A 72,089-nucleotide genomic window follows, 5' to 3' on the forward strand; every position below is an offset into this window, starting at 1 on the left:
ATTAAGTACTTAGCTTGAATTTGGCTAAGTATGAGAATGACTCGGTAAAGGAGAAGGGGTCTTTTACTGACCGAGCGGGTCCAGATATGGAGGATATGGAGGATATGGGTGGCTTTGAGCCTCGCCACTTTGACATCATGAACGTTCCAGTATGTTGTACTTAGCCATTTCCGGCTATGTTAGTGAGATTTCCCCCTACTGACTAAGGAGGTGCCATGGCAAAATTCCCGCCTTTTGAGTCTCCTTTTGCTCGCCTTTGTTGACCTGATAGTCTTAGTTTTGCTTGACCGATCTACGTGACGTAAGGCTTTTGATAGTGTGCCATTAAAGCTGAGATAAATTTCTCATTGGTTGAGTAGGCATCTAAGGCCGAGTAGATGCCCCGGCTGAGCAAGCACGAAAGGATGAGTGGGTACATTGAAGGAGTAGGTACTGATGATGAGTTGGTGCTTTGATATGAGTAGGCACATCTAGTTGATATATTCTTTGGCCGATGGGCCCAAGGATGAGTGGGTACCTTGAATGAGTAGACATCGTTGATGAGTCGGTGCCTTTGATGAATATGCCCCTCTGGCCGAACTATATCATACACATGAGGGTGCCACTTCTTATTCTGGAGAGGTTTAAGGGTTCCGAGTCACCACACCCCTTGTCCAGATCTGTCTTCATGGTTTGTGTTCTTCGATACAACTTGTTCCGAGTGATAACATGTTTTACCCTTTTGAGGGTTGACACGATCCTTCCCTCTGTTTAGGTCCCAGCTGGTTAGGCTAACCATCTTAGGAAGGACGAATGATCTCCTCACGACGAGTGGAGTCCATACCCATCCGACTTTGCTGGAGAGTTTGTTGAAGATGAGATGCAATCAAGGTGACGTTTGTTACAGTTGTGGGTGGAGGGTCAGCTACTTTTATCTGACCCGATGCTGCAGGATGACCGACTTCTCAGTGGATTCCCCATTGGGGTGGAATCATCATCATTCAGATAGAGGGATAGCACCATAAGCGCATATGGGATGCTTGACCTCTCCCGGAACGGTTGGCTTGGGAGTGTGCCTTTTTGGTTGGGGCCATTGCTGAGCAACAATGTGTTGAGTTTTACTGAGTAGCAACAAGGTGAATCTTGCTGAGTGGTGGCGAAGTAACTTCATGTACTATCCCCATAGACGTCGCCAAACTGTTTCTGCTAAGAAATTGAGGATGCTAATGTGTGATGAGAGACTTGATGTAGGCCCTAAGAAGGTACGCTTGAGCTCCGTTATCTGTACGTCAGCATCCTGCAAAACAAGGTTAGCCTACCCCGAGGGTGGTCCTGGGATCGCCCCTCCGACGCTCAAGTCAGTATATGATTGAGGTAGAGAGAGAAAGGGATCAATGTAGAGAGAGATGCTCTGGGTTTTTCAGTTTAGAATTGCTTACCTTTGTCTAATGAGACAACCCTTATTTATAGAGGGTAGGAGCCCCAATAATTGAGGGTATTTTAGTCAGCTCCAGTTGGTGGAGGCTTGGCTTCCTTAAATGAAGGGGTATTTTAGTAACTTTGCCATAGGTGTGCTTGTCCAGGAAATGGGCCCAAACACATACTAAATTTTGAAGCACAATTCATGTGACAATTCACGTTTCAATTTCATGGACTTTATGGGCTTCAATTTATGCGGTTCTATTTTGCTGTTGTAGGAATTAGTTTCATGTGTTTTGTTTAATGTCGTATCCGATTTTCGCAGTATTCAATTTAGTTTCAGCTATTCAATTTGTTTAATGTCGTTGTTGTTGAAATTAGTTTCATGTGTTTTGTTTCAATTTTTTTTTGGGTTGTTTTGTGATTGAATATTAGGGCAACTATTTACTCTTTGTTCTTCTCTCTTTTTTTCGTGACAGTTGTGCTTCAACTATTTGCTTTTATATGTATACTGCAGAATGGATGAAATTGTATTAAGATTTAAATATTTGGGTAAAGAGGTGGATTTGATGATAGATGATGTTGACAAAGTGATGTGGATTGACTTGATTAATGAGTATGAGTATGAGTTTATCAAAAAGAAGTATGAAATGTTTGAATTTCCTGTTTTCCACTACTGTTATGTACCACAATCAATTGAAATTTACACTAATAAAGACATGATGACTATGTTGGAAAGATTAAGCAAGAACAAGATCATATACATACATGGTTTTTAGAAAAATCACTAAATGTGTCAAATCAGCAAGACAAGTAGACAACTGAAGTCTTCTTTGGGGGGATGATACTACTTCTAAGAATGTATACTATGGGAAGTGTCCACCCAGGACTAGAAGTACAGGAGAGGGTAGCAAAGCAAATGTTCATGAACCTTTAGCCGATCCCTTGCCACTCATAGAAAGTAGTGACGTGGTATACAATGAAGAGCTTTTTGACAGATTGAACAATGCTAATGATGAGACCATGGAAGATGTCTAGTGTTACTTGGATGAACACCCTCATCTTAAGAAAGCACTTAACAAAAGCCTGAGAAATTAGCACCTAGGAAGAAAAAGACAAACATAGAAAAAGGAAGTCCCTCTGATCCCCCTGTTTTGTCTTAAATTACATCCTTCTCAAATGCACCACCTATTCCACAAAATGACATTGCTAATCAGCCAAAAAAAAAAAAACAACCAAATTCAACAATATTTCTTTAAAAAATACCTATTGAAAATGTTTTTCAAGACCTAGGATTGGAGGATTTTGCAATAGGGGGTAATAATTTAAGCTTTGATATGGTAGAAACTGGTCCTTTCATAGTACAAAAGAAAGATAAGAAAGACCCTTTACATGGTAATTCTGATGATTATGATGGTGATGAACTTGATGATATTGATTTTGCTATGGACCTGATTTTTTTTTTTTTTTTGCTAAGGAAAGATGTATAGAACAGATAAAAAATTACAACCTAAATTACTTCCAAGAGGGAGGCAAACCAAATAGGTTGGACTCCCTAACCCTCAAGGAAGGAAAACGACCACAAGAGGCAGCTATACAACCAATACAAAAACAATTCAAGCCATTACAAACTTTGGTTTATCTAGTTTTTAACCAATCAAACCATTCTCTATCCTGCACAGAAATATGTTCAGGAAGCACAATACTAATTCGAAGCAATATAATGCTCTTCACTCTCTTGATAAGCTGAGTAGGTAGCCATACTGTATGATTCCAAAAAACTTCATTTCTAGTCCACCAGATGCTGTAAACCCCAACCTTCAGAATAATAGCCAAAACCTTCTTCTTAAACCTAGAGATGTTCCTGTTTCTCCAAAATACAACCAATCTCTGAAATTGGTATTGATGGCTAACCATCCCAAGCCATTCCCTCAGCGGATCAATACAGGCTTTGGAGTAATCACATTGAAAGAAAAGGTGATCATGTGATTTTCTACCATTTAGGCATTTGACATCTATCACCAGTCAACAGACCAAATTTGATCAATCTGTCAGCAATATTCAGTCTATGCATCACAAGCCAAGCAATGGGTTTAGTTTTAGAATGGATATTCTATTCCATATGAATTTTTCGCAGAATAACTGGGTTACCCTCTTCAATAAGCTATGAGTAAATGCCTTTCAGGCTGAATCTGGCCATACCAGTGGGAAACTGTAGAGAGATTTTGGCCTTTAGTCCTTCCTTCACCAAGCAAATCTGCTTCCAATACCAGCTGCATCCCACATGTGGACAGTAGTCCCACCAATTGTAATCTTTAATGTATACAGAGTGAATCCACTTGATGCACAAATTATCTTGTTTTGTAGCTAAGGCTCACACATACCTAACCATGGCAGCTTTGTAGTTAGTTGTCCGTCCATGCCTTCCAGACGAAAGGTACCATTCTGTACTACTTCGATTATTTTGTAGGGTCCTTCCCTGTTAGGAGTGAGCTTTCCTAACTCTTTGGCTCGACCGACTTCTTCCATTTTCCTTAAGACGAGGTCTCCAAGCTTCAATGGACGCCTTGCAACTCTCTTGTTGAACTCCCTTGCCATTCTCAACTTGTATAGCTGCATCCTCAGCAATGCATTACCCCTGACTTTGAGAACTAAGTCCAAAGCCGTCCGAAGAGCTGCCGAGTTAGCATCTTCTGAGTACATCATCACCCTTAAGGTGGGTTCTTCAACCTCAATAGGAAGGACGGCCTCAGAGCCATAGACCATCATGAAAGGAGTTTCTCCTGTGGAATTCTTGGTCGTTGTCCTTATTGACCATAAGACCAGCTGCAATTCTTCTACCCATAACCCCTTTGCATTATCTAACTTCTTTTTTATCCTGGCCGACAGAATTTTGTTAAAAGCCTCAACTTGCCCATTAGCCTGTGGATGAGCCACCGCAGCAAAGTGAGCTTTGATTCCTTGATCAGCCAACCATTGATGGAGCTTGGGTGTCTCAAATTGAGGCCCATTATCAAAGACGATCGACTGGGGCATGCCAAACCTTGTAATCAGGTTCTTCTAGATGAACCCTTTGACGTCATTGGTGGTAATGCCTCTTAATGCTTCAGCTTCAACCCACTTTGTAAAGTAGTCCACCGCTACTATTACAAACTTCTTCTGGCCGGCAGCAATAGGGAAGGGACCAAGAATATCCATCCCCCATTTAGCAAAGGGAGGGGAAGAGATTGGAGTAAGTAGTTGGACGGCTTCTGATGAATGTTGCCATCCTCTGACAACTATCACATTTCTTTGCGTTAGCAAGGCGTCCTCTTTCAAGGCCGGCCAAAAGTAGCGTCCTTAGTGCCTTTTCTCCTAATGCCCTTCTCCAATTAGGAAGCACAAGCTCCTTCATGCAGCTCTTTTAAATCGTCCAATCCCTCCTTTCGGCTGATGCACTTGAGAAGAGGCCGGTTGTAGGATTTTTTGTATAGAGTATCATTCCATAATTTAAACCACTTGTCCCTTACTTTCACATACTTAGCTTCTATAGGATCAAGAGGCAACCGGCCAGTCTTCTTAAACTCAATGATGGGGCTCATCCACTCATTCTCTCGGCTGAGAATCAGAATTTCCTCGGCCTCAATACTCTTGGCCGCTTTTACCTCCTTAAAGAATGTCCTAGGAACATCTCCTTCAGCCGAACTGACTAGCTTAGAAAGGGCATCGGCCTGATGATTTTCAGATCTAGGCACTTGATCCAGGACGAATCTCTTCAAAGACTTGACCTCTCCTTAACCAAGTTCATATATTTACTCATGGACGCTTCTTTGCATTCAAAGTCACCGTTTACTTGACTGACGACCAGCAGAGAGTCAGTTTTAGCCTCAATCTCCAGGGCTCCAGCCGCTTTGCACATTTTTATGCCGGCTAAGAGAGCTTCATACTCTGCCTCATTGTTGGAAGCTTGGAATTTAAACTTCATTCCATATTCAAACTTGTCCCCTTCTGGGGATTGAAAAATGAATCCTGCCCCACATCCGTTCGCAGTTGAGGATCCGTCCACCATCAGGGTCCAATGACGCTTTCCCTCTGCTGGGTCTTGGACGCTTTCTACTGTAGGCCAGGTAAGCTCTACAATGAAATCAGCTAAAGCTTGCCCTTTGATTGCCTTTCGAGGCTCAAATGTTAAGCCAAACATATTGAGCTCAACGGCCCATTTCAACATCCGGCCAGATGCATCCATCTTATGCAACACTTGCCTTAGCGGCTGATCAGTATAAACAAGAATACTGTGGGTCAGGAAGTAAGGCCTTAACTTCTGGCTGGCCTTCAACAGAGCCAGGCCGAACTTCTCAAAGGACGAATACCTGCTCTCCGCGTCCTTCAATACATGGCTCACAAAGTAGACGGGTATTTGCACTGAGTCTCTCTCAGCCAAGAGAACAGCACTTACCACGAAAGGAGACACGACCAGGTAAACATACAATTTTCCCCCCTCGGCCGGACTGATCAATCTAGGCAGCTGCCGAAGATGATCTTTAAATTGCTGAAGCGCCACCTCAGCCTCTTCCGTCCATTCAAACTTGGCATTCTTTTTAATAGTTGCAAGGAAATGGTGACATTTGTCCCCTGATTTCGAAAGAAATCGTCCAAGAGCAGCCAAACAGCCCGTCAGACGCTGAACTTCTTTTACTTTAGACGGCGAAGTCATATTCACAATAGCTTGAATTTTGTCGGGATTGGCCTCAATCCCTCTCTGATCAACCAGAAACCCCAGAAATTTTCCAGCTACAACGCCGAATACGCATTTCTGCGGATTGAGCTTTAACTTGAACTTCCTCAAAGTGAGAAAAGTTTCCCTCAAATCGTCCAGATGATCTCTTTCCTCTTTACTTTTGACGATCATGTCGTCGATATAGGCTTCCATGTTTCTCCCAAGCTGAGGCTGGAACACCGTATTGATAAGCCTTTGAAATGTGGCCGGCGCATTTCTTAGGCCGAAGGGCATCCTGAGCCATCCATACAACCTTTTCTCAGTAATGAAGGAAGTTTTATCTAGGTCATTCGGCCACATGGGAATCTGGTGGAAGCCTGAGTAGGCGTCCATGAAGCTCAGCAAAGCATGGCCTGCTGTAGAATCCACCAGACGATCGATCTTGGGCAACGAAAAGTTGTCCTTAGGACAAGCCTTGTTTAAATCCGTGTAATCCACACACATCCTCCAGGTGCCATTCGGCTTTGGAACCATCACAACATTTGCTACCCAGTCTGGATAATAAGTTTCACGGATGAACTTATATTTGAGTAGCTTTTGAACTTCTTCATCAACGGCCTTATTTCTGGCCCGCCCTAGGTGCCTCTTCTTCTGCCGAATAGGCTTCTGGCCCGGCTCAATGTTTAGCTTACGCACCGCCACCTCAGGATCTATCCCAGGCATTTCCTCCACGGTATAGGCAAAAACATCTTCGAATTCTCTCAACAGCTTGATCAAGGCATCCTTGATCTCAGAATTCATGACGGACCCAATCCTCAAAGTTCTTTCTGGACGATATGGCCTCAAACAAATTTCCACCGGACTTTCTACCGGCTCCGGACGTTCTAGTCCCAGACTCATTATATCCATAATCTCCTCAGATGAATGCTTTTCTTCTTTAATAGCCAAGCACTTCCTCTTCTTGCTGGGCAAGAGCATGGACGACTTGCTCTCAGGGGGAGGTATCTCTTGAACCTTCTCAACCTCTTGCTTTAGCTCAACAATCTGCCCTTTTACCTTCTCGGCCGAATCATCCTTCCGGACCTTTGGACGCTCTGCCTTCTCTCTCCATGATGATGGTTTAAGAGTGGTGAGATAGCATTCTCTAACAGCTTGCTGATCTTCATAGAGAGATCCAATCTTTCCCCCATCACACTCAAACTTCATTAGCATTAAGTGGGTCAAAATGACGGCCTTGATGTGATTTAAGGTAGGTCGTCCGAGAATGACATTATAAGCGCTCAAGTCTCGTACTACCAAAAATTTCACAAAAAGCGTCCTGACAGCATCTTTCTCTCCCACCCTGACGGGTAGAGTGACGGTCCCCATGGGATGGATGATCCCTCCCCCAAAACCAATTATAGGATGATTTACAGGAACCAAGTCATTTTTATCAAACTTCAGCCGAGAAAAATAATCAACACTGATTATATCAATAGAGCTTCCGGTATCAATCAGAATTCGCCTAGCCCTGAGGTTGGCAATCTTCATCTCCACCACTAAGGGGTCATCATGCGGCGTCCTTATCTTCCCTCGATCCAGCTCGCTGACCACTATTTTTGGGAAAGGATCAGACTCGGCCTGGTTAGTGAGCATAACCTGACTGAGTTCCCTTACATAGTTTTTGTGGCCGCGATTTGTTGGACCTCCGGCCGCAAATCCTCCTGAGATGACCATTACTACATCATCATCCGTGCTATCCCCGTCCATCTTTCTTCCTTGACGGTTATCTCTTTTCTGGAACTTCTTTCCTGACGAAGGTAGGTAATTGTTCATCTTACTCTTTCGGGCCAAATCTTCTAATGCTCTCTTCAAGTGCTTGCATTCATTAGTTTCATGCCCACAATCCTTGTGGAAGTGACAATACTTGCTCTTGTCTCTATTACGGTAGGGCGTTTTCATTTCAGCCGGTGCCTTTAGTTCATGCTAATCCTTTATTAACATAAGAATGGAATATTGATCTTTGTTGAATTCTATAGGTTTAATTGAGGCCGCCAGTTCAGACCGCCTACTTCTTTTGGCCGAGGTGGCCAGAGAAGTCATCGCCCAAGTCTCAGATTTCTTGGGCGGATTCTTTTTTAGCTAAACAACTTCCTCTACCTTCTCTACCTCTGGCTGCTTTGCCTCAGCACAAACCTCTGTGGCATGAATGAATGCTTCAGCCTCATTCAAACTTAAAACTTCTTGGTCGCAAACCTCTGATGAAGGCGTCAAACGCCACTCCTGCATTCAGATTTTGGATCTGCAATGCTTCTAGATTGAATCTCTTCACATAACCTCTCAATGCCTCATTAGGACCTTGGATGACTTTACCCAGGTGCATGCTGGTTTTTTGCTGTTGACGATTAGCCACAAAGTGACTAGTAAATAGGATGTTGAGCTCAGTGAAATTGTTCACTTAGTTAGGCGGCAAGTTATTAAACCATTTCTGAGCTACCCCCTTCAACGTAGCTGGGAAATTCTTACACCATCTAGCATCGTCCACCCCTTGGACATACATCTGATGCTTATAGGCTGATAGATGATCATCCGGATCAGTTGTTCCATGGAAAGGTTCAATTGTCGGGAGCTTAACCTTTGGGAAAGGAGGGGACTCCATAATCCTGACCGAGAAAGGAGTTGGCCAATTGATCTGAAGTGCCCCAACCTGACCCTCAATGGGTATGTGCTCCCGGCGATACTCCTTTAGTACCGGATTAGAAGAGGTGTTAGCTAAGGCCTGACGCCGATACACCATTGGCTGCAGAACTGTTTTCTCTTGTCTGGGCTGAAAAGCTGATGGTCCATGGCTTCACGCCACTGTTCTGGACGGGAGTCTTAAGGACAGATACTCAATATAAGGAGTGGAACTAGAGGCTGAACGCTGCTGAGCTGCCGCCCTCTTGGCTTCCAAATACTCCTTAGCATCAGTCTCCATCTTGTGGCCAGTAGGAGGAATATTATCTCTCGGACGGACTACCAACCTCTAGTCCATCTTCCTTCTGGAGTCACTAACAGCTGGCTGCTTTCCCTTGGAAAGCGGATTAGTCACCTCTGGCCGAGGTGGCCGACTGGTCCCTGGACGACCCTCCTGGGACCTCCCTTTGAGTGGCGCTGTCGCCTGTCCTCCTGGACTTAGCTGAAAGAATAACATTTTACTCTTAATCTGTTCATCCATGACAGCGGCCATTCTGGCCTGGAAATCATTCAGTACATTCTCCAAGTGACCAGCTGTCACTGGACGATCAAGATTTTCCTGAATGACTGGAGTTACAGTCCTACCTTCCAGATGGACGGCGGCATGACCATGGTCCCGTCCACGGGGTGGCCTCTCGTCATCCACATTGTCTTCCACCTGAACTCTAAAACTTCTGTTCATTGCGACATTCGATGAATGACAGTCCGTCATTGTTGCGTCTCCCCCACACACGGCGCCAAATGTTACGTAGTGTAAAACTAGTAATTAAATATCACAACTCCCAAAGATAGGTTCTAAAACTGGAGACTTGTGCAACAATGATTGGCTCGGATCCCGGTGCAAACTTCTGACCAGCAACCTGCAAAAAAGGGACCCACCCTAGAGGTTTGGGTGGTATTTCCCCCTCCGATGCTTAAGTCAGATATCAGGGATGAGAAGGAACTTTTAGAGAGATAAAGTAGAGAGAGAGAGAGAAGAATTTATGGCAGAGTAATAGTACTATGCTCTAAAAACGTACCTTTCACCCTGAAATCAAGGACTATTTATACTGTTTGAGATGCCTGCTGTACCTTGATGTCACCCTAATTTGGGAGCATCTGATTGGCTAAGCAATAATATCAGGACACGTGGCAAGCGCTGATTGGTTAGTACATTTTATCTAGTAGCTGAATCAGGCTTCACTTCAGTGGGCCTAGGTACAATTTTAGGGCCATAAAGGAGCTTTTCAGTACACCTTTTCCTCAGGGAGGTGTACTTTAGCCCACAGAACTTGTAGGCCTTTGTACTTTCCTTGACCTAAACAGATGCCACGTGTAGGGCTGAGATAGCGCCACGTGCCATAAGGATAGCCGTTGATTTTTAGGCTACAACACTAAGCATGAGACAATATACTTTGATATTATCGAGCACTTTTTGAGTAAAATAATCAGGCCATTTCAATTGAAAAAGCAAATATCTTTTCAGTAATAAAGAAATTCCCGTTTCTGTACCATTCTTGGATTGTTTTTTCTTTTGAGGTTTTTTCATATCTGATCTTATATAATCTTCTTCAATATCTTTTTGTCGATTTGAGAGAACAGATTCAGAGTTTTCTTGAACATATGATCCAAGATCTTCTTTACTTACGAGGTCATTTTCGTCTTCATTCCCATTCTCTAATTCAAATCCAAGATCTTCTTTACTTACGAGTTCGTTTTCGTCTTGATTCCCATTCTCTAATTCAAATCCAAGATCTTCTTTACTTATTAGTTCATTTTCGTCTTGATTCCCATTCTCTAATTCAAAAGTTTTTTTTTTTTTCATTTAATGGTATAAAAGCATTTTTTTTTTTCTTTCTGTTGATATTTTTATTTTCATTAAAATTTTCACTTACATTATAATTTGCAAAAAAGAAGATTAATTGGTGTAATCCAAGGTTTCAATTTATATGCATTATAAAATAATAAAAATTCGGAGAAAAACCAAAATTCCAGATTTGATATGAGATGACTTAGTATTTCTTCGTTCATTCCCATCCAATCAAAAAGGTTTTTTTTTTTTATGGGATCCCCCGATTTCTTGATAAATTGTACTATAAAAAACACTTTTATTATCAATTTGATCAAGAATTTTAGAATTCATAGATTTAGTTTTAGTATTTTCATTCATGCTAGTACTAATATCGACCCAGGCCTCAATGTCGACTTTTTTACTAACACAAAAATGGAGCATTTTCAAATCCAAATATTTTCTATCTGTATTTTTCTCTATATCCTTAATATTCTTTATTCCTAAATTTTTAGTGATAGAAATATTACACCACATGTCAATTAATTCGTCTTTATTTATGTTGTAATTATAAGCATAAGAGAATTCATCGTTCTTATCTTCATAATAAAAAAAATTATATGATAAAACATCATATCTATAGTTTTTTTTTAAATTATCTTTTTTATCTGGCAAGACCAATAAATCGTTTTCAGAATTATTTGTATTTTTGGAATTAATTAATTGTTCTTTTTGATCTGAATTGCTTTTGTTTTTTTGAAAATTGCTATTTTCAACCTCACAATGTTCAGTTACTCTATTTCGCCATTTTTGTGGTACTAATCGAGACCATTTTATCTGAGGTAAATCGTATTGATAATTATTTTTCCATTTTAACCAGTTTTTCCATTGGTTCATTTCAGAATTCGTAAGTTTTTTAGTCTTTAGCTTGGAATGAGCTATTCCTTGGGTTCCAAAATAATCTTTTATTTCATTTTTAAGAAATAAAGATATTCCACGATACTGAAGGACAGATCTTAACTTAGATGAGTTAAGAATTTTTACTTGGGATAATTTATAAAATACATAGGCTTGTGACAAAAAAGAAAAATCAGAAATAATTTTCGAATTCTTAGTAAGATTACTATTACTAAGAAAAGGCAAAATTTGGTTTTTTATAGTCGAAATTATATTTTTATTTTGTTTATTAATCCTTTCAGGATTTTTTTCATTATTGTAAATGGATTTATCAATCCAAATTTTTGTTGATTCAAGAAAAAGTTGTGTATTAATTCTAGGAATATTAATGATATATAGAAATATATCTACGTATATCCTTTCTCTAAAAAATTTCAAAATATAATTTGATTTACGGATTAATCGAGCATTTCTTCTTTTTAATATTTGACCAATACTTTTTGGCGATTTGAATTTCGTAGTACCATAACGTGTTTGGTTAGGACTAATATTTTTTTTGATATTGTCTTTTGAAATTTTTTCTATTTGATTTTGATTATCCTTGTTCTATTAGCTAAATCTTTCATTTTTTGTTCTGTCATTAATAGGTATTGTAGCTGGCATTCTTGTGATCGGTTTAATAGGTATTTTCTTTTATGGTTCATATTCTGGATTAGGCTCATCGCTGTAGTAATTGGATGAATCGAGGGATAGATATGAAAGTATAAGAACTCAACGGGACCTTCCTTCCCCCTCGAATTAGACAAACAAAGAAGGGGGAGGTCCCATTCAATTCTTTTTTTAATTATCAGAAATTTTTTCGTATAAATGAAAAAAGGATCCTTCCTAAATTGTTAAGTTAAAAGAAAGCACTTGATTTACTGAATGACACAATAGAATCTATATTTTTCTCGATTAAATAGAATGCAAGAAGTTCCATTTGTTCAATAAATTGCCCTCTCTCTTTTTTTTTCAGTTTGTCCACTACTTATACGTGTAATAATAAGAAAAAAATAATCAATCTAAAAGTAAAAAAATAAAAATTTCGACTAAGTCTTTGACGAAGGGAATCAAGACTCATTACTATTTCGACACACGACAAGTATGTGTAAAATTCCTTGTCGTGTGTCGAAGACCAGGAAGGCAAAGAATCCCCCCTAGAATCATTTGTTCCCTTCATTTTTATTTTCGTTATATTCCCCGCTTAGTCTAGTATCTAGTCGAATTGAATTCTCGACTAGAAAACTTTTGATACACTATATGACATTGAAATATCCGATCTATCATATGATAGATCGTGACATCATTCCAATTTCAATTGGAAAAAGTCAAATAGTCTTTTTCGCAATCCAATATATATATATTATAACTAATAATCTAGTACAAGTAATTCCAAACTTCTCGTAGATGTATAAGAAAAGTCAAAACAAACAAAAAACAACCTTTTCATAATTTATTTATTGATCATCCAAAATTGTCAAAGAATTGTCAACAAGAATTTTATTCTTGGTACAAGCTTGATGTTGATAAATACACGAATCTAGAAATTCATTTCGGACAATTGAACCTTCTCGAACTGTTTCTTTTTAAGAACCAAAAAGATTTGTGCCAAAATAACAGATGCAAAGAAGAACAAAAGACCTTGTACGCGCAGTGGGTCTTGAAGTACTATTTCCGCGTCTCCCTGACCAAATCCACCCACATTAGGATTACTCGTTAATGGTTGATCAAGTTTGATGGATTCACCCTCTGAAACAAGAAGCTCTGGTCCTGGAGGGATAATATCAACCACTTCACGTCCATCCGAGGCATCCGCTATGTTTATTTCGTATCCGCCCTTTTCTTTTCGTACAATTTTATTTACTATACCTGCTGCTGTGGCATTATAAACTGTATTATTACTCTTGCTTCCGTCAGGATAAATCTGACCCCTTCCTCTGTTACCCCCTACATATATCGGATATTTTAAGAAGTGAACATCGTTTTTAGTGGCAGGGTCCGGCGAAAGAATAGGAAAGGTAATTTCACTATATTTTTTCCCAGGAACAGGACCTATAACAAGAATATTTTTTTTATTGGGGCGGTAGCTCTGAAAAGAAGATTGCCTATCTTTTCTTTCATCTCTGGAGAAATACGATCGGGTGGGGCTAATTCAAACCCCTCAGGTAAAATAAGAACAGCCCCCACATTCAAACCCCCTTTTTTGCCGTTAGCAAGAACTTGTTTTAATTGCATATCATAAGGAATTCGAACAACTGCTTCAAATACAGTATCTGGAAGCACCGTTTGTGGAACCTCAATATCCACAGGCTTATTAGCTAAATGGCAATTGGCACATACAATACGTCCAGTCGCTTCTCGTGGATTTTCATAACCTTGCTGTGCGAAAATGGGATATGCATTCGAAATAGATGACCGAGTTATTATATATATCACGAGCGATATGGAAATGGATCGAGTAATCTTGTTTTTTATCCAAGAAAAGGTATTTATAGTTTGCATGGTCCAATCATTGATTCCGAAAATTTCTACAATAAATTGGGTAGGTTGCTAGTATAGTTCCCTATCCCCGATTCTGCTATTTACTTTAACCGAAACTGAATTTTATGAAATAATATTACTGGAATATGGGAGGAACTCCCCGCCTTAGATGGGTAGAAATATAAAGAGGAAGTACAATTTTGAATGCTTTGGTTATGTACAAAGTAACAAACATTCGAATTCTTAATTCGAATTGGATTTAGATTCGTATACCCTTTTTTATTCTTTTCAGTCATTCATTGAATGATAAATCACTACAAGTGATGGGGATACACGATTTAAATAACGGAAAATCCAATATTTCAAGATTGTATCTAGAATGACTGGAAAAGTGGAAACAAGACCAGATATAATTTGATCGTTATGGGCAAATCCAAAATCTTTGTAGATAGAGCCAATCATTAGTTCCCAACCATGGGGCGAGTGAAATCCGATACATAAATCAGTTAATAAAAGAATAGAAAAAGCTTTTATTGTGTCACTTAAGTTATATAGGAATTCCTGAACCCAAGAGTTAAGAAGAATAAGTTCTTTATTTGCCAGAATAGAATAACCGCTTAGAATAAGGAAACAGATTAAATTTGTCGAGAAGTGCAAAATAATATGGATACAATCCTCATTATGCATCTTGATCAATTGAATCGTTTCATTGTGGATTCCTATACGAAGCTTTTGTAGATGTGTTTCCGGATATTCCTTTATCATTTCGTCCAACAAGCGGAGCTCCTCTAATTCGATGAATTTTTCTATAAGATTTTTTTCTTGAATAGCATTCAAAAAAGTTTCAGATTGTTTAGTATTCCACCAATTAGTAACCCAAGATTCCAGACTTTTTTGAAATGATAGAGAGATCCACCAGGGTAAGAATACTATAGATACAAGATATAGAAAAGAAATAAATGCTTTCTTTTTTTCCATTTTTTTTTTTTCATCTATAAATTGTTAATGAACCCGTCGCGTTCGTCAACTTTATGCGATCTAATATTTCTATCAAACATGAATTCTATTCCAATGTATAGAATCCATGAATCTATTTGTTTTTTTGTGATTTAATAATTAGTCCTTGAATCTTGAAAGAATACAGAAATAGACAAAAAGTCCACTTTGAATTTGAATGAAGAAATGATAAAAAAAAGAGTGTTTCCGGATATTGCAATTGATCCAAGTCGAAGCAAATAAATTCCTTCCTTTCGATGAATACACGGCAGAGTCACTTTATTTTTCAAAATACTTCAATTGGTACACGCAAGAAATAGGCCAATTCAGCAGCTTTTTGTTCAATTTCTCGTGGAGTCAAATTCTCATCAGTACGAGTCAAAGGAATGGCTCCCTGGCCTCTGGTTTCCAAATAAAGGACACGACGAGTATAAATACCCTCTTTAAGTTCTATTCTAATAGACTGAATATCGTTTATAAGAAATCGGAAGAAGATGCGACGGTTTTTTCCAGGGAATCCCCAACGAAAAATACAGACTATTCCTTCTTTTCTATCGAATCGATCATAACCACTACCTACATTCCACGAAATTGCACACCATAAATAGGAGCTAATAAAGAGGCCGCGATCCCATAGAAAGACATCACGATTCCTTGTGGAAAAAAAAGAATTTGCTGGGAGGGAAATAAAGATATCAAATTTCTACCAAGATAGCTGGAAATTCCAACCAATAAGAATCCTAATGAACCTAAAAAAAGGATAAAGGCCCAGCAGAAATTACTTATTTTTCGAGATCCCGTTATAAGTTCTACCCATATACGTTCTGATCGCCAATTCATACTAGATCTGATTGCATTTAATTTGAATTGAAAGAATACCCAAAATGAATTGTACTTTCCTTACTCTGTCTTGTTTCCGATGTAACTCTCATCAACTAGTCCTATTCTGATGTCGGATGTGTTTCACTTTTACTTTTATTTAAATATCTAAATATTTATTTCTATTTTCATTTTTAGTTAGATCAAAATAATAACATCGACCCCTATGCAGTCCTCTTTCCACATACATAAGGGCTCTTTCATTTATGTTTGGAAGAAATCGTGTGGCATACCATCTCGCTAAATAGATATCTGTGTTATGATTCAAGTCTAAGTCTTGAAAAAGAAGAAGATCTAAACAATCTTATTTTTTTGAACATAAAGAAATAAAGAAGCTATTGCAATTGCCGGAAATACTAGGCCTACTAAAGGCACCAAAATAGATGGAAAGTTCATAGTTGTCATAGAATGGGTACCTCGATTTACTATATTGTAATTGTACCTGTTTGTTATATTTTTTTGTTGTTATTATGTTATTATATTAATTAATTAATTAGAATTCTAATTCTATAGAAGGAGTATAGTATATAATAAGTACAAAGAATGTAGACTAAAAAATAAATTAGCTTTCTACATATAATATATGATAATCGACTTTATTTTCTTATTTTTCATCTTTTTTTCTTTCTTTTGCTTCTACTAATTCAAGAAAATAGAAGATTTCTTATAAACTCAATTTCCAAAGGATTCGTTATAGTCTGATCCAAAAGGTATTTTTAATAAAGATTCCCAGAAAATATCGAAAGATGCAAAAAGCTATTTTTTAATTCGAAGTCTATACATATGTACGTGTAAGAAGGGAACATGCATTTTTTTTATTTGACTAATTTCACAGAATAAAAAGGAAGAAGTCGTTCTTTTATCTTGTTGATTGAGTTTTCCTAATTATTCACATTTTAAAATTCTTTTTCTTATTCCAAAATTTAGGATGTTGCCAACCAAAAACCCCCATTCTCTGGTTTTTACTTTGATTCCAATAAACAAAAAAACAAACAATTTTTTGAAACAAATAAAAAAAATGGACCTTAATCCTCGACTTTATTTTGATTCAAAGGAAAAAAAGCATGCAGTTGAAATAACTCACTTAGAACGCCTTTTAAAAGATTACGGGGTACAATTGGATCGAATAAACCCTTATGGAATAAAAATTCGGCTGCTTGTGAACCTTCAGGTACTGTCTTATTCAATGTTTGCTCAATCACTCTTTTACCCGCGAATGCAATGTAGGCGTTAGGTTCGGCAATAATGATATCCCCCAACATACCGAAGCTGGCTGTCACTCCACCAGTAGTAGGAGATGTAAGGATTGATACATAGAATAACTTTTTATTTGATTGATAATCATATAAAACAGACGAGATTTTAGCCATTTGCATTAAGCTCAAGCTTCCTTCTTGCATGCGGGCCCCTCCAGAAGCGCATACTATAATAAGAGGTAGTAATTTATTGGCAGCATACTCAATCACCCGGGTGATTTTTTCCCCTACTACAGATCCCATACTACCTCCCATAAACTGAAAATCCATAACCCCAATTGCTACAGGAATACCGTTTAGTTGACCTATACCTGTTTGAACAGCTTCAGTTAAACCCGTATTTATTTGATAAGAATCAATACGATCTTTATAAGCTTCGTCCTCTGAATGAAATTCAATAGGATCCATAGAGACCATATCTTCATCCATAGGATTCCAAGTACCCGGATCAATCAGAAGTTCGATTCTGTCTGAACTACTCATTTTCAAATGATATCCACATTGTTCACAAATACCCATTTTTGACTTAAGCAATTTCTTATAATTTAATGCATAACAAAATTCGCATTGAACCCACAAATGTCTATATTTTTGAGTTACATCAAGATTATTAGAACTTTCTCTTCTAGTTAAATTACTACATTCGTGATAGTTCTTTCACTGAAACTTACACTCCTATTTACACTTTCATTAAAAATGTAACTCAAAATGGAACTGTCACTACTATTTAGGATGGAACTTCCAATACGGATTTGAGAATGAAGATAACTGTCAATGCAATTGTGAATGTGGTTATTCCAGTTATCTTTAGTATAATACATGGAAGCATCATAATAAGTATGGCCACTCTTATATCTAGAGTTCAAATAACTTGAATTCGAATAATTCGAAAAGGAACTTTGCAGTTCACTCAAAAAAGAATGATCGTTGTCAATCTCAAAAAAAAAAAAAATTTCAATATCAAAATATGTTAGTCTTGGACGAACACTTAAGCAACTACAAGAGGGGGGGGGGGGGGGTGAATTGTAGTTGGAGAGATTTTCAAACTTTTTGCGGAAATAAAAGAATGAATAAGTAAGAAGGAACTAATTGCACGAATAAAGAAAGAACTAGGAACAAGAGATTTTTACAAGGAAACTTCCTAGGCCAATAGGAAGAAAAACCTTGACCACTAGGGATTTTGACTCAATTCTCTTTAATCACTTTTAGGCCAAAAGACTCTCTTTTGTACAACCTAAACTTGGACCAACTCTGTTCCTCTAGGAACTTGTTCCAATCAGCCTGTTCCCCCTGAACAGTTGACTTCTCCCTTGACTTCACTCGAAGTCTTTTCTCTTTCTCTCTTCACTTTCTCTTTCTCTCTTTCTCTCAAGAATGATTACAGATTTTGATTCTCTCAACCCAATCTATAATACATCAATGTCTAAGAAGAAGAAAAACCAAGCAAACTTTCACTAAGAATATTGCATAAAAATTCTGAAAGTTATTCTAAAAAGATCATTACAAACATCTATTTGTAAAGACCTATTTACTTGATTTCTTCTCCACCAACTTCTCCATGTTCTTCTCCATGAACACACGTTTGCTTAGCCACTTCTCCATTTTGTCCGTTGTAATCTATCCGTTGGCAGTTTAGTTTGTTGGGCTTCCACGATCTTCTCCATGATCTCAGCCACTTCTCCATTATCACACGCCTTACATATAGTTAGGTTGTTGTAGTTCCTAAATTCTAGGAACTACCTCAACGTTCACTTTGTTGGCGTTGCTGCTTAGGTTAATGATTTGCGGCTCCATATTTCTAGGAAAATATCAAAGCTGCGCATACATTTCACTAAACAAGATATTATGGAATCTTCATATATTACATTAGTTATCACCATAATATAAATCGGATAACACAAGTAAATAATAAATAATTTTAAACTTGATTAAATAATTAATCAAACCTTCATAAAATATTTACCATTTTATTTGTGTACCAGCCTTAAGAACATTTATTCGAATTAAAAACTAGACAAATAAAATAAATAAAACAAAAACAAACTAGAGAACTAGAACTAAGACATAAACAAGTTACTTCTAACAAGGAACCTAAAAACCGAATTAAACTAATAAAATGTAAACATTAATTATATGTCATTATCAAAATAGTGAAATAACAATATTCCCCCTTTTTGATTATGACAATTAATAAAAAAAAAATTAATGTTTTTTTTTTTTTTGTTTTTGAATAGCAACTCCAAGAAAGAAGAAAATAAACTACACAAACTAACCTAGTGTAAACAACTTTACAGACTGGGAACAGAAGCAACATAGGTAGGAACAAAGACAAGCAGAATATTCAAGGAACTATGACAAAAATTTTGTTTTTCTGTACACACTTTATCTCTTCCCCCTTTATCATTATCAAAACCAAATGTTGTACCTGCAGCACTAGAGAGTCAACAGTCTAGGCATCAAGCAAGTTGCTCAAACAGATTTCTCATAATATTAGCTATCGAAACACACAAGCATAATAGGCAAGCAGAAAGAAGTATTAGGGACAGCAAAAATCAATCAATATGCAGAGTAATGAGAAAGAAAATGAAGAAAGCAAAGAAAATATTAAAAGTACTTCATATGTCTCAGAAGGACATAAAAAGTAGAATCCAAAAGAGTGTTTAACAATTACAGCCCAAAAAAAAATTGTTCAAGTAGCCAAAGATAAGAGAAGTTAGGATTTGGTTCGTTTGAAGAGAGAGGAGACCACCGAATCTATCTTGGAAAGCACGCCATCCACCTTGTTCCTGATCCCAGTATCAGCATTCTTGAGTGCAAGTAGTTGATCCTGCTGCTGAGAGTCGAGAACATGAACAGTAGCTTCAATTGCATTGATCTTGGTGTGTAGGAGGGTCAAAGAATCCTGAATCTCCCGGAGCATCTTGTTTAGTCCAATTGTAGAAAGTAAAGGGAAATCCACGGTAGTACAAGGAACATGATCAGAATCGAGGTGAATAAAGACAGTTTCACCTTAATCCTGTTCCTTCTGGAACTTGGACCCAGCCAACCTTTGGCTTTTTCTGACAGACCCACTGGCAACCCCTTCTTCATCCAACTTTGTTTTACTCCCTACCTTAACCTTAACCGGAGTTTCTTCTCTCTCACACTCTATCTTCCCATTTACCAACCTCAAACTCAGCCTTGATAAAGTTTCTTTTGTAAGATAATTTTCGGGCTCAAGAGAAAAGGAGGGGCTGGAAGGGAGTTTAACCTTGCATTGTTTGAATACATAGGACAGAAGATTACCATAACCCACTTTGGTGTTATGGGTAATGCAGTGAGAGAGATGGGCTTTAATCAGTGAGGGAAGGTTGATTTTGATGTTTTCAGCAAGGCAATACATAATGGAAAGATCCATTAGGCTTGCCTGGGTTCTTTTGGAAGAGCGAGGTAAAATAAAACGCCAAACCAACTGAAACAACAGCTTATGAAAGGGAGACAACTCCTTTTGATCTAAAGATAAAGCATTCGAATGGCCGTTAAAGAAGGCAAGAATTTTAGCATTATTGACTCCATTTATGTTTAACTTAGCCATTCCCTTAATGTAATCTTTATAACCCTCATTCGGAATATCAAACCAGTCCCTTAGTTTCTTCTCAGTGATTGTAACAACTGACCCATTAACAAGCGACACACACACACCCTTTGTTATTGAAAACCCAGAACAAAATTCATTCATCTCCTTTTCATAAAACCCTCATCTATGCTAACAATTTTCAACCATTTCTGAAATTTTAAAATTTTCAACAACTCATTCCATTTAGACTTTTTGCACCATGCAATATCTATACAAAAACCCACAAGAAATTGCGAAGATTTTATTTTCTTACCTCTTTTTGTAGGTACAACAAGTTCTTGTTCTTGTTCGCTTTCAATTTCATGATCATCATCTTCCTTTTTCGGGGAGAGAGAAATTGGTGAAGAAGATGCCGTTTTTGACCTAGAAGAATCTGCGTCATTCTTGGAGGATTCTTGAGCACTTTCTTCTTCAGGAGATGGTGGTTTCTCTTTCGGTAATTTTGCATGTACATCAGAGGTTTGAGTTTTGGAAGACATGTTGACAGAGATTTTGTGAGGTTGAAGATGAGAATTTGGAGAGAGAGAGAGAGAGACTTGAGTTGATGTGTGAGTAATAGTGAAGGCAGTGATTTGATGTGATAGGTTTATAAAGTAATCATGATGCCGTGTGAAAAGAAGTGGAAGGTTTGGTTTGATGAAGCGGTTTATGGGTTTTCGGAAGGTAATTAATGAAGTTACTCCTCTTAACTCTAGATTAATTGAACGCTTAATTTTGGGCATAATTCAGAGTGATGTGTTTAATTTTTGGACGGAAGGTGTGAAAAGAAAAGGAAACAAGGAAATTTTGAAAAAAAAAAAATTTACTCTTGCATATGATGAAATTTTTGGTCCATAATATACAAACTACAAGCATACCAAATATGTGTAAGAACACTAAGGGTAATATTCAGAGACATATGTGAGTCCTTATACTTGACCCTGGGTGTATGAAAATTAATTCATGAAGATTGGAGTACATATTTAGCAAGAAACAATTTGGGGGAAACCATATCATCTGCACATTTAAACAATCTTTATCATTCCTAGTTCTAAGCGTATCTTTTCAAACCTGTCCCTAGATAGAGGTTTAGTGAATATGTCAACTATTTCATTTTCAGTAGGACAGAAATCAACTTTGACTAACCCTTTCTCTACATCATCTTTTAGGAAATGATGTCTAATGTGTATATGTTTGACTCTAGAATGATGAACTGGATCCTTCGAAATGCAAATAGCACTAGTATTGTCACAAAATATAGGAACACACTTGAATTTTATGCCAAAGTAACGTACCTGTTGCTTGATCCACAATACCTGAGAACAACATGCAGCAGCAGCCACGTATTCAGCTTCTGCTGTGGAAAGAGCAACGGTATTTTGTTTCTTTGAGCTCCAAGAAACCAAGCTTGATCCTAGGAACTGGACTATACCAGATGTGCTTTTGCGATTCACCAAGTCTCCAGCGTAGTCAGCATCGGAATAGCTTACAAGATAAAAGATGTCACTTCGAGGATAGAACAAGCAAAGATCATCACTTCCTTTCAAATATCTAAGAATCCTTTTAACAGCTGTCATATAGGATTCCTTAGGATTTGATTGGAATCTTGCACATAAACCAACACTAAAGGATATATCAGGCCTACTTGCAGTTAGATAGAGTAAGGAACCAATCATACCTCTATAGAGTTTCTGATCTACGGACTTACCACTTTGATCCTCATCTAACCTTGTACCTGTTCCTGTAGGAGTATGGTTTGTTTTTGCTTGATCCATTCCATATTTTTTCAATAACTCTTTTACGTATTTTTGTTGATGGATCATTGTTCCTCTCTCAGTTTGCTTGATTTGCAAACCAAGAAGGATGTTTAATTCTCCCATCATACTCATTTCAAATTCACTACGCATTAACTCAGCAAATTCTTTACAAAGAGATTCGTTAGTTGCACCAAAAATTATATCATCCACATAAATCTGAATCACTAGGATGTCTGTTCCTTTGGATCGAAGGAACAGGGTCCTATCAACTTTGCCTCTTATAAAATCATTAGAAAGTAAGAATTTTGAAAGTCTTTCATACCATGATCTAGGAGCTTGCTTAAGCCATAAAGAGCTTTATCTAGCTTATAGACATGGTTTGGAAGATCCGGGTTTTCAAAACCAGGAGGTTGTTCCACATTGACGTCTTCAATCAAATATCCATTTAAAAAGGCACATTTGACGTCCACCTGATACAACCTAAAACCCATGAATGATGCAAAGGCAATTAAAATTCTTATTGCCTCTATTCTTGCTACAGGGGCAAAGGTTTCATCAAAATCAATACCTTCTTGTTGATTGTAGCCTTTGGCTACGAGTCTGGCTTTGTTTCTTATGATTGTTCCATGCTCGTCTAGCTTGTTCCTGAAGACCCATTTTTGCCTAATTACCTTTTGGTTCTTAGGCTTGGTCTCTAGGTGCCAGACTTTGTTCCTCTGGAACTCATTCAGTTCCTCTTGCATGGCGTTTATCCAGTCAGACTCCAGTAGGGCATCATTGTGATCTCGTGGTTCTGTCATAGATAAAAAGGCATGGAAAGCACAGAAATTTTTCAATTGGGATCTCGTTTGAGTTCCCTTTTCAATATCACTTACTATTAAATCCAATGGATGGAATTTTAAGTGTTTCCACGGTCTTGGTTCAATTCTTCTTGTTTCTGCTCCTCCAGTTTGAGGAGCTTCATTCGTCTCATCTTCTGGATGAATTTCTGGTGCCTGTTCCTCCTGTATAACAGGATCCGGAACAGCTATCTCTTCTTCAGAAATATGCTTTTCGTCGTTACCTGCAGGTGTTAGTTCCTCATCAATGTTTACTGACTCCTCAATACGAGTCAGTCCTATTTCAAAGTCATTTTCATGACTTGGTTCCTGCAGAGAGTTAGTTTCATCGAAAATGACATGGATACTTTCCTCAACACACATTGTTCGTTTGTTGTAAACTCTATATGCCTTACTACTTAAGGCATATCCAATAGAAATAGCCTCATTGCTTCTAGCATCAAACTTTACTAAATTGTCTTTACCATTATTATGTACAAAGCATTTACAACCAAAAACTCGAAAGTATGAGATATTGGGTTTTCTTCCTTTGAGTAGCTCATAAGGGGTCTTTAAGATGATAGGTCTTAGCATGACTCTATTGATAATATAGCATGCCGTATTCACTGCTTCGGCCCAGAAATTCTTCGGAAGATTGCTTGCAATTATCATCGTTCTTGCCATGTCCTCCAAAGTGCGATTCTTCCGTTCTACCACGCCATTTTGTTGTGGGGTTCTAGGAGCTGAGAAGTTGTGATCGAGACCTTCATGCCTGCAAAACTCATCAATTTTTGAGTTTTCAAACTCTCTACCATGATCAGAACGCAAATGCTTAATCTTAAAACCACTTATTCTTTGAGTTCTTTTAGCAAAGTTAACAAACTCGTCAAATGTTTCATCGTTGCTATGAAGAAAAATAACCCAAGTGTACCTTGAAAATCATCAACTATTACAAGTACATATCTCTTACCAGATCGACTTTGGATTCGAACAGGGCCACACAAGTCCATATGAATCAATTCAAAGGGACTTTGTGAGCTTACTATTTTCATTGACTTGAACGAGGATCTAACTTGTTTACCTTTTGCACATGGAACTTCATGGTTTGAGACTTTTATAGTTGGTAATCCAATCACCAAGTCCTTACCACTTAGCTTCTAGAGTAATGTCATGCTTGCATGACCACATCTTTTATGCCAAAGAAGTGGTTCATTATCAACGGCACTTAAACATGTTAGATTATTCCTAGGAACAAGGTTGAGATCAACAACATAGGTGTTTCCCTTCCTTGTTCCTTCTAGAATTTTGGTACATGTTCCTGTATTGCTTACTATACAATGTTCATTAGTAAAATTTACACTGTTCCCTTTGTCGCAAAATTGAGAAATACTAAGCAGATTATGTTTTAAACCCTCGACCAAAAATACATTGTCTATGGAATGTGACTTGGACTTTCCTACCTTCCCGATTGCAACTATGTTACCGGTAAGATTGTCTCCAAAGGTCACAGTTCCTCCATCATAGCCTGAAAGCGAGAGGAATTTCTCTTTATCTCCTGTCATATGTTTAGAACAACCGTTGTCGAGGTACCACAGGTTGTTCCCCCTCACTTTAGCCTGCATCAAAGCAATCAGTCAGTGGTAGGAACCAGTTTGACTTGGGTTCCTCTGTTGGGCTAATATTTCTCTAAGCTTTCCAGACTTGCTTGATTAAGTGGGTATTCATTTCAATATGTTCTTCTCTGGAGGAACAGTCAGACACTAAGTGTCCACTGTTCCCACAGTAAGAGCATATTCGGCTGCTTGGAAGATCAACATATTTTTTCATTTTGTTTTTCTTCTTGTGATTGAAACCTAGCCCACTTCTTCCTTCATTTTTATATTTTTGTATCCAACTTACTGGATCAGGAAGAGTTGTTCTTGAAGCTTCCATTTTCTCTTTAAGTACAAGATATTTACTCAAAACTTTTTCATGTTCGAATTTTAATTTTTCGAACTCGGATCTTGTATTTATAGAGGAACTGGTTCCTTCAGGAACAAATAGTTTCAATTCAGCCATTTCCATATTTAAGAAGTAGTTTTCATTTTTAGCATTTTCAAAAGCTTCTCGAATACGTCGGTTTTCATCAAATACTTCAAAGAATCTTTCTTCAATGTTTGCATTCACTGTTTTTAACCAATTTGAGTGTCCTTTGGTGACTTCCAAGGCTTTTTCTAAATTTTCTTCTCTAACACAATTTGCCTTGTAGTCTTGGACGAACACTTAAGCAACTACAAGAGGGGGGGGGGGGCGAATTGTAGTTTGAGAGATTTTCAAACTTTTTGCGGAAATAAAAGAATGAATAAGTAAGAAGGAACTAATTGCACGAATAAAGAAAGAACTAGAAACAAGAGATTTTTACAAAGAAAACTTCCTAGGCCCAATAGGAAGAAAAACCTTGACCACTAGGGATTTTGACTCAATTCTCTTTAATCACTTTTAGGCCAAAAGTGTAACACCCCGATCCTCAATCACAATTAATACAAACCTTAATAAAATAGTCTCCTAATTTGACTCGAAATTTCGACAGCACTTCCTCTGAAAATTTGACAACCCAAAGTGGGAAATAATTTAAACCTGTTTACAAACTCAATAAAATATAATATTCTTCATCTCAAAACCTAAAACCGTCAACGCTTTCGCGGAAACCACCTCAAGAGGTAATCAAACCCAATGGCACTAATCAGTATTACAAACTAATCAAAGAAATCTTCAATCAAAACCTCAACAAGACTAATATAACTAATACATATTTAAACTCAAGTACAATTTACATTTGGAAGTCTTCGAATATAAAGTTCCTCTATGAATTTCCGTCCTCACCTTAAACTTCGCGAATCCAACAAGAAACCTACTCTAGTATCAACTGCTCACCATTATACAAAGTATATGGATCATTACAGGTTCAACCCCACATGGGAAAGAACAACACAAACAAAACACAAATATAGCACACGTTAGCAAAAGCTGAGTACCAACACTCCACCTTAAGCAAAATAAGAAAGCATCCAAAATATGTACTTCAAAAGATAAAAGTATAACTCAAATTCTCATTATATTCTTATATGAAGTTTCTGCTTTATAAACTTTCTATGTTAATCTATATTCATTCAAAGCTAAAAGAATTCGTATCTCAAAACTACCTTAATTATGTTCAATACTCGTAATCCTCAAGTTCCAAAACAAATTACATAGTCATGATAAGTAAAATAACCATGTAAGTCATATAGACAAGAATATAGTCAAATAGAGTTACCAATAAGTTTCATCACCGAAATCACAAAGTAATCGAGTAGCATGTTCACGACGTTTGAGTATCCTAATATATTGATAATGGATTCATTGAGTTCATAATCACGAGTAATTCATCTTTGATAATCAAATACAAGACGTGGAATAAATATCAATTGTTATCAAATTCCAAAGATCATTTCAGCAAACAAGAGTTATCAAATAATCCAAAGATAAAGTCAGAGTGGATTCGGGAGCCCCGGCCAACCCACTAAATAGCAAATGATAGACCCGGGAGCCCCGGCCGGTCTATAATAATGTAAACCGGGAGCCCCGGCCGGTTTACCAATAATATCAATGGCCAATAACCTATAGTGTGCATGCACACCCCTCAAGTCAAGCTTTTATGTGACCCGGGAGCCCCGGCCGGCCACGCTAGTGAAGAGGACGGTTTAGTATCTTGCCACATACGGCGAATATCAATCAATCCAATATCTTCCCAATTTGGGCGAAGATAATATAACAAAACATCCATATTTCCAATAGTTAGTCCATGTAATCTTTCATTTTCCACAATTAATATCTTTTAAGAAATCAAGAGCAACTAGGGTGCAATCTTTCTTTCACAGTGATCCAAAAATCAATAACCTTCTCACGTATCAACCAAATCAGACAATATTATCAAGATTCCGAAATAACATGAGTTAATCGATGTATTCAATAACATTGTAGTTCATACTATGCATTTCAATCCAAATCAATTCTATAACATTCCCTATCTACATTGATGTCATCAACGATTTTACAATCACACGAATGAACCAATACATCTTATATCATTGTAGTACATACGTTATACTTGGATCCATATCAATCATATGCAAGTCCATATCCATTTTAAGTAACATAGGAAATAGCCTCAGCAATTCAATCCACTAAGTTTTATGTCCACCTTTATAAGTAAATTTGTATATCTCAAGCAACTTTCATAGTCATCAAATAATTTACAAAATCTCGAAGTTACACTCGAATTATCATCCTTCAATACAACACCAGAGAAGTAAGAATTCATAACTATTAACTCAATAGAAGGATCCATGTTTTAACCCCAAATTTAGTCGATTTAGAGTATACTAAAACTTGACTCAAGCACCTATAATCATTCACATCTTAGGTGACTTCTAAGAATCTAATTTTTAACAATATTGCTTCTCTATAGCCCATGGTTACAGTAAATTTCACAAGTAGCATGAATTAAGTATCATGAAGTCTAGAATATGACTTATTTGGTCATAGTAATAGAAACCTTAATAAGACCTGAGATTTAGGTGCTCAATCTATCAATGATTATCCAGAAGCAAACTTAGTCCCTATAGCGAAATCATTTCACAATGATCAAATAATCAATAATATGAAAGGCACCACAATTACACATCCCTTCAATTTCAAGTGTAACTAATACCATATACATCAAATTCAATAAATCAACTCCATACCATTCCATATTATTCACTTCAAATAGGTCCATTAATCTATCATAGGTCATAATCTTATAACACAAAGATTGTAAAGCTGAAAAGATACTCATCGTAGTTAACCATAACACTATCCGCTACATTTCAGTTTATTAACAATAATTTAGTATCATCTATGTAATTAAGATAGTAATTTACATAGAATAATAATCGATCTATACTAGAATAACCTATACTCCATTTCAAATGAACCGACAAATGTTTTATAAATATATTGATCACATCTTTTCATATATACCCATTAAAGAATTCAAGAACATCTCTTAATAAATAACTATAAAGAATCTCATTTAGACTAATTAGGAATCGAAATAGCTCTTTACTCCATAATCTTAAGTCCTAACTGAGAATTTCATATGGTATATATTGAAAGTTGTCATCTTCAAGTATTACATTATAAATGCAATCCTGAATCAAGTCACAACTACTAATATGAACTCTACTTTCGATGAACCAACAATTCTGTCTTCAATTGCGAGATACAACTCCACAATTTATTCTAATATAGACTTTAATTAGTAGTAACGCCTTATCCAACGACTTTATCCAATCTTCACAATTCATAACAAGTTTCAGTTACTTTAAGGTTAAATATTTGGCTTTAGGAAGCTACATATTTCAATCAGAACCTTCAATATGGTTTAAGATAAATCTGAAATTTAACCACTTTAAAGACATTCCAATTCCAACTATCCTGACATCAATGATTTACACATGAAAAATCCAGAATTTCATGACAAGAATTTCGAAACATAACTCACATACTCAGATTTGATTTTACTAGAATCAAAAACATGAAAACTACTCATCAATAACTAGCAAACTAAATCACAAATCAAAGAATATATAATTGAAATCAACCTCATAATTCCATCAAAGTTCAAAGGAGAAAACAATAGAGAAGCAAAAGGGTGAGTGTGGCACCTCACTGGCGGGCCAGAATTGAGCTGCAACACTGCGACAATGGCGGCAGAGCATCGCGGGACAACAACGCAGCAGCGGCAACATCGCACGAAAGGCAGCACCGCTCGATCGTGTCGGCAGCGACATCGACGCAACAATAACAACACCACAACAGCTCGCGGTGGCAGCGCTCATAGCAGCACCTCCAATTCGCGAGACTAACTGCGACCACAAGAACAGAGGAGCGAGACAAAACAGGGAGTCTTGCGGTGGCAGACGACGAAGCTCCGGCAAGCTGCAAAAATACGCCAGCGAAGAACCAGCCAGAAGGGAGAGACACGAAGTGCGAGAGAGAGATGCAAAGGATATAGAGAGATGAGGGCTTGGGGTTTGGGAAAAATGAAACACACGAGAGAAAGATGAAGACTTGTTAGTTTTGGGGTTTTTCAATTGAACGACATGGGAGGGGGGGGGGCTTTGGTTTATTGACCGACTAAAACAAGGGGTGGTGTATATGATTTTCGGGTTTTCTTTCTTTTCTAGTCACATCTAAAATGTCTACAACACAACTTACTAACATAATACTGTAAATGTTTGTAACTACGATAAACTAACATATAACGATTTGAACTCCAAGTTATTCAAAATCATTTCTCGAAATATACTTGTAGTTTAAACACTTCTAAAGTATCGTTGAATTAACATATAATATTAACAATAATAACCTACTAGAAAATCGTTAATTAAAAATATAAACTTCATATTCCAACTTAATATGATAAGAAGATCTAATATATATAATTTTGGATAACAATGATAATTAAAACACCCTTAAAAATATGGGTTGTTACAAAAAAACTCTTTTTTGTACAACTGAAACTTGGACCAACTCTGTTCCTCTAGGAACTTGTTCCCAGTCAGCCTGTTCCCCCTGAACAGTTGACTTCTCCCTTGACTTCACTCGAAATCTGTTCTCTTTCTCTCTTCTCTTTCTCTTTCTCTCTTCTCTCAAGAATGATTACAGATTTTGATTCTCTCAACCCAATCTATAATACATCAATGTCTAAGAAGAAGAAAAACCGAGCAAACTTTCACTAAGAATATTACATAAAAATTCTGAAAGTTATTCTAAAAAGATCATTACAAACATCTATTTGTAGAGACCTATTTACTTGATTTCTTCTCCACGAACTTCTCCATGTTCTTCTCCATGAACACACGTTCTCTTAGCCACTTCTCCATTTTGTCCGTTGTAATCTATCCGTTGGTAGTTTAGTTTGTTGGGCTTCCACGATCTTCTCCATGATCTCAGCCACTTCTCCATTATCACACGCCTTACATATAGTTAGGTTGTTTTGGTTCCTAAATTCTAGGAACTACCTCAACGTTCACTTTGTTGGCGCTGCTGCTTAGGTTAATGATTTGCGGCTTCATACTTCTAGGAAAATATCAAAGCTGCGCATACATTTCACTAAACAAGATATTATGGAATCTTCATATATTACATTAGTTATCACCATAATATAAATCGGATAACACAAGTAAATAATAAATAATTTTAAACTTTAAATACTTAATCAAACCTTCATAAAATATTTACCATTTTATTTGTGTACCTTAAGAACATTTATTCGTATTAAAAACTAGACAAATAAAATAAATAAAACAAAAACAAACTAGAGAACTAGAACTAAGACATAAACAAGTTACTTCTAAGAAGGAACCTAAAAACCGAATTAAACTAATAAAATGTAAACATTAATTATATGTCATTATCAAAATAGTAATATCAAAATATATGGAATAACTGTCTCCCTTACTATCTATAAGTAAAAAAGTATCATCCGAGATGAAATTCCCAATGTCCATGACACGAAATAAATGATCAACATTACTAGAACTGTCATTCTTTCTCCAGCTATGAATGTTTTTTTCTGTATCATTTAAATTCGGATCTTCCTTTCTACTGGTATTTTCAATAGGACCAAGACTGTCCATTGATTTACTTAATCCACATCCACACCTGTGTTCTAACCCTTTCTTAGACAACATCGAATTGAACCACCATTTTTTCATAGAGCTTTCTTGCCCCCTAGTCGCATGAAAATAAAATAGATGAGATGAATAGTCATTCGATGAAAATTGATTTGAACATTTCCTGTCAGAATAAGCATCTAGATCCAATCACTCAGATTATTAACTCAAAATTTAAAATGAGTAAGTATAGGTGAAAGAAATACTTTTTTTTGTAAAAATCCATCGTATAACTTGGTTGTATATGAATATGATAGAACTTTTTTTTTCGTAGAATCTCGTCGAATATAAGAATGAATAAGTTTCTATTCTAATACGGAATGAAACGGACAATATACAAGATGGGTAGAAGGAGTTCGTATACTTGACTTGATATCCACAGTCATAGTCCGAACCCACGGAATATGTATAAGAATCTACCAATTCTACCAATCCTAGAGATCCAGGATTAATGGTGGATCCAAGACAATAATAGAAAGTTTGAGTTGTTTAGTATTCCATTTTGTATTTAAGATCTTGCCGGTATATTTAAATAAGTCTCTATAAATAGAGAGATACAATGTATATATAGAATAATTGGATTCGGCTCAATCCTTTTAGGAAAAGATTGGGCCGAGTTTAATTACAATTCAACCGAACATTAATTACTTAGCCTAGACTGTATCCATTGCTGGGAATTCAAATTTGATTTCCTTCCATACCTCACAAGCAGCAGCTAGTTCAGGACTCCATTTGCTAGCTTCGCGAATAATTGCATTACCCTCGGTAGCAAGATTACGTCCCTCATTACGAGCTTGTACACATGCTTCTAGAGCTACTCGATTCGCTACAGCACCTGGTGCATTTCCCCAAGGGTGTCCTAAAGTTCCTCCACCAAACTGTAGTACAGAATCATCCCCAAAGATCTCGGTTAGCGCAGGCATATGCCAAACATGAATACCTCCTGAAGCAACGGGTAGAACACCTGGTGTGGAAACCCAAGATTGAGTGAAATAAATACCGCGACTTCGGTCTTTTTCAGTATAATCATCACGTAGTAAATCAACAAAGCCTAAAGTAATATCTCTTTCCCCTTCAAGCTTACCTACTACGGTACCAGAATGAATATGATCTCCACCAGACAGACGTAACGCTTTAGCTAGTACACGGAAGTGCATACCATGATTCTTCTGTCTATCAATAACTGCGTGCATTGCACGGTGGATGTGAAGAAGTAGACCATTATCTCGGCAATAATGAGCCAAGGTAGTATTTGCAGTGAATCCCCCTGTTAAGTAGTCATGCATTACGATAGGAACTCCCAACTCTCTGGCAAATACAGCCCTTTTTATCATTTCTTCGCATGTACCCGCGGTAGCATTCAAGTAATGCCCCTTGATTTCACCTGTTTCGGCTTGTGCTTTATAAAGAGCTTCGGCACAAAATAGGAAACGGTCTCTCCAACGCATAAACGGTTGGGAGTTCACGTTTTCATCATCTTTGGTAAAATCAAGTCCACCGCGAAGACATTCATAAACTGCTCGACCATAGTTTTTAGCGGATAACCCCAATTTAGGTTTAATAGTGCATCCTAATAGGGGACGACCATACTTGTTCAATTTATCTCTCTCAACTTGGATACCGTGAGGCGGGCCTTGGAAAGTTTTTACATAAGCAACAGGGATTCGCAAATCCTCCAAACGTAGAGCACGCAGGGCTTTGAACCCAAATACGTTACCCACAATGGAAGTAAACATGTTAGTAACAGAACCTTCTTCAAAAAGGTCTAAAGGATACGCTACATAACAAATATATTGATTTTCTTCTCCAGCAACGGGCTCGATGTGGTAGCATCGTCCTTTGTAACGATCAAGACTGGTAAGTCCGTCGGTCCATACAGTTGTCCATGTACCAGTAGAAGATTCGGCAGCTACTGCAGCCCCTGCTTCTTCGGGTGGAACTCCAGGTTGAGGAGATACTCGGAATGCTGCCAAGATATCAGTATCTAAGGTTTCATACTCAGGAGTATAATAAGTCAATTTGTAATCTTTAACACCAGCTTTAAATCCAACACTTGCTTTAGTCTCTGTTTGTGGTGACATAAGTCCCTCCCTACAACTTCAATTTTAAATTTTTACAACAAAGCAACAAGGTCTACTCGACATAAATTAGGCCTTAATGAAACCTTTTACAGGAATCTTTCATAAAATTCTCAATTAATATTATCAACTAATCAAAATGGTTCGTTAATAGACCATGTATTTGATTCGCCAAATACATCATTATTGTATACTCTTTCATATATATGGCGCAACCCAAGCGTAACCGTTGTTTTTCAAGTTTCTAATTTCTTACCCCCATTTGAATCAAAAGAACTAACTAATTAGAAATTTACTCTTGACAGCGGCATATGTTGTATATGTATATCCTAGATGTGAAAATATGCGGAATTCCATCATGAAAAGGTAAAAAAAAAGGCTAGACACAAATCTATATACTAAATACAAACTAAGTCCCAATTCGATAGAAATTACGAATCATAAAAAAAAATATAGGTTAGAGTTCGGGTTCGATTTCCGTAGATAATATAGAAAGGATTGTCTATAATGATAGGCAAATAAAAGACTTTCTCGGGATTTTTGGTCATCCGTTTGATATTTTGAAAATAGGTGGATTGAAATTTCAAATTGAATAGAAATAGAATAATTCAAAAAAGTAAACAATTGAATTGGATTCCTTTGGATGGTACCAACAAAATGGATTGCTAACTCCTATTTCTTATTTAATTAATCGATCAACTTGCTATCGGACATTTTTTTTTTTTTTTTTTTTTGGATTCGATAATTTTCATTTTCGCAAAAAATTTCGACATACTTTACTATATATTATGAGAACCAATTCTACTACTTCTGGTCCTGGGGTTCCCACACTTGAAAAAAAAAACCTGGGGCGTATCGCTCAAATTATTGGTCCGGTACTGGACGTAGCTTTTCCTCCAGGCAAGATGCCAAATATTTACAACGCTCTAATAGTTACGGGTCAAGATACTACTGGTCAACCAATTAATGTGACTTGTGAGGTACAACAATTATTAGGAAATAATCGAGTTAGGGCTGTAGCTATGAGTGCTACAGATGGTCTAATGCGAGGAATGGAAGTTATTGATACAGGAGCTCCTTTAAGTGTTCCAGTCGGCGGCGCGACTCTCGGACGAATTTTTAACGTGCTTGGGGAGCCTGTTGATAATTTAGGTCCCGTAGATACTCGCACAACATCTCCTATTCATAGATCTGCGCCTGCCTTTACACAGTTAGATACAAAATTATCTATTTTTGAAACAGAATTAAAGTGGTAGATCTTTTAGCCCCTTATCGCCGTGGAGGAAAAATCGGACTATTTGGGGGCGCGGGAGTGGGTAAAACAGTGCTCATTATGGAATTGATCAACAATATTGCAAAAGCTCATGGGGGCGTATCCGTATTTGGCGGAGTAGGTGAACGTACTCGTGAAGGAAATGATCTTTACATGGAAATGAAAGAATCCGGAGTTATCAATGAACAAAATTTTTTTTTAATATATTAAGTTAGCTTTATCTACGGTCAAATGAATGAACCGCCAGGGGCGCGTATGAGAGTTGGGTTGACTGCCCTAACTATGGCGGAATATTTCCGAGATGTTAATGAACAAGACGTACTTCTATTTATCGACAATATCTTCCGTTTCGTCCAAGCCGGATCTGAAGTATCTGCCTTATTGGGTCGAATGCTTCCGCTGTAGGTTATCAACTACTCCTTAGTACCGAAATGGGCTCGTTACAGGAAAGAATTACTTCTACAAAAGAAGGATCCATAACTTCGATTCAAGCCGTCTATGTACCTGCAGACGATTTGACCGATCCCGCTCCTGCCACGACATTTGCACATTTAGATGCGACTACCGTACTATCAAGAGGATTGGCCGCCAAAGGGATCTATCCAGCGGTGGATCCGTTAGACTCAACGTCAACTATGCTTCAACCTAGGATCGTTGGTGAGGAACATTATGAAATTGCGCAAAGAGTTAAGCAAACCTTACAACGTTACAAAGAACTTCAGGACATTATAGCTATCCTTGGGTTGGACGAATTATCCGAAGAAGATCGTTTAACTGTAGCAAGAGCACGAAAAATTGAGCGTTTCTTATCACAACCTTTTTTCGTAGCAGAAGTATTTACAGGCTCTCCAGGAAAATATGTTGGTCTAGCAGAAACAATTAGAGGGTTTCAATTGATCTTTTCCGGAGAATTAGATGGTCTTCCTGAACAGGCCTTTTATTTGGTAGGTAACATCGATGAAGTTACCGCGAAAGCTATGAACTTAGAAATGGAGAGCAAATTAAAGAAATGACCTTAAATCTTTGTGTACTGACTCCTAATCGAAGTGTTTGGAATTCAAAAGTAAAAGAAATCATTTTATCTACTAATAGTGGCCAAATTGGCGTATTACCAAATCATGCCCCGATTGCCACAGCGGTAGATATAGGGATTTTAAGAATACGCCTTAACGACCAATGGTTAACAATGGCTCTGATGGGCGGTTTTGCTAGAATAGGCAATAATGAGATCACTATTTTAGTAAATGAGGCTGAGAAGGGTAGTGACATTGATCCACAAGAAGCTCAGCAAACTCTTGAAATAGCAGAAGCTAACTTGAAGAAAGCGGAAGGAAAGAGACAAGTAATTGAAGCAAATCTAGCTCTTAGACGAGCTAGGACACGGGTAGAGGCTAGCAATACGATTTCGTCGTAACTAATCGGTGCGTTCGAATAATCAAAAGAAGTTCTGTTTATACACCCTTTATCTATATCTTCTATATATATATAGAAGATATCATATATCTTATTTTGATTTTATTGATTCAATCAAATTCAAATAAGATAATCAATTTAATAGTCTTAATAATCCGAGGGTGAGTAGAAAAACTTATTAGATACCAAAGTCGAGGGTATCTAATAAGTTTTACCTACTATTGGATTTGAACCAATGACTCCCGCCGTATGAAAGCAATACTCTAACCGCTGAGTTAAGTAGGCCTTTATATCATTCCAAAGAGGACTAAATATAACCATCACATAGATTGATTATAAATCCAATATTGTTTAGAAGCAATATCAATCAAACAGATCAAAGAGCTATGATGTTGGATCGTGGAATATTTATCTTGACAAGAAATTATCTACATGCTAAAATATGGAGCATAAACACAAGGGCTATAGCTCAGTTAGGTAGAGCACCTCGTTTACACGCGCGCCCAATGGTTTTCAGGGGAGTCCATAATGCAATCAAAAGAATTCATCTTTTTGATAAATCTATGTCTTACTCTATGACTTTGAGGAAACAAGAGAACAATAGCCTGACAATTAGTTCTAGTTCGGTCCTACTTAATGTCCATTTAGTTACCAAATAGAACCCATTATTGATTTGAGATATTGATAGGGTGAATACCCAGCCTATTCAATGCTAGGCATAATGAGTATAAGGGCCTCAAAAAATCTCTTTTCGTCCTATGAACTTTAAGGTGTATGAAGTTTCATATTGGATTCTTTAAGCAGAACGATAGAGACTCCATTTAATTTTAAAATTGATCTAGGCCAAAGGCAGACCTACGTCAAGATAACTCTTCTTTGAAACACTTTGGTAGTGCTTTTGAATCAAAATTCCAATAAATAATGAATCGGAGCACATGGAACCCTTTTCTTTCTATCAAGAAAAAATATGGTGGACTAGCTGATATTTATATCAGTTAATGAAAGAGCCCAATGCAAAAAAAAGCATGTTGGGTCTTTGAAACAGTTCAAATCATTTTGAGAATAATAAGTTTGATCTGTTTTACCGAGAAGGTCTACGGTTCGAGTCCGTATAGCCCTACTAAATTTATATACTATCGAATGAATATTAATAATTTATTAAACTATATAGTTTAATAAATTATTAATATTTGATTTGTTTGTTGTTTAGAACCGATCAGTTGACTCTTATCAAAAAAAAAAAAAGATTAATAATTAAATTCCAACCTAACCAACCAACTACAATTGAATGGAATAAGTGGATCTAGAAACACCCTACTTACTTTGTTTACTAAAATTTGATTTGTAGACAAGCCCGGGTTTGAAAAAGATCTTTGGTAAATTTCATTGTCAAAGAAACTTTTTGTCTTGATATACCTTACCTATCAAAGCGTAAACAAGTAGTCTTTTCTGTCCTTATACAATCAATAGAAACTACTCTGTCCGAATTCGAATTAAATATACCAAACCAACCCGATTCCAATTCGGAAATCAAAATTCTTAAACATTCTCTTGCGTGTGAATTCTCTATTCTAAGAAATAAAAAAAAAAACGAGAATTCAATTTGGAATTTTTTTTTTTTTTAGTTCGAAAAATCGAGGTGAAAGTGAGAAAGTTTTCTTTGTATATGTATAAGATAAGAACAATATAAATATATATTTGTATATAATTACAGGTGGAATGGAAAAAAAATGGAAATAAGATTCCAGGCAATTACTCTTGAAACGAGACATATCCCGCAGTAAACAAACGAGGTGGTTCACTTAAAATGAATTGTTGTTTTGACTAAAGAGGTATGGATAACTTATTCAATAATCAACTAATTCGACATATTTTCCACATTCATAAGGAGTCCGTCTATGTTTATACTTTATGAATATGATATTTTCTGGGCATTTTTATAATATCAAGTGTTATTCCTATTTTAGCATTTCTATTTTCCGGAATTTTAGCTCCGATTAGCAAAGGACCCGAGAAACTTTCTAGTTACGAATCGGGTATAGAACCTATGGGGGATGCTTGGTTACAATTTCGAATCCGTTATTATATGTTTGCTCTAGTTTTTGTTGTTTTTGATGTTGAAACGGTTTTTTTATCCATGGGCAATGAGTTTTGATATATTGGGTGTATCCGTATTTATAGAAGCTTTAATTTTCGTGCTTATCCTAATTGTTGGTTTAGTTTATGCCTGGCGAAAAGGAGCATTGGAATGGTCTTAATCCCCGAATATTCCGACAATAAAAAGAAAAAAGGAAAAAAAAAACGATTGAAACAGTTATGAATTCCATTGAGTTTCCAGTACTTGATCGAATAGCCCAAAATTCAGTTATTTCAACTACATCAAATGATCTTTCAAATTGGTCAAGACTCTCCAGTTTATGGCCGCTTCTCTACGGTACCAGTTGTTGCTTCATCGAATTTGCTTCATTAATAGGTTCGCGATTCGACTTTGATCGTTATGGACTGGTACCAAGATCGAGCCCTAGACAAGCGGACCTAATTTTAACAGCCGGTACTGTAACAATGAAAATGGCCCCTTCTTTAGTGCGATTATATGAGCAAATGCCTGAACCAAAATATGTTATTGCTATGGGAGCATGTACAATTACAGGGGGGATGTTCAGTACCGATTCTTATAGTACTGTTCGAGGGGTCGATAAACTAATTCCCGTGGATGTCTATTTGCCGGGCTGTCCACCTAAACCGGAAGCAGTTATAGATGCTATAACAAAGCTTCGTAAGAAAATATCTCGGGAAATCTATGAAGATAGAATTAAGTCTCAACCGAAGAATCGATGTTTTACTATCAATCACAAGTTTCGTGTTGGGCGTAGTATTCATACCGGAAATTATGATCAAGGATTACTATATAAATATAAATTGTCATCGACTTCAGAGATTCCTCCTGAAACATTTTTCAAATACAAAAGCTCAGTATCTTCCCAGAATTAGTGAATTAAACAGGATTCTTTTTTTTTTTGAATTGAAAGCAGCAGGTCAATTTTCCGAAATTTCATCGTATTGGAAAGTAAATATAAAAAAAAAATGAGGGAGATATAAACAAGATGCAGGGTCGTTTGTCTGCTTGGCTAGTCAAACACGGGCTAGTTCATAGATCGTTGGGCTTTGATTACCAAGGAATAGAGACTTTACAAATAAAGCCTGAAGATTGGCATTCCATTGCTGTTATTTTATATGTATATGGTTACAATTATTTACGTTCTCAATGTGCTTATGATGTAGCACCAGGCGGGCTCTTAGCTAGTGTGTATCATCTTACGAGAATAGAGTGCGGTGTGGATCAACCGGAAGAGGTATGCATAAAAGTATTTGTTCCAAGGGGGAATCCTAGAATTCCGTCCGTTTTCTGGGTTTGGAAAAGCGCCGATTTTCAAGAACGGGAATCTTACGATATGTTGGGAATCTCGTATGATAATCATCCACGCCTGAAACGTATTTTAATGCCCGAAAGTTGGATAGGCTGGCCCTTACGTAAGGATTATATTGTCCCCAATTTTTATGAAATACAAGATGCTTATTGAATGATAAGAAACTTATTTTCACTTCTACGACATCAGATATCTAAAGACTATAGACTATTTATATGTTCTTTTCTAGATAGTTTAAACTTTTGGAATATTTGGAGTATGTATAAAGTATTAATATGCATTTTGCCTGAGAGTAGACACAATATGAACAAATCAAAAAAATAGAAAATAGAATCAAATTCTTTTTCGTTATTTTGATTTTATAAACTTTCTACCCATCTATCTATAAAATAGATGGGGTATATCGCGTGATAACTAGCTAAATACTTTATGTATGGGGCATGATCTCGGCTATTAATGAATATGTATATCAATCCATTAAAAAAAGCATGTGCCAGGAACCAGATTTGAACTGGTGACACGAGGATTTTCAGTCCTCTGCTCTACCAGCTGAGCTATCCCGACCATCCATTCATCTTTCTGGTGCATCATCTTCTCATTTTAGTTGATAACTCTGGTCTATGTCAATTAAAAGAAAAGGATGAAAAGTACTACTAAAGTCTTATCGAGGTACCGGAATCCCTTGGGTTTTCCAAATTTTTCTATAATTTTAGTACGAGTAATAATATGATATGAATTGTGAATCACTCAATTGAGGACTCCTTGCTCAAAGATATTCATTTGTACGTTTACTTGAGATAAGAGAAAAACATTTTCGTTCAGATCCATTTTGAAAAGAAAAAAATGAGGGGTATAACCGCGTTCAAACCGTTAATGAAAAAAAAGATAACTAGTTAGAGAGTAAAAAGCTTTTGGGGATAGAGGGACTTGAACCCTCACGATTTTTAAAGTCGACGGATTTTCCTCTTACTATAAATTTCATTGTTGTCAGTATTGACATGTAAAATGGGACTCTATCTTTATTCTCGTCCGATTAATCAGTTCTTCCAACGATCTATCAGACTATGGAGTGAATATTTGATTCTTTTTTCAACTTGAAATCGATTCACAAGAATTCTTCCATTTTTTCCTATTCATATAATATATATTTGTCATTTCATATTCTAAATTTGAATTTAGAGAGAATTTCATATTCTATAATATAGAAATATCTAAAAATTTAGAAAAAAAAATACAGAATAGATTCGAAGTGTCATTAATCATTTGATATAGTATATTCTTCACCCATTTTGGATTGGAGGTTCGACGGAAGAATTCTTAGAACAACACAGTACAGTCAACCCCATTTGTTAGAACAGCTTCCTTTGAGTCTCTGCACCTATCCTTTTTTTTTATTCTTGTTTTCGGAATCCTTATTTTTTTTCTTTTGAAAAAAGGAGTTGGCTCAGGATTGCCCATTTTTATTAATTCCAGGGTTTCTCTGAATTTGAAAGTTTTCACTTAGTAGGTCTCCATACTAAGGCTCAAGCCAATTAAGTCCGTAGCGTCTACCGATTTCGCCATATCCCCTTTTGTGTTTTGTTTTAAGATTAGGATCTTAGTGTGATGTCCTTCCCCGTTATTCTTTCATTTCTGCCGGAACCATCGAATTCATTAGATTTGATATGGATTACTATCAAATGTTTCCTCCTATTTCATTTTTTGTATATCTTCTTTCATCTCTATCGGAAGTCTATATCTTCATTTGCTTTGGTCTAATCAGAAATGATTCTATCATATTTCGTAGCTCCAATTCAATATAGATGGATATATACCATATATATCCTCCTCCCCATTTTTTTCCCATGCAATTTTGAATACTCAAAGGATCGATTCTTTGTTTTTCATCATAGTCTATGAATGAAAGCCCAAGAATATCTTATTATGTTATTATGATCCGGAGTTCATCGATTCTAAATTTTTTCTTTAATTTTACTTTTATTTTCGGTTTTCTTAAAGCAGATCCTTATAACTATTAACTCTAAAAAATATCTTAAAAAAAATTGTCATAATGAAATTTGTTTTGAATTTCGATTTGAAATGAATTTGAAAATTCATAGCTCTACTAAAAAGAGAAATAGAATTTGCTATAATTTATAAATCGAATTTAAATAGAATCTAATTGTTCTAGGCGCAAAATAGAATATACATAGAAAGAAATAAACTAAATTCAATATTTCTATTTATTAGAAATTTATATCATACAAGGATAAAAATGAATAAGCCTAAACTAAAATATAGTTCATTAAATTCCAGTGCATGTACAATTTCTGGGAGCCCGCTTAGCTCAGAGGTTAGAGCATCGCATTTGTAATGCGATGGTCATCGGTTCGATTCCGATAGCCGGCTTTTCTCCATTTTTCTTTGTTCAATCTTTTTTTATTTATTATATATATTTTTTTTTGCAATCGAAGAACAAAGAAAAGAACAAGGGTGCCTTTCCCTTCTTGAAAACGATCTATTATGTCGTAGAAACTTACAACTAGGAATAAAAGGAAAAGGGTTCAATCTCAGCAGAACAAATCAGGAAAAAACTCTTTCTTTTATTTTACTTAGCATATTTTAATACAAATATATAATATATAAAAAGGTTCGTATATGATGGATATACAATTCATTTTCTTATTCATTGGAATACAATACTTTAGGGGATTTCGTTTCATTTATCATTTAGTTCAGTTTTAATTTAGGTTTTTTTGTAAATATGGAATATATATATATATAAATAGAAATAAAATAAATAAAGAAAGGAGTCTTTATGTCGCGTTACCGAGGGCCTCGTTTCAAAAAAATACGCCGTTTAGGGGCTTTACCTGGACTAACCAATAAAAGGCCTAGAGCGGGAAGTGATCTTAGAAACCAATCGCGTTCCGGGAAAAGATCTCAATATCGTATTCGTCTAGAAGAAAAACAAAAATTGCGTTTTCATTATGGTATTACAGAACGCCAATTACTTAAATACGTTCGTATCGCCAGAAAAGCCAAAGGGTCAACCGGTCAGGTTTTACTACAATTACTTGAAATGCGTTTGGATAACATCCTTTTTCGATTGGGTATGGCTCCGACTATTCCTGGAGCCCGCCAATTAGTTAACCATAGACATATTTTAGTTAACGGCCGTATAGTAGATATACCAAGTTATCGTTGCAAATCCCAAGATACTATTATGGCGAAGGATGAACAAAAATCCCGATCTCTAATTCAAAATTCTCTTGATTCATCCACCCGTGAGGAATTGCCCAAACATTTGACTCTTAACCCATTCCCATATAAAGGGTTAGTCAATCAAATAATAGATAGTAAGTGGGTCGGTTTGAAAATAAATGAATTGCTAGTGGTAGAATATTATTCTCGTCAGACTTAGCCCTAAATAAAATACAAAGCAAAGAGTTCGGACAATTGGGTCCCTTTCTTTCGCCAAAGTCAAATGACTTAAGGTTTAAAGTCAGAGGTTTGATCCAGATTTTATCCTATATCATGTATCCTAGATTGGCAGAAAGATTTTCACTCCTTGTCCATTCGTTCCAGTATTTTATGTACCGCGGCAATTCGAAATAGAATAAATATATATCAAAATAAAAGAAGGATCCAACTCTTATGTTCTAATAATAGGATTTTATGTTGTTTGATTTGTTACAGTTAGGAATGTTGGCGAATTAAATTAGGTGAAAGTACGGAAAGAGAGGGATTCGAACCCTCGGTAAACAAAAGCCTACATAGCAGTTCCAATGCTACGCCTTGAACCACTCGGCCATCTCTCCTACACAACGATTATGACTCAGAAACCGAAGAAATAGCGAGCCATTACTCTAGTTCATATTTCTATTACTATTCCATTTTTGTTTGGATAGGTACGACTAGGACCAACCCACCAATACTATAACTAATAGTAATAGAATCTTTTTTTTTTTAAAGATTTACTCGTAGGATTTAATTAAAAACAAAGTTTTTCCTTGTGAAAGGATAAAATATATATTGATTCATATTTGGAAAGATAATGTTCCTATCCATTAATTTGATATTTCGATAAATGATTATTCGATTCTTTTTCCCTTTTCTTTTTAGATCAAAAATTCCTTGATTCTTACGCTTCGATGAAATCGGAATAGCTCCTATACTACTACATTTCATTTGTATGAATTCGAATGGGATTCCACTATTTCTTATTGATTCTTAAAAAGGAGCAATTTGTTTGGGTATTTGCAATAATTGGGATAAATAGCAGTATAAGTAGTAGTAGAAAATTTGGCTCTTTATTGTAATTTTTTGGTTTGTAAATGAATCTGTTTTTATGTTATTTCGTACTGTACAAATCCTTTGTTTGTGTAATCGTTTTCCCACAAGGGGTAATGAGAAGAATTTTAGAATGGATTGATACCTATGCCTAGATCGCGGATAAATGGAAATTTTATTGATAAGACCTTTTCAATTGTGGCCAATATCTTATTACGAATAATTCCGACAACTTCAGGAGAAAAAGAGGCATTTACTTATTACAGAGATGGTGTGATTTGATTTTTTTATTATTTAGTTTCCTTTTACTGCTCCTAGTTTTATGAGAAAGGCACACGATTCGGGATAGAAAGAAAAAATATTCTTATTCCATTTCCATATTACATATTATATAAATAAACCTACGCTTGTTGAAGGTGAAGTTTAGAAATAGAACAATTCCTTCTGTCGTGTATCCCCGATTGATGCAACCTCGGATACTATGCTTCAGTTATCGATTTTAGTATTGAGCGAAAGGTTACACCTTTGTGTTTTGTATTACAGGTCAATCCTACTTCCTAGTAATATAGTACCAATAGGCGGCATAGGGGAAGAAGCACTACACCTAGCAATCGACAACACGAAAACTTTGTTAAAAATTACTTACCTATTCCCTTTCTTTTCTTACCTGGATTGGGACTAACAAGAATGGTTGGGACAACAAACATCCATCTCGTTCGTACTTTGGATACCCGTATAACCATCGAAGACTGTTGAAGTGACTATTTCCTGGAAATTAGGAGGCGTTGAGGACAAAGGAATTGTTGGAGTTATCCTTTTTATTTAGTATCAAGACACTTGATTCTAGTAAAATATCTTGCGCAAGAAGGTTGGCTAGAAATTTTTTTAAAAACACTAGCCCCGCTCAGTTCATAATGAGAATGTTTTAATCCTTTTTGATTATTCCATGTATTTTTAATTCTCATTATGTATATTTAAGGGAGGAGCCGTATGAGGTGAAAATTTCATGTACGGTTCTGGAACGGAGATTCTTTTAATCGAATAACGACAGTAACGGATGTATATATATATATATATATATATATATATATATATATATTTAAGTCATATGAGAACCACCTTATGGTGAGACCGTGAGAACCGCTCATTTTTCCTCATTTTATGAAGATTTTGATCATTTCATAACATTTTTGCTCATTTTATGTTTCACTTATTTTATGGTTTTGCTCATTTAACAATTTTGTGGTCATTTATCAATGTTTTTGCTCATTTTACGTTTTGCTCATTTTACTTTTTTTTTTCTCATTGAACTTTTTAATGTTTATTTTACATTTTTCTTCTTTTACATTTTTGTACATTTTACGTTTTTGATAACTTAATGTTTTCTACTCATTTTATGTTTCTGCTCATTTGTTACTTTTTGCTCATTTTAGGAAGTTTTTGCTCATTTTAAGTGGTTCTCACGGTTCTCACCATAAGAGGGTTCTCACTAGAACCCAACCCTATATATATATATATATATATATATATATATATATATATATATGTATATATATATATATATATGTATACATATAGATATATATATATATATACATATAGATATATATATATATATATATATTAATAGTCAGGTTATGTAAAATATTGTGTGTTAGTATGTTATTGTTGCCTTGTTAATCTACATGTACTGCTATATGATCTTATGTTTAGTAAAAATTTGTTGTTACTTATTGTGTGATGCGTTCGGCAGTAAGAATGGTTAATTACATTTCTCTTGCTTGCCTGGTATTCTGGTCTATAGGTGGTCTTCATGCTTGTGTTGATGCTTCCTACTTAATTTTATGTTATATTTGTATTATGAGCATGTTGTAGTAAGGTTGCTGAATTTTTTGAACTGTTGTTTTCGTTGACAGCATATTATAAACATGTTATGCTAAGTTTATGAGTTCATATTGTATATTATTATTCGTTGTTGTCATTGTTGTTTGGCATATGTGTGTATATCTTTGACCTTGTGATGTTACTATACTGTACTTCTTGAGTAATATTGAAAGAATTATGGGTTTGCATTTCTTCCAAGAGCATGTCTTTGTTTTGGGCAAAGCTTTCTTGGTAAGAGTTTATACTTGTTACTTCGCAGCCGGTTTTAGTTTATAGTAGAAGGTAAGTTGGTTGGAATTGTTTCTTTTATTGACCTCTAGATTATAATTTTATTATAAACAATCCAATTATTATGATGTGATGGAATATCTAAATGTTGTTGCATAATCTATATATGAAACTTTAGGTTTTGGCATAAGGTAATTTATATTTGATTTTTTATATATGAAAATTCATATGTATACTTGCTTGATATGATCTTATACTTCCGATTCAGTTAAATTATGTTGTGCTTGTGCCTTCTGGTGAAAGTTATAATTTTGTTTAAATATGTTTATGGTATATATATCATGTTTGGTGAATTATTTGTTGAGGTTATATAATAGTAAGTTGGTACTTATCATGAGTGGTTTTACCTTCTTATTTTCATTTTATTTTTATTTTTGATGATGAGCTAAAATTATATGGTTTGGAGTTAGTGTAATTATTATTTTCTTTGAGAAGAGTTTTATTGGAAGCTGAAATTCTTGTTTTGCGATCCTAGATTTCTACTGATTTGGTGTAAGGTATTAAGGGCATCCGTGTGATAATTTTATGGTTGAGTATTATTTTATTATTACTATTGTTTGAGAGCAAGATATCCGGCGAGAAGGAATCCCAGGGTGAAGAACATGCAAACCATATAGCGGAATCCTTGGTATACATTGATTTTATTGTCGTCCAAGAGGTCAGTGGGGACGAATTCCACACTGCATCGGGAGTATGGTCATTTTTGGACACATACAGTAGGGAAGGCAACTCATAGGTTGTCTTGGAGGTTGCCATCTAGCATTATCATAAGAAGTGGATTGCGATCAATTAGCGTTCTCTCTTAAACTATTTATATTATTTTATTACATTTAACTTGATGGTTTATATGGGTACTATTTATTCTGTTATCTTTACCCTATTTGTATTCAGCATGTTGTATTGTCTTTGTTGAACTGATATATCCATTTGTTTATTTGATTATTTGAAGTTTAATTACGAGATGTTACGGTATAACTTAATTGTTAAATCTTTTATAACTCTTATGTGGATCCTGATTGAGTAGGAGAATTGTTGGTTACTCCCGACTTATTGTGGATGTTGGTTGATATATTTTAAAGGTGTTTTCAGGCGTGATTGTATTTTATTTTTTTATTTATGTTTACTACATTGGGTTTATGAGGTTGTTTTACCTCTTTATGAATAATTTTGATTATTTAATTGGGTTTTATTTAGTTTAGTTTAATTAACCTTTGTTTCAATGGCATTTCATTCAGGCGATGTTTCCCCTAATCGTCATTTAATTTCTAGAGTTTTTGTTAGAAACAACCTTTTAAAACCACTTTTTTGTGAAAAATAACCTTTCAAAATCATTTTTGCAATGTACAACCTAAAAGTAAATTTTGTTTGCAAGATGAAACCTAGAGCTATTTTCTGGTGTTGACTATGTAGGTTCCAGCATTGATCGTTACTTCTGTTTAAATAAAAAAAATTAATTTCATTTTCCCTCTTTTTTTAACTCAACTAAACATAAACCCACATACTCTCTCCTCTCCATTTATTTCTTTCACTCTCACTCTCTTCCATTAACCCTCCTCATCAGGTCGAAAGTAAATGATCCAATACGAGAGTGGGTGCAGGCCACAAGGAATTGTATATGTGTTATTGTTGTGCCCTGATTCTGGCATAACTTGGGGGCGTTGTAATAAGCAATGGGGAACTGTTATGATGTTACTTTTGTTACGTTGATTCCACATTATGTAGGAAGGAGTAAATGGAGGCTTTGTTGGTTCATTTTTCATGTTGCCCGACAAGTGGACCATGAACATAAGCAAGTTGCTTTCACCACCAATTTAGAACTCCTCGATTCCAGTTTCTTATCGATTGCTTGTCAAATTTACACCTTGGAGGTTCTTGATGTTTTCGAAAACTATTTATACTCAATCCCAGATGAGTTTTTCACAAACTGTGGCAAAATTTCGAGCTGAAATCTATTGATTTTAATGGGAACGACTTGGAAAGGTCCTCAACCCTCTTTCAATAATAAAGGTTTTGCCCAGTTAGAGTACTTGGATTTTTCTAGTAATTCACTGAGTGGAAGCATTGGAGCACATTTGAATGGGCTGGTGGCCGTCTCAAAAGCTTGAATCTTATGTCCAATGACTTGAACGGGTTAATTCCTATCCATCTGTTTACAAGATTGAAAGAGTTAGAGGTAATTCGGTTATCATCTAATATTTACCGGACAGAATACCAGAGCAACTAGCTAATTGCAACAACCTCTCCATTATCGATCTCTCCCAAAATAGGTTGGTAGGTATAATACCCAAGGAACTATTGTTGCTACCAAATTTGTAGACGGTTAATCTCTCTTACAATAGCTTGGTTGGACTTGAAACAATACAAAATGATTCTATTACAGTAAAATGATTCTATTACGGTTAATCTCTCTTACAATACCAAATTTGTATTGTAAACACTATATATATTGAATGTCAGGGTTAACCTAATCAGCTTAACACAATTATTCTCCACACTTGTACATTGTATCAAAGCCTAGGGTTTTCTAAAAAGATTTTTTTTTCTCTCTTCCGATGGATCTTGCGGCCACCGCTTCCGCCACCACCGTTGGTCTTGCCTCCTCTCTGCCGGCGCGTGAGTCTGCCGCTCAACCATCAACGCTGGTGCGCCCCACCGCGACCACGATGCACGTCGACGCGTTCTTCCCGCAGCCCTTCGTTGGCTCGTATTATTCGCAGCCCATATCTGCTGCTCTCGGATCTTCAGCCTTTACCTACAGTTTATCTCCGGCGATCCTCAACGCCTCCACGTCGTCATCCTCTTCGCGAAATCAGCCCCGCATTTCTCCCGATTTTATTACCGCGCCTAATGCGCTACCCACGGGATTCGTGATGCAGTTTTCCTTGTCTCCTTCGTCGTTCCTGTTTGCTTTATCGCAAATATCTGCTCCTAATCTCAGTAATTTGGTAACTATCACTCTCTCTTCTTCTTAGGGTTATTTGTTGTGAAAAACTCAGTTTACTTGTTTGTTACTTTCCCATCAATTGCTTAGTATGGTTGAAGGCACTGTTTCAATTCCCCCATGCTACTATTATTGATGAACATGGTATTTCGGTTCCTAATGCACAATTTTATGAATATTTACGTGTGGATCAACAAATTATATCCTAGATTTTTGCCACGTTGTCTCGTTATGTTTTTGTTAATGTGCATGATTTATCCACCTCTATGGAAATTTGGACTCGTTTGCAAACTAGATTTATGCATGCTAGTATGGCTCGCTCTATGGAATTGAAAGATCGTCTTACTCGTAACAAGCCTATAAGTATCGATCAAGAAAACCTATGGCTTAAACCTCATTGATATAATAATACATCAATATAAGTATACTGTTATACTATATTTCACGTAAATGACTATATAATCAAAACATTTAATTCAGCAAGTAACAATTTTATAAGTGATATTTCAAGAACAAGAAGTAATTTTCATAAGTAATGACCTTATTAGAGAAATATAACTAGTATAACTATTTACCGATTAACATTTATGCATATTAAAAGATTCAAGATAATATTTCAAGTATATATTTATATGATTGGTTTATCTGTTTAACATACGAATATTTTTTATTCCCTAATTAATATACCGAAAAATGAGACAATGAGATATTTGACACATTCAGATATTGGTTCAATAAATGATATAAATTATAAAATTTCTAATTGCTATCATAAATAATTATAATTATTATTTTAAAATGGATTTAGAAAGTATGAGATTTGAGATTTAGAGCATGGGGTTTAGTTGCTTTGGATAACAATAGTAGAATTTATAAGGTATGAAATTTTAATGCCTTTTTTGTGTTTGAGAAGAGAGAGATTGCGATTTACATTGTTAAACCAATCTTAGGCGTTGCTTTCAGGGGAGTATAAATCTAACGGCAAAAAATGACGCAAACTCATGAATCCATGCATTACGAAGCGGGAGGTACAATTGCAATTGAGCGCCAATTTGTCAAAATGAAGAAAGAAAACCAAACTTAAAATTGCAATTTTGGCTCTTGAAATTCACCGAGAAATTCAACAACAATATTCCCCCCCCCCCCAGTATAATTCACCCATTCTGTAAACCAAATCAACTCTTTCAAAACCTTCAATAAACAAAAACCAATTTCTGAAACATTTCTCTCTGTATCTACTTTCCTCTCTACATATCTTTCTCTTTCGATTTTCCTCTCTCTTCAGTTTGAGCAGTAGAGGTGTAGAACTATAAGAATGGCAGGACGAGGAGCGACGAGCAGCAATCCCCTATCACCTTCCGTTTTAAGATCTTCAACCCCAAAACCCAAAATCCTCAAATCCCATCACACTCTATCTCTCTCTTCCCCTACATAGTAAATACATCCCTAGTAATTTCATAGAACTAATTTTTTTACTTGCTTAGTCTATGAAATTAATGACAACTTTGTTTTACCAATGAGATTTGTTGATGTAAATCTACTTATTTCGTTAGTCTAGTATAGTTCTTTTTTAAAAAAAAAAAATGGTTGTGTAAATCTACTTATTTAGAAGTTGAAATTAGTTCATGGGCTAATAATTGTTGATGTAAATCTGCTAATTTTTTTGGGTTATATTGATTTTCTCCTATCTTGTTCTGCTTTCTACTACCTTTTTCTTTTATTTTTGTTTTTAAACCCCCTTTTTTATAATGGGTTTCTTATTTTATGTAGATCTTTTAATTTGGAAATTCCAAAATAGTTCTCATTTTCTTGAGCTGTTAATCTTGCATTCAACAGTAGTATATATTGCGATATAGTTCTTATATATAGTTCTTATCAAAATAAATATTAGGTTCCCCAGCCAGCCTAGTTGTATAGTTTTTGGGAATCTTTTGGAGGGTGGTGTGGGGGAGAATTTAACCAAGTAGAATATGTTTATGCAAATGACTTAATTATGCAACTGACTTAATACAATATTAATGTTTCCAACATATAAAACTGTAGAAGTCTATTTTCATAGCAAGCAACAAATTTGCGGGTGACGAATACCGAGTTCAATTTTCTTTCTAGACATGGAAATTTTTTATTGGGTATTAATTTTAACAAGTTATGTATATATAGCGAAAGATAAAATTAAAAGTTTCAATTTCATATAGATATGAATGTCATAAATTCATATATTAATAAATCTTCATAAATTCATATATTAATAAATTGTCATAATAAATCTTCATGTGAGAGTACATCATAAAGTTGAGCAAAATTTAAATTGAGTTTAGAGTATAAAGCATTGAACTTCGCATAGTTGAAAATTATCAAGAAATTAAGTTATATGCAATGTCATAAATTTAAGTACTAATAAAAAATTATCATGATAAAATTTGTATGTGAATTGGAGTACTATCATGAATTTGGGTAATATGTGAATTTTGTTAGGGTAAGTTAAAAACCAGTTTAAAACACTTTCAGTTTAAATTGGTTTCAGTTCAATTCAGTTCAGTTTCAATTTGAATCAGTTTAGTTAATTCACTTACATATTCAGTTCAGTTCAGTTGATCGATCAACTTTTCAGTTTTTCACAGTTATTTTCAGTTACAGTTTGTTTCAGTTCAATTGCAGTTCAGTTTTGGTTTTTCATTTACAGTTTATTTCAGTTTCAGTTCATCATTTTTCAGTTAATTTCAGTTACAATTACCCAGTTCAGTTTAATTCAGTTCAAATTTCAGTTGTTTCAGTTCAACCAGCCGTTCATTAACCAAACTGACAGCTCTAGTGGGAATAGAAGGAATCTCAACTGCATATTTGTTAATTTTGGGCCGCAATTTATTAGTTTTCAATTTTCTTCTCTCATAAACAATTATTTTTAACTCAATTCAGTTCAATTCAATTCAATTCAGATATTTTAATCTGAAACCAATCTGATATAATTCGAATAGTAACTACACCCGACAGCTAATATAATCCGAATCTGCCACAATCCGATATTGAGAGATCCGAAATCCGAGTTGCCCAAGAAAAAGACTATCTGAAATCCAAATAATATCAACCCGTAGCAATCGTCTATACAATAAGATCCGTCAATGTAAATGGGTGAATTTAACATATATTCCTCTGTTTCTAAATAAGTGCAACATTTGCACAGTGTTTACTATTCACAGTTTAAACTTTAATTAGCTTTGGTGATTTACATTTTATTAAAAACATAGTCATGTGAGATCTTGTTAGATTCGTCTGAATGTGAATTTTTTAATATCAACTTTTTATAATTTTTACTTATTGATAATTGAAGATATAAATGGTTAAAAAAATGCATTGGCAAATGTGAAAACAAGAAGTGTTGCACTTATTTAGAAATGGATGAAGTATTTTTTTAACCTTACATTATTATAATTTTAATAAAAAAAAATAAATTATTATTGGAATTTAATATCTAGAATACACTATTGTTTATTTATGGAACTTGTGAGCGTGTCGCTATGAAATATTATATGACACTAAATACATGGCTTTAGAGACAACTAACTACATTTGATGCTAAAAAAAATGGCTTTAGAGACAACTAAATTCATGTGACGTTAAATACATGGCTTTAGAGACAACTAACTACAGTTGATGCTGAAAAAAATGGCTTTAGAGACAACTAATTCATGTGACGCTAAATACAAGATTTTAGAGACAACTAACTACAGTTAATGCTGAAAAGAAATGGCTTTAGAGACAACTAAAGTCATGTGACGCTAAATACATGGTTTTAGAGACAAGTAACTACAGTTGATGCTAAAAAAATGGCTTTAGAGACAACTAAATTCATGTGATGCTAAAAATATGGATTTAGAGACAACAAATATTCATGTGATGCTAAAAACATGGTTTTAGAGGCAACCAACATTCATCTGATGCTGAAATGTATCTTTAGAGGCAAAATAATATAATTGACACTAAAAACCATATAATTTAGAGGCAACCATGTTTATTTGATGGTAAAAGGGGGTTTTAGAGGCAAGTCGGCCAAATGATGTGCCTCTATAGCCAAATTTTTTTGTAGTGCAACAACAATGCTAATCGGGAACGCTCCAATGGTATGAGTAAATATTCTAACTTGTCATCCTATAGTATGCCTTACCTAGATTTATATTACTAATGATTTATTCTCAGCAGGGAGTAATTCATCAAGTAGTAATGTAAACTCTACCCCTATTTCCGATACTTGTGGTCTATGTTGCTTTCTAGGTCATCAAGCTGCCTATTGTCCTTAAAGATTCAATTCCAACTTTGTTCCCTCTTCATCTGAAAGTGTCACTCGAGCCTTAGTTGCACTGTCTGTTGGTGGTGAAGCTAATGATTCAGTCTGGAACCCGGATTCGGAAGCTGTATCTCACATGACCCCCCAGGTCGGTAAGTTTTTTGCTAAAACTCCTTATACTGGGTCTAGCTAGCTCTGTTGTAGTTGGTAATGGTACCTTACTCCCTATTAAAAGTACATGCAATTTAACCTTAAAAACTCCAAGTCGTCCTCCAAATATCATATGTCTGTCATGTTCCTAACTTGAAACATAATTTATTATCAGTTAACAAGTTGTGTCAAGAAAATGATTATGTTGTAAGTTCTGATTAAAATTTTGATTCTGTTAAGGACCAGACAATAGGGGAGGTTCTGCTTCGAGGATCCAATAAGCAAGGTGTCTACCCTCTTCAGCCTATTGTTGTCCCTCCTGAGTCTACAGTTCCTGCTTTCCTAGCCACTAGGGAGTCGGGTGACATTTGACATGCTCGTCTGGGTCATACCTCTTCTAGCATCTTAGGATCTTTATGTTTAAATAAGTCAATCACATGTACTTCTAAGTTTCATGATGATTGTGTTGGATGTAAGTTAGGAGAAATACATCGTTTACCTTTTGATTCAGTTGAACATGTTTCTCCATATCCATTATATAAAATTCACAGTGATCTTTGGCAATCTCCTATTTTGTCAAATCAATTATATTGTTATTATGTTGTGTTTGTTGATGATTTCTTGCTTTATTCATGGATTTATCCTTTACATCGTAAATCGGAAGCTTATTTACAATTTATTGTGTTTCAAAAGATGGTTGATTTTTTTTTTAATTGCAAGATCAAAATTTTTCAAAGTGATGGAGGTAGGGAATTTGATAATTCTCCTCTTCTACAACATTTTCGTGACAATGGCATTATTTTTCAAAAATCTTGTCCCCACACTCCTGCTCATAACGGTGTTGTAGAACGCAGCCATCGTCATTGTTGAAATGGCCCGTACTATGATTATTCATTTTGACTTTCATGAACTTAGTGTTAGATTGGAGTCCCATGTATGTCGCATCATCATGTATGTCTGGCATGTCTGTGTCTAATCTAGGTCAGTCGAGTTCCCTTCCTCCCCCACTCCCGGATTCCCCTGTCTTGCCCACACTTTCCCAACCACCCACTGGGCCTTCCCTCTCTCCTGGCTGCGTGTCTGCTGGGCTCGCTGGCCACCCTTCAGTCGCTGGATCCCCAGCTTCCACACCCGCATCTGCTGGCTGGCACGCTGGATCACCAGCGCTAACTGGCCCAGCATCCGAGGCTGCCCCTGCTGCCTGGCTCGCTAGATCACCAGTGCTCGCCGGCCCAGCTTCCGTGTCCGCTAGCCCAGCCTCGGCCCCCGCATCCAGCCTCGCTCAGCGCCGTGCTGAGCATTTCACTCCCACGCATGATCTTGTTGGCTTCTTGTCTCCTTCCCCTTTCTCATCTTCTCGTCTTGTGTCCCACAACCCGTCCATTCCTAGCTCTTCTTCTGTTATGGTCAACCATCATCCCATGGTCACCCGTTTAAAAGATGGTGTCTCTAAGCCTAAAGTCTTAATGAACTTAAACACTGAAATTGTAGAGTTTGAACCTACTAATTTTAAACAAGCTTCTAAAGACTCACGTTGGCGTCAAGCTATGCTAGATGAATATAAGGCTTTAATTAATAACGGCACATAGGAGTTGGTTCCTCTCAACTATTGTAACAGCTCGCACTTCCGAGCTGCTAACTAATCACAATTAAGATACACAAAACAGAATCAACACTTAACAAACCTCGAATTTGCATTTATTTACAGCGGAAACTAAACCTATAAAGACGATCCTGGATCTGTGGGTCAGGGGCCCACAATATAACAACTTAAAAATCAAATAACAGATTACGAATACTTTGAAACAAAACATCTAACTTTAACCTCAGCCCACCATTTCATAACATAAAACTCTTCTTCTTGATGAATAATCATATTCCACGACCTCAACATCAACCCTGCAAAATCACTAACAATGAACCTTGCCCCCACCAGGACAGGTTCGAAGAACAAAATCAGAAAAACTGAGTACACACACTGTCCAACCAGAAATTCATTTTAGTGGTTTAAAATATAGTTGTGCGGTTCATTACTCATTAAGTGGAACAATCCCAGACTTCAAAAATACTTAAAATCAAATAGTTAGAAATGTTTCTATCACGACTCCAGCAACCCTTAACTAGAAAGTCCAATAAAGAGTACTCATACATATACTACAGATAATAAGTTCCTTGCCATAAGGACAATGTTCAACAACAGTTGAAATACATAAGCTCATCCCAAAACCTCATTTTGGTGGCTTAAGACCATTCGTATACAATTCATGCTAGAATTCAGTATGCTTCACAAGTAAGGTACTTGCTTAAAAATTTCAGGATTACTATCCTTGCACAATCATATTAAAGTAAGAATTTTTATCATGAAGATCACCACTTAGATCATTCAACAACCCTTTGGGTCTACAACATTTAATTTCATTGGGTAAAGCGAACACGAATAGAGAGGGGTTCCTTACACAAGGAGCCGACTGTCTCTAAGCGAATGGAGTTCGTCACTCCACCATTTAAATATTTATGCTTGCAAGCCTTAACCAGGACATGTCCCATTTTTATTATCTGTTGGACTTCACCCACCCAGCGAGGGTTCGGAAGGAGATCACCCATCCTCAAAGGGTTGTTGTTCATACCGTACCTTATTTGGTATCGGCCTTTACCCACTTGTATCCATAGTTTATTTACATAAATAGTTTAAATGCACAGTTTATCAATACCACACGTGTTTCAAAGAACACATATTTATCCATGAAGAGGAAAAATAATCACCACTACTATGGTGTTGCTAATCATTGCAAGACTTGGATCTTCTTTTGAAATCTTTTGTTTACGTCAACAATTTCACATATTAGTTACGTGTAAAGATATAAGGAAATAATCAATTCTTTACTACTTGTAAAAGTCGTATAGGCACTTAGTGTGCTCATTTAAACTTTACCAAAAGGGTTGAGTTAACAAGAACATTTGGAACTTTTGTCAAAATAATTACAGCAAAATACTGAACTTAAAATGAACATAACTTCCTGCTCGGTACTTCGAATTAGGAATTTCCAAAACTTAACCTCAATAACTTTTGGATCATGACTACTCAAAGGAACAATACTCGCTCCATAACACATATTGAGCATCTCGCTCCATAAATGCTGTTTACTTTCCCCATAAAACAATCGCTAAATAATAATGCTTATTTTCCCAATAACACAAACTTATATCTTTCAAAACTTATTATACTCTTGTTCTTAATTCGTATCGCATACTCAATTCCAAAGTGTATCAACGACTTAAACCTCTGTCCGTAAATTAATATAAAACAAAACAAAGTTGAAATGTAATTAACATATCCAAAATACCTGAACCTCAATAATCTTATAATAACACAACTCGAATATCAAATAATCTCACTTACCTCAAATATTCCTTTCAAGGAAGTAATATACATAAAACGTATTCAAAATCAAATGTCTCTCCGCAGTCGAACCCATAACATAATCAAAATGTAAAATATGTTTCTCAAAGACTCATAAGATAATTAACTATTATCGAGACCCAATTCTAAGCTCGTGCGATTAACCTGTAATATTTTACTTGTAAACTATAAGGTATCCTCTAACATGACTTGGCAATTCCCTTTATCATAATAGTTTCTCTTTGTACCTGGACTTCCGTCTTTAATTAACTTATAGCATCTAAACTATATCATTCCAAAATTCTCATGATATGAATTTTCCCCTTAAAGGTTTTCTTATTCCCAATACATGAACTTTCATTGCCAGAATATAACCTTATTACATTATCATAAATCACCCACAATTACTATGGCAAGTCAAAATATCTCACTCCCTTCCAATTCTCAACTCGTTGTCCTCATCCTTCTTAAATTTATAATTCACAACCATACGTCCCCATGTATTTGTACTGAAAGCTCATATTAGCCTTAACACCAATACGCTTAGTATTGTCATTATATAACTTTAATTATCATGCTTTCTATTATCTAGATTTATATTTTTCTTTCCCAATATCCATTTACATAATCTTACTTATCTTACTAGAAAATTATACCTTTAAACTTTCTTACTTAATCCAATTCCAGATATGACCTTTCATAACTTAAATACTGTAAGTTACACTTTTCTATTTCATATTCTTTTAAACCACCACCCATATTTTGATCCTTTATTTCTCTAATATGACCTTCACATTTCAGATCTTACTCCTCAATATTTAATATTTCGTCTCAAATACTTATTTTGGTTATAACATCTCTTGGACTCACAAAGCTATTGTAACCACTCTATTAACCCTTAGATTAATGCTGAACTTCCAAAATTCACTTCCAAATAATTAGATATCTAACTTGACTTTTATACATAACATTTTATACTCTTCCCACCTTCCCATTTCCTATTTTTACTTCTCCAATTAGAAAATAAGACTCTTAAGCTCTCTTGCACTCCTCATTGATACCCATAATAGAAGTTTTCCAAACTCAGTTATCACCTTCCCTCGACTTAGTCAACATAACTCAAATTTAGTGTCTGATACTTCCCAAAACCATCACTCCAACCCTTTTATATCGATATCACTATTACAAAACTCATTTATTTAACTCTATGTTACAACTTTTAGTGTTTCTCATTCTCTCTCTCTCTCTCTCTCTCTCTCTCTATATATATATATATATATATAATATATTATAATATATATATATATATTATATATATATTATAATATATTATATTATACCTTCCAATATATACTTTTATAGTCGTCTGATCTTTAAGAACCATATAATTTTTATATCAACAACTGACCCATTAATTGACGTTGGCACTCCAAAACTTACACAATCACCCAACTCCACTTTTCAAATAATAACTAACATTCTCAAACATAATTCTTCGATCTACTAATTTGTCCCACAACTACTTTGACATAACTTTCCAATATTACAAAACCCAAATTCCTCAAATAGTCCTTGTTGCTATCCTTCTATGACATAATGTAACCTTTTTTAATCTGAACTTATTCTCCTTATAATAATAGTTCATACTATTCTAGTTCATAGTTTACTACATGTATATTTCCGTACTCAAATAATAGTCCTCCAAAACTCATGTTATAGCGTACTCTGAAATTACAACCACAACTCCAAACCCATATCTTCCAACCTCTAATGCATGTATTTCGAAATGGGTAATCAAACATCATAATTGATTTCTTAAAAATTCATACACGAAACTTGAACAAGAATTAATGTTACCAAGATGTGATACCGAGGTTCTCAACAACTTACAGGTATTATGTTCTTATAAAGTTTATACATTTATAACCATATAAAACGAACTCTTTTCTGAAATCATAATTGAGCTTCATAACCTTATCCATTCCCCTAATATATAACTCACTGAACTCATAGAATCAAACTTATAACTATTGAAAATATAGTGAAACTCTTATTTAGAACCAAATGTACATGCCTTATTCATATCACAAAACATGGTTCATCAAACAAATTTATACTATTGAGTCTCAAAACAACATAACTTATAGCCAATAGAACTTAACATGCGATTTAGTTCTACCTTTGTCTTAAAACTCATAAACATGTATTTCAGAAACCATATAGTACAAATCACATTTTTAATACAACATAAGTTAACTTATAAAACATATCAAGATCAACTTATATAGTTTATATGATCAATGAAATATCAATAATATATTTGAAAAGTGGAAGGACATGTTGTACCTTTACAGTTCCCAATAATTCGACATTCTGGATAACCAACAAAGCTCGAACTTCATAAATTATCTCCATATACATACTCCAACAACGACCTCAAAACAATAACAACAATCATTAACCATCCTCACAACAATTTAGATAAACAAATTGAATTACTCATACTTTCTAAGCTCTTCCATGAACTAACCACACAACCCTTATATCAACCCATTCTACTAATCCAACTCACAACATCAATTCTATCTCTAATTAACATCATTCTGATTTAAGAGAGTATTATCAAACGACATAATTTAAAAATCAGTTTTTATAAACTTACTTAAGAGGCTTACTTCATATTAGAAGCTTCAATCCAATAAGAAAGATAAAATATTCAATCTTTAAGTTTAACAACTTATCATAACATATATTTGCTAATCAATAAAAAATTGAGAACAAGTTTATTTCTAAAATCAGAATATAAAATCCAATTGCACCACACTTGAATTGGAATCAAAGGAGATGAGGAATTAAGAAAAAAAATTAGCTTATACCTTCATATGGAAAAGAATACCAACAATGGCAGCAACAAGGCAACAATTAGCAATGACAACATGGGCAAACAACCAACCACGACAGCAGCCAACACAAGTACAGCAGCAGTGCTGAACTTGTTGAGGCGTAACTCCTAGCTCCGAACTCCGAATTGAGCGATTTTTGTGCCAAATTCATTAGCTCGAAGTGATCTACAACTTTGATTCAGAAACAAAGAGCAAAATTGGATTGCATTTGTAGATAATTGAGGAACAGATTGTCGGAATAAAAACAGAGGAGAGAGAAATGAAGTAGGAACACCAAACTTACAAAGACCATAACTCATAGCTCGAACTCCAAATCAAGTGATTTTTGTGCCAAATTCATTAGCTCGAAGTATTACACTTTGATTCAGCAAAAAGAGAAAATTGGATTGCATTGTAGATAATTGGGGCAACAGATTGTCGGATAAAAACAAGGAGAGAGAAATGAAGGTAGCAACACCAAATTTGCAAAGACCATAACTCATAGCTCCGAACTCCAAATCAAGTATTTTTGGGTCTAAGTTCAATAACTTTTCGAGATCTACAACTTTGATTAATAAGTTTGGGCAAATTCCGACTCAAAATCAGAAATTGAGCATGCACAGTACGGGGTAAAAATCAGAGGAGAGAGAAAATTAGTTTGGGGTTTTATTTTGTTTTAAGGTTTCTCCCAATTCTTAACCACTTGGGTTATTAAACTGAAATCTTAAGAGAATAATTGATCTATAGGAAAAAATACACTTTGGCACTTGATTGAGAAGTCATAAAGAAAGAGAGATGATGCTCTAGCATCTAGAGTAGATGCATGAGTGAGGAGAAATAAATTGTAATTAAAAATGGGTTTCTCTTTATTTCAAAGCTTAAAATTGTTAACTCAATATCTCTATTTTATAAAATCATACTAACTTATTTGTGCTTGGAACTTACTTTAGACGATAAATAATAATTCTCAAAGTAATTTCTTTACTAATATGAACATAGCTAACTTTGACTAAAACGTGTCTGAAAATATAAGCTATTATACTTATCAAATTAAATTTATAAAGTCGTTATTAAACCTGCTTAAAATGTAGGCTATTACAACTATGATAAGAATTTACTTGGTTGTAAGCGGGTTTATCAGATTAAATACAATTCTGATGGCTTTATAGAGCGGTTCAAAGCCAGGCTTGTCGTTTTTGGAAATCACCAGCAGGCACGTATTGATTACTTTGAAACCTTTATTCCTGTTGTTAAGCCTACTATTGTTCACTTAATTCTTACTATTGTTGTTTCTCTTAAACGGTCTATTCATCAATTAGATGTCAAAAAAATGCTTGTCTTCATGGTTTTCTCCATGAAAAGGTTTATATGCGTCAACCTCCGGGTTTTGTTCAACCATCTAGACCTACTCATATTTGTCGTCTCCGTAAGTCAATTTATGGTTTGAAACAAGCTCCTCGAGCTTGGTTTTCTCGTTTCAGCAATTTTCTGTTACCTATTGGTTTCAAGTGCAGCAGTTATGGCACTTCTAAGTTCACCCTTAAGTTTCGTAGGCATCTTATCATTCTTCTCTTATACGTTGATGATATTGTCCTGACTGGTAGTAGTCTGCCTCTTGTACCATAATTCATTTTTGTTCTTTCTTCTCAGTTTGCTATGAAGGATTTAGGGGATCTTCATTATTTTTTAGGTGTTCAGGTTGTGCGTATTCCCTCTGGTTTATTTTTGTGTCAAAATAAGTATGTTTCTTATTTACTCCGTAAATTCCATCTTCATACTGTTAAACCAGTTACCACTTCTATTGTCTCTCGAGTAACATTGTCTCTGCTTGATGGATAACTTTTTGCTGATCCCACAGATTATCGTAGTATGGTAGCTGCATTCTAGTGCTTAACTATGACTCGTCCAGATATTGATTATGCTGTTAATATCGTGTCTCTGTTTATGCATGCACCTCGTACGACTCACCTTCATGGTGTGAAAAGAATTTTAGATATCTTCAGGGCACTTTGGACTTCGGTCTCTTCTTATATAACATTGAATCTACTTGATGGAGATAAATACTGCTAATTAAGATTGATATGGATTGAGGTTCCTGCCAAATCATATACAGAGAAGTCAAGATAAATATAATTTGTTTTCATGATATTATGTAATATTGTTGTTTAACTTACATATAGCTAACTAAGTATGATTACGTTTGTTGTTTCTTAACAATCAAAAAAACTAATAACCAAAAGCGACAAAGGCACTTGTATGCAAGTAATAAACCTATATAATTTTACTCACCTACTCATATGACTATCAATTCCACCTACCATATAACTATCTACCCCATATACCTATATGAATGATATATCTCACTTTTTTTTCATCTAATTTTCAACATTTTCATCTTCCCACCTACAACCTTATATCTTCCATTCTCTAAAAAAATATAACGACTCATCTTTTCATCCTCACTATCTTCAATATCTCATTAAAAAAGATTGAGATTTCATATTCACAACAAACACCACATTAATAAGCCAATTCTGGTGTCAAAATTAACCCCATCAACGCTCCATTATTTTTCGGCTAATTTTGGTCTATGTTTGTGGGTCTTTTTAGGTTTTCATTTCGTGGGAATGGGGTTGAAATTGGAGTTTATTTGATTGACGAATTAAATGCGGGGCCTCAAATTTGAAGGTAGTTCTTTACTTTTTATGCTCCTGATTTAGTCCTAAAAATGTTATTGTTAACTAAATTTCTCTAAATTCTTATTGTATTTTAATCGAACTTTTTTGTGAGAATAGTTTTTTTAAGAAATTTTTTGTTGAGGTTCGTAAATCATACAATTTTCCTTTTTCTTTCCTTTTGTTTTTTTTTTCAAGACTTCTGTGCTCCTTTTTTTCTGGGTTTTTAATCATCCATACTTTTATTTTGTACTCCTTTTCTGGGTTTTAAATTATTCATAAGAAATTTCAGTAAAATCAATCGTTTTCATTGGTTTTCATTTTCATTATTTGTTTTGGCAAATTATTGTATATTTTTTGTTATTGTTATCGTATTTGAAATTGATTTATATTTTTATAATGCCTTTTCTTGTTACAAACATGTAGTGATAATTTTTAAAATAATTATATCGAAATTTATGCCACACAATACAAACTTAAATGTGAAATAACTTGTACTTTTCTCGAAGCTCGCAAATCACCAATGGACAAATGTGAATCTCTCCTTCGAAATCGTATGTTCTTCTTAGTTTATTTGTAATTTGTATTGACGTTGTAGTGTATTTGTAATTTTTTGAGTATGTAATTGTAAATGGTTCTTGGGAACGGAGTATGTAATCGATAATGGGTTATAGTTTGTAATTGAATTTTCTTGTTTTTCTAAATTTTGCTTATTTGAGTGATTTGTATAACGCGAATTATGCAATTGTATTGATTTATGTGAACTTGTGATTGATTGTTAGAATTGTATTTCAGACAATTTTTTTGAAGTCTCGTTTTGGTTGAAATTGATTTTGTAATTTAGAAAGGGAAAGGGGTAAAACAGTCTATTCAAATAGGGACACCGTAACTCCTCCTTCCCTTATACAATAGAAATAAATACTAACACTATTAGTTCTCGACAATTATATACTAACATTCTTCTTTTTCATGCTTCTCATTTGTGCATAGACTTTGGCATCACAAAAGTTGTTCATAGGAATTAGAATTCGAATAAGCACGAAAGTACATTAATGTTCACATTGATCATGCAAACACGATAATAATTACTACCCTACTATTATAGGACGGAAGAACTTTTTTGACTAATAATCTTTTTTTCCTCCAATACTAATCTGCAAAATTCACAACCTGAGCTTGTGGAATTGAATTCTCATTCACGGGAAGAGAAGGAGAGTTAATAAAACAGCCATTTAAAAACTAAGGCACGTTCGGTATCACTGTAAGCTTTCAATTTTTGGTTTTATAAATGTAAAAGTAATATGATATAAAGGGGATAATAAACTTAAATTAGTCATACTTATACTAAACAATTAACATGTCAATTCTGAAAACTGACAACTAAAAACTGAAAACTACTTTTTCTTGTTTCTATATATTTGTTCTTGGTTTACAAAAAAAAACTGCAAATTGAAAACGAAAAACGATAACGAACGAACCCTAACTAATTGTGTTTCGTTGGACACCACTAATTGTTAATGTCTATCTTTAGTGGGTAGACAAAGTTTTTTCAACGAGCCTCTGTTGTTTCATTTTATTAACGTGAAAATTGCTTTTGGATAGCTACTCGAAAGATTCTAATAGGAGAAGATACATTAATTAGCTTCACTTTCAGTTGATAATCTCAATTCATTGACTTGGAAACTTTGCCAATTGACATACATGATAAAGTGAAAACTTGGTCGCTAAAAGTCTACTAAAGTCAAACAAAACCTAATTAGACCACTAAACTGAGTAAAGTGATAAACAAGGGTCATTCTGTTACGAGTACTAAGGAACATCGAAATGTGTTAAACTAAATAATAAGCTTGGCTGAAAAAGGAGTCGGAAGGTGTCAACTACCAAGTAAAGTCTATTAAACCAAACTAACTACCAAATAACAAAAAGTATTACGAAAAGGGCTCCAACACCAACCAAATCATGATTTAGGTAATTAGAAGAGTGAAACATGGAGGAAAGAAAAACAAGCAACTAATTGAGGTTATTGACTCTTAACTAGCTCTAAGCCTATATCTCAAAGGAGCATAAAACTACCATGATCACATAACTAAGCCACTCTCATGGTCTCAAACATGCAAACAAGGGATAATCACATTGTCAATTAACAAACCCACACTCAAATCTCACTCTCATGAGTAGTTAAGCAATATAATAACATAAATGTCAACCTTAATCTTCTCTCACGATATTATTAAGGCATCAATTAAACGAACATCCAAGTGGCCAACTAGAATGCAACCAAATGTACTCATGCAATTAATCAATTAAGAAGCCTAATCAAAACCCTACTTTCATACTCGAACTCCCAAAATCAATCATATATAGTTGGGTTTTCATCCAAACCCTGACCTATAATAAACTACTCCATAAACACAAAAATAAGAAATCTAGAGAAATTACCAACTAATGACATAATACTAAGCACTAATCTAACAACAAACTAAACAAAATAAACCACAAATAATTAAACTAAGCATGAACAATTAATCTAATGAAAATAATTAAAATAAATTAATAAAAGAGGAGAGAGAGTAAAAAATGCTCATGATTAATGGTTGAAATTTTCAATACAAGTGTCACCCTTTAATCTACAATCTTCAACCGTTGTTTGAATTTTCTTTCTTTTCGCCCTAACCTAAATTATAGAAGTTAATCCTCCGTAAAACCCTAACTATTCTAAAACTGAGAGTGGTCAATAAAGTAAAACTGAACTTTAAAGCTCAAAAGTGAGGTTTTTAAAGGTATTTATACAACCCAAGAATAATAAGACAAAAACTAAAAGAAAGGAATAAGTGTAGTGTAGGATAAGCAATATATTGTTGAAAACTCTAAATCGAGCAATATAACTAATTCCAGCTTTGAAAGTCGAATGTGATAGCCCCAAAACGCTTACCTACATGAAAAACCAAACACAAGGGGAGTAACGAGACATAGAAAATAAAAATAATATAAAAGAAAATAATAAAAACAAGAGTAACTAAAAGGTAAAAAGATAGAAATTAATTACAAAAACTAAACTAATGCATCTAGAATTAATAAAACAAAAGAACTAAATAAACTATGAAATTAAGAGCTAAAAATGAATAAAAATCACTAAATAAATAAATTAAACTACAAAATATAAAAGAGGAATTGAAGGCTAAAATTAGATGAAAATACATAAAATAAACTAGAATTAAATACAAAATAATCTAAAAACTATCACTTAATGTGATATAAATGTCACTTATCAAATTTCCCCCAACTAAGCTTTTGCTTGTCCTCGAGCAAAACAAGATGAGACACAAGGAAGAGAATGAATTTATCCAAGCAAAATAAAAAGGGAATAGATGATAACCTACACTAACTCGCTTTCGTAAGAATCACGGTTGCATGTGTATGCAACAAGCTCTTTAAACCCCTAAACCTCTCTAGAGGGCGAGTGAAACCTCGCGAGGGTTTCTCAAGAGGCTTGACCCACAAATCTAATCTTTTCATCAACCATTTATTCAACAAACTCAAGATTTATTCCCAAATCAACTATCAATGAAATGGTTCACAAGCAAGGATAGAGAGCAACTTTCAAGACAATGAATTTTCAAGTGTACTCGTAGGTTGTAACACCCACAAATTACTCGTTTTTAAATAAATAATTCAGTAAATAACATTTGAGTAATTTAGGAGTAATACTGCCACGTGACTAACACAATTTTGGCAACCAACTACTAACTAACAAAATAACTTGCAGTGGAAAAATTCAACCAAAAATAATAATACTTCTTTATTAGTAAAAGTAAATAATGTCTCAATACTCAATAAAAATAAAACACTCTAATCTAGTTGAAATTCCCCTTCCTAGTATGCTTCCATGCACATCCAAAATTCACCCGCAAAACTGTTTACCAAAAAGGTAATCAGCGCAAAGCGAAACCGAAAAAAGAAAATACACGTCAGTATAAAATTGAGTACGAAATGTACTAGATAAGTAATTTGTTAGTTCGCTACATCTTTTTTTCATTTCGAAGACTCCATCACTAACAATTCAAGAATAACTCTTTAAGAATAAATTATTTTCAAACACTTTAATAATAATTTAAGAATATTCTCTTTTAAGAAACAAACTCTTTCCAAACACTTGAATAATAATTTAAGAATAACTTTTTAAGAAACAAACTCTTTCCACACACTTGAATAATAATTTAAGAATAACCTTTTAAGAACAAACCCTTTCCAAACACTTGAATAATAATTCAAGAATAACCTTTTAAGAACAAAATTTTTCCAAACAACTTGAATTAAAAATAATTGTGAAAACAATTCCTCTTCTTATTTCCCCTTTTATTTTGCTAAGTGTACACACACCCCACGCTAGTCATCCCATCACAGAGCTATATCAAGAAGTAATTATAATTGCCAACAAGTGGACTTTGAAGCTCTTGATGTTAATAAAGCGGAAATAACAATAATAATATGACTTTTAAGTCGTGAACAAACCTCCTTTTCTCATACACAACTTTTTGAACATTCAAAGTTCATAAAAACCAATCAACCTTTCCGTAGTTTTATTTTTAAAAAAGGATTACAAAACTTCTATATGAAAATGATTAATAAAAGCATTCTTTCTTTTCACTTCCAAGAGTGAATAATAAAATATTGTAACCATTTTAAAACAAACTTCTACTAATCCAACCATTAAATCAATAAACAACTTTATCACATAAAATCACATTTCAAAAGATCTAGCTATATAACGTACCTTGATCTTGCACAAAAAGTATATTAGTATCTCCACTTAGTATTAATCTTCTAACAAACCAATCATATAAAAATCTAATAAGTAACTTATCATATGAACTTAATCATGAATGTGAACATGAATAACATATCATGAGCATAATATTTTTGGGTAAGAAACATGAAAAATCATTTTTTTTCTTAACCCAAGAAAATTGGAACTTCAATAAGAAATATAAAACTAGAATAGATAAGAAGAGAAAGAAGAACCTTGAAGTAAGAGAAGTATGGATTCTGCAAAGTTTTTGTGTGCGTGGAAAAGATGGCTTAAGGTATGGGGTATTTATTAGGAGTAGAATAGGTAGTACTTAACTTCTAAAATTAAATAGTTTGTAACAGATTAAACCAAGATTTGTAACCTCCATCATAAATTTAAAAGTTATAGGAAAAAAAACTCCCTCCAATCACTATAGAATCCCCTAGGAAAATATGGCCCAAAAAAAAATTTGCTTTTCTGAAATTTTTTGACTAAGATTTAATACCAAAAGCTTAACAAATTCAATTTTGGCGTCATATTCTCGCCAAAATATTTAAAACTAGTGAAAATACTCAAATACCCTTTGCTTAAAATATTTATTTTTGAAAATAAATATTTAATTATATAAATAAATACTGAAAAATATGGGGTATTATACTCTTCCCCCCTTAAAAGAAGTTTCGACCTCGAAACTTAAGACAAAAAGTCATAACACTCAAATGCTCATGTCTAAAATGCATATAATGACTCAAAAACATGCTAAAATGCAATAACTATAGTAAAAGCACGAAAATCTAGTGAATTGTACCCGCCTTAAATGGAGTTACGACCCTGTAACTCGACAACTAACATCGAAAAACAACGCCCAATATTTCTTGCGCATATCTATTTTTGCTTCCCATGTTGCTTCCTTGGTCTGATGGTTTGACCATAATACTTTGACTAATCTTAATCCTTAATCTGATTACTTCTAACTTTACTAATAGGGATTCTTAGAGGTCTTTCCTCGTAAGTCAAACTATCATCTAATTCAATGGTCTCCAAGTTGCAGCACATGAGACACATCCAGAATATACTTCCTTAAACAAAAGATATATGGAAAACACCGTGAACTCGACTTAAGTCATTTGGCAAATCCAACTTATATGCCACCTTCCCGATCTTTTTTAACACCTCAGATGGCCAGATATACTTTGGGCTTAACATTCCCTTCTACCCAAATTGCATTACCCTTTTCATTGGAGATATTTTCAATAACCTTCTCCCCCAACCTGAAACTCTTCATCCCTTCGCTTCAAATCAGCATAACTCTTCTACCGATCTTAAGTTGCCTTGATATTTTCTTGAATCACTTTCACTTGCTTCACCGTCTCTTCAAGGAACTCGGGTCCAAGCACCACGATTTAACTAATATCACTCCATCAAATTGGACTTCTACACTTTCGACCATATAAAGCCTCAAATGGAGACATACCGATACTTGCATGATGATTGTTAATGTAGGAAAATTCTATCAAATCCAAGACATCTATATATCTTCTAAAGTCTGAATCGTTCGTCTTGTTTGCCCATCTGTAGTCGAATGAAAAGTGGTACTCATTAAAAATTTAGTACCCAAAGCCTTCTCCAAACTTTGCCAAAATTTGGACAAGAACCGTGAATCACGATCGGAAACAATGTCCTTAGGTACACCATGATATTTCACCACCCACTTCACATATGCTTTAGCCAATTGATCCATCGACTAAGTATTCTTCATAGGATTGGAAGTTATAGATTCAGTTCAACGATATACCACGCACTGCCCAAATTGTATCATTTTCAGCCTTAGTCCTTGGTAATGCAGACACAAAATCCATTGATGTAGAATACTATTTCCAACTCGGAATATCAAGAGTTTGAACCTTCCCTTGCCGCCTCTTGTGCTCAAACTTGACCTTTTGGCATATGAGACACTTACCCACGAACTCTGCTACCTCTCACTTCATGTTTGGCCATCAGAATGTTTGCTTCATGTCCTTATACAATAAGGTGAGCTATGAGCTTATTCCATTAATTTTCGCTTCACCTCTTCTCTATTACTTGGTATACACCACCTCCCCTTGATCGGATACTTCCAGCATCAGCTATCTGGAAATCCAACACCTGACTATCACGGATCTTCTCTCGAATTTTTTATAACTTTTCATCCTTTGATTGAGACTCCCTAATCTCCTCATAGCTTGAGGGTTGAACTGACAAAGAACCCAACAATTCTTCAACACCTCCATCTTCTAGTACCTCGAATGACAGTTTCTGAAACTTTACACATAACTGATTAGGTAGCACTATTGCATTAATTGCATGACTCGACTTCCGACTCAATTCATCAGCAACAACATTAGCTTTCCTTTCATGATATTGGATCTCCAAATCATAATCCTTGATCAACTCCAGCCACATCCTCTGCCTCATGTTGAACTCCTTCTGAGTGAATATTATTTAAGCTCTTATGATCCGCGTACAACTGACATGTTGCCGCATACAAGTAGTGTCGCAATATCTTTAAAGCAAACACTGCTGTAGATAATTCAAGATTGTGGGTTGGAAAATTCACTTCAAATCGTTTTAACTCCCTAGAAGCATAAGCAATGACTTTCTTGTTCTGCATCAATACACACCCTAACCAAATTTCGAAGCATCACTATAAACATCATAATGTTGCCTTTCATCAGGTAGAGCCAAAACAAGTGTTTTTGTCAACCTTTCCCTCAACACTGAAAAAGCTTCCTCACACTCTGGAGTCCAAACAAGCTTACATTCTTTCTTCATCAGGGTAGTCATTGATCTCGAGATCTGATCGAGAAATCCTTTACAAGTCTTCGATAGTAACCAGCTAACCCAAGGAAACTCCTTATATCAGACACAGTCTTCGGTGTTAGCCACTCGCGCACCGCTTGAATCTTAGCAAGATCCACCAAAACTCCTTCCTTTGAAATAACATGTCTTAAAAATGCAACCTCAGCCAACCAAAACTCACACTTAGAGAGCTTGGCGTACAACTTATGCTTTGTTAGTGTGGACAAAACTTCCCTCAAATGCAGTCATGACTGCTCTATCCTTCGAATATATCAAAATATCATCTATTAACACAATCACATATTTGTCCAAGTATGACTGAAAAATCATATGCATCAAATCCATGAACACTGCAGGTGTATTGGTCAGACAAACGGCATCACTGTGAACTCATAATGACCATTACGCGTCCTAAACGTAGTCTTAGGAATATCACCTTTAACAATCCTCAATTGGTGATTACCTGACCTCAAATATATCTTCTAGAAAACTCTCATTCCTTTCAACTGATCAAATAAATCAGCTATTCTTGGAAGCGGATACTTATTCTTGATCTTCACATTGTTCAACTCCCGATAATCACAGCCTCAAACTACCATCTTTCTATTTCAGGAACAATACAGGTGCACCCCAAGGAGATAGCTATGTCTTATATACCCTATTTCTAACAATTCCTCTAACTGAACCTTTAACTCTTTCATCTTAGCAGGAGCCATTCTATATGGAGCCCTTGAAATAGGTCCGGTTTCTGACATCAAGTTTATGGTGAACATAAGATCCCTAACAGGTGGCTCACCCGATATCTCTTCAGGAAACACACCAGGGAACTATGATACGATCGGGACCTCCCTATTCTGATATTTCTTTTCAATCCTCTAAACTCCACATAAGAATAACGGACACCCCTTCTTCGCATAAGATTGAATTCTCATCGCATATACTATCTTCACTCCATTCTCCTTCCCAAGCTTCCTATAAGTCATCCTTTCCTTCTTAGGGCCGACTAAGGACACCTTATGGGCCTCACGATCAATTTGAGCCTTGAATCTTCACAACCAATCCATGCCCAAAACTACATCAAGGTCTGACAAGTCAAACTCAACTAAGTCAGACGAAAAGTTCACCCCCAACTATCACTAAAGGTACTTAAATATGCAACCTAGTACAATTAAACATCTCCCCGGATGGCAATGCAATTTCTAATGAAATAGACACCAGACTGCTTAACTAGAGTTTTTATACTAAAGTGCTAGAAATGAATGAATGAGATGCCCCTGAATCAAATAACACTTTGACAGAAAAGGAATTAATGAAAAAGGTTTCAACTACTACCTGAGAAACATTATGAGCCTCACGGCTGTTCGAGACGAAAACTCTGCCTTTAGACTGATTCCTCATCCCTTCTTTAACACTAGCATTGGAAAAGGCTAACTTCTTTTGATCATTTTGAGGGGCCTTACTACTCGAGTCAGGTTTAGCTGCAGGTTCTCCACCAGCTTTTTTAAAGTACTCATACTCCCAGTGCCCTAATTGCGGACAATAATGGCATGTCACCAAGTTGCCCCCACAATTCTTTCTAGGGCGGTTCTTATCACACCTTTTACAAAAAAAAAAAAGGTCCTCTCAATTTGTTTCCCATTCCTTGGTTTTTATTAGGCTTCCGACTATGGTACCTATTGTCTTTCTTAGTTTGGTTAAATCCACCATTGAGCTTAGGCTTCTTATCTCCATTTTGTTGATTCCCATTGTTATTATGCTTTCTCATCTCCCTAGAGGAGGTCCCTTCAAGCTCTTTTCCTAAAATCCTGTATAAGTGAGCAACTCTACCATAAGTTTTATCAAGAGTATAGTACCTATTTAGACTCGTTCCACCCAAAAGTCTGGATCCTCTAAAAGATCATCTTTCCTTTGTTTCCATCATAGTTCTACCTCATATCTCAAATAATAAACAATATAATTAACTCTAAGGTTTTCAGGGCACACTATGGAATCAAAAAGCTAATCAAATTCTCGGATTCAGTTTTCTAATCTAGCTAGGTACTCTTTCCCATGGTAAGGAGGGGGTCTGACTATTGTTACCCTCTTGAAGACCTCACCAAAACTTTTCAATCTACTAGGTTTCTTGATTGTCTATCACCTGAGTGATGTTTTCTAATAATTAACACCCTAAAAATTCATGCTTTGATGATTAAAACTTCAATCTAAAAATAATAAACAAATATGAAATTCTATTCTTTTAATATATAATATACATGAATCAAGATTATTTATTAAAAACTAAATTAAAATCAATGATCATGATTAGCATTAACACAAAAGCATAAAAACATAGTCTTTAATGAAAACTTGAGGAAGAAGAAAAGAAATTAACCAACAATCAAAGAACCAAGAAGAAGAGTGAAAGGCACTGGAAATTAGGAAGGACACGGCAGCAGCAGCAGCGGCGCCCAGATCAATGG

The 72,089-nt window shown here is 35.2% G+C and overlaps 7 protein-coding genes and 3 non-coding genes across 10 annotated transcripts; 3 read left to right on the top strand and 7 right to left on the bottom strand.

Annotated features, from left to right (window-relative positions):
- Nucleotides 1–11,232: 11,232 nt before the first annotated feature.
- On the bottom strand, nt 11,233–14,051 carry LOC125493983 (cytochrome f-like). The gene is given in 2 exon segments (XM_057395107.1): nt 11,233–13,613; nt 13,616–14,051. Coding segments are annotated over 2 exon segments (960 nt in total). The 5' UTR covers nt 14,016–14,051; the 3' UTR covers nt 11,233–13,053.
- A 151-nt stretch (nt 14,052–14,202) lies between these two features.
- Nucleotides 14,203–15,083, bottom strand: LOC130591610 (chloroplast envelope membrane protein). Its single transcript, XM_057395108.1, has one exon. The coding sequence runs from the start codon at nt 14,970–14,972 to the stop codon at nt 14,283–14,285; it is 690 nt and encodes a 229-aa protein (XP_057251091.1). The 5' UTR covers nt 14,973–15,083; the 3' UTR covers nt 14,203–14,282.
- Nucleotides 15,084–15,102: 19 nt separating this feature from the next.
- Nucleotides 15,103–16,049, bottom strand: LOC130591611 (photosystem I assembly protein Ycf4-like). Its single transcript, XM_057395109.1, is given in 2 exon segments — nt 15,103–15,617; nt 15,620–16,049. Coding segments are annotated over 2 exon segments (552 nt in total). The 5' UTR covers nt 15,831–16,049; the 3' UTR covers nt 15,103–15,276.
- A 155-nt stretch (nt 16,050–16,204) lies between these two features.
- On the bottom strand, nt 16,205–20,045 carry LOC125493982 (acetyl-coenzyme A carboxylase carboxyl transferase subunit beta, chloroplastic). Its single transcript, XM_057394719.1, has 3 exons — nt 19,905–20,045; nt 17,874–17,893; nt 16,205–17,762 (listed from the first exon to the last, which is right to left on the bottom strand). The coding sequence occupies exons 1-3, from the start codon at nt 20,043–20,045 to the stop codon at nt 16,895–16,897; spliced, it is 1,029 nt and encodes a 342-aa protein (XP_057250702.1). The 3' UTR covers nt 16,205–16,894.
- Nucleotides 20,046–31,502: 11,457 nt separating this feature from the next.
- Nucleotides 31,503–33,118, bottom strand: LOC125493978 (ribulose bisphosphate carboxylase large chain). The gene has a single exon (XM_048637467.2). It carries the CDS (start codon nt 33,116–33,118, stop codon nt 31,691–31,693), a length of 1,428 nt encoding a protein of 475 aa, XP_048493424.1. The 3' UTR covers nt 31,503–31,690.
- A 785-nt stretch (nt 33,119–33,903) lies between these two features.
- LOC125493981 (ATP synthase subunit beta, chloroplastic) lies at nt 33,904–35,868 on the top strand. The gene is given in 4 exon segments (XM_048637470.2): nt 33,904–34,354; nt 34,357–34,779; nt 34,782–35,382; nt 35,448–35,868. Coding segments are annotated over 4 exon segments (1,830 nt in total). The 3' UTR covers nt 35,803–35,868.
- Nucleotides 35,869–37,968: 2,100 nt separating this feature from the next.
- On the top strand, nt 37,969–38,848 carry LOC125493979 (NAD(P)H-quinone oxidoreductase subunit K, chloroplastic). The gene has a single exon (XM_048637468.2). It carries the CDS (start codon nt 38,118–38,120, stop codon nt 38,790–38,792), a length of 675 nt encoding a protein of 224 aa, XP_048493425.2. The 5' UTR covers nt 37,969–38,117; the 3' UTR covers nt 38,793–38,848.
- Nucleotides 38,849–39,720: 872 nt separating this feature from the next.
- TRNAF-GAA (transfer RNA phenylalanine (anticodon GAA)) lies at nt 39,721–39,793 on the bottom strand. Its single transcript has one exon. It is a non-coding gene; the product is annotated as a tRNA-Phe (tRNA).
- A 1,751-nt stretch (nt 39,794–41,544) lies between these two features.
- On the top strand, nt 41,545–41,617 carry TRNAT-UGU (transfer RNA threonine (anticodon UGU)). Its single transcript has one exon. It is a non-coding gene; the product is annotated as a tRNA-Thr (tRNA).
- Nucleotides 41,618–42,942: 1,325 nt separating this feature from the next.
- Nucleotides 42,943–43,029, bottom strand: TRNAS-GGA (transfer RNA serine (anticodon GGA)). Its single transcript has one exon. It is a non-coding gene; the product is annotated as a tRNA-Ser (tRNA).
- Between the last annotated feature and the right edge of the window lie 29,060 nt (nt 43,030–72,089).

The sequence above is a fragment of the Beta vulgaris genome, chromosome 5 (assembly GCF_026745355.1).
Source record: "Beta vulgaris subsp. vulgaris cultivar EL10 chromosome 5, EL10.2, whole genome shotgun sequence".
In the NCBI taxonomy this organism is placed as follows: domain Eukaryota; kingdom Viridiplantae; phylum Streptophyta; class Magnoliopsida; order Caryophyllales; family Amaranthaceae; genus Beta; species Beta vulgaris.

Coding starts and splice junctions, on each gene's coding strand:
- LOC130591610 (XM_057395108.1), bottom strand. CDS start 14,972: ATGGAAAAAAAGAAAGCATTTATTTCTTTTCTATATCTTGTATCTATA.
- LOC125493982 (XM_057394719.1), bottom strand. CDS start 20,045: ATGCTCCGGGAGATTCAGGATTCTTTGACCCTCCTACACACCAAGATC. Junction 17,894..19,904: donor ATACTGGGATCAGGAACAAG/GTGGATGGCGTG, acceptor TTGCATTGACAG/TTATCTTCATTCTCAAATCC. Junction 17,763..17,873: donor TTATCTTCATTCTCAAATCC/GTATTGGAAGTT, acceptor TCACGAATGTAG/TAATTTAACTAGAAGAGAAA.
- LOC125493978 (XM_048637467.2), bottom strand. CDS start 33,118: ATGTCACCACAAACAGAGACTAAAGCAAGTGTTGGATTTAAAGCTGGT.
- LOC125493979 (XM_048637468.2), top strand. CDS start 38,118: ATGAATTCCATTGAGTTTCCAGTACTTGATCGAATAGCCCAAAATTCA.